Source organism: Ctenopharyngodon idella, chromosome 10, assembly GCF_019924925.1.
Source record: "Ctenopharyngodon idella isolate HZGC_01 chromosome 10, HZGC01, whole genome shotgun sequence".
Taxonomy (NCBI): Eukaryota; Metazoa; Chordata; class Actinopteri; order Cypriniformes; family Xenocyprididae; genus Ctenopharyngodon; species Ctenopharyngodon idella.
In genome coordinates this window covers 26596616-26668704 of record NC_067229.1, presented here as the reverse complement: position 1 = coordinate 26668704, position 72089 = coordinate 26596616, and positions in this window count along the sequence as shown.

The window sequence follows — 72089 nt, the reverse complement described above, 5'->3', positions numbered from 1 at the left end:
CCGACTTTTATTCTACATAAGGTGAAAGACCATAGACTTAAATTGTTACTTACCGATTCTACAATAGCAATTGTTGTCGTGCGCCATTTTCTTGTGTGTCATGTGTTTCTCTTTTCTAATGTAAGTCTGTGGAGAATGTGTGTTTGCATAGTGTAAAATGCAGGATTTATGTAAAATATTCAAAAATAGAGTAAAATGTTGTTGTATGGTCACCCAGGAAACCCAGAGAGTACTCAAATGGTATTTGTTTTTCCATATCTTTAAATGCATCTTAAGAACGTCATTCTACAGAATAAATGTTTTAGCCCACATTTCTAAATAAAAGTGACATTAATAAAAAATGTACATTTACTTCAAGATAAATTAGTGTTAATAACTTAATGTCATTTAATTTGTGTTTTATTTTAGGTCATTGTAGTGTTGAAAGTAACCAAAGAGTTCACAGCTACAAAGTGAACATGTTAGGAACAGTTCTGTTCACTTACACTAAACTTATTAGTTTAAATCACTTTTAAATAAAGATTGTCTCTTTACAACTGACTTTGAGAATTGTTTCCCCTAAGTTCTTATTTACGGTCTCAATTTTTATTTTTTATTTTTTTTGCACTTCATTATCAAAAAAAATAAATAAAAAAACAGATAAAAATGCTTTTCACGAAGAAGATGAATAATATAAAACAAACTTTATTAAAGGTGCAGTGTGTAAATTTTAGCCGCATCTAGTGGTGAGGTTGCGAACTGCAACTAACGGTGCACACCCCTCGCACCCCTCCCTTTCAGAGAAGCTACGGTGGCCGTTTGGTTGACATGTCGTCGTCTGAGAGAGTAGAGAGTAGCTTGTGTGAAGCAATGAGGTTTCTTCTTACTTCTAAAAAAGAACGGTCTCTGCTTTTAATAAACCAGACAACGACTACTACTAATTCGTGCGTATTCAACGTAGTGAAGATGCAAGCTGCCTCTAAAAACACGAACGATTTAGAAGAAGAACAACATAGTGACGAAACACGCTCTGTAGAGTGTTTGTCTGTTTAAAGCTGCTGTAGAATCATGCCAGCGCATAATGGCGACTTGGCATGGAGGGGGGACCTGCAATGTATGTGATAGAAATGGTTTATTCTAAGGTAATAATTTATAACAGTTCATTATGTAAGGTCTTTTTACACCACTGAAAACATAGTTATGTATATTATATTGCATTTCTGTCAAAAGATCTTCCGAAATTTTACACATTGCACCTTTAACAGAAAGATATCCACACCAAACTCAATGTAAGCTTTAAAGGGGTCATATCATGAAAACTTTTCCCATGTTTAAGTGCTATAATCGGGTCTCTGGTGCATCTACCAGCACAGAAAATGTGAAAAAGGACAACCCAGTAACTTTGTTTTGGTAAGCCTTTTTCTACAAGCATGTGAGAAATCAAGCCTTTCTGATTTCGCTCCCCCTGTGACGTAGGAAGGGGATCTTATTATAATATTACCACCCCTTGAATCATCAACCGCCATTGTTTTCGCACTTGACGACTAACACTGGTCCTGGAGTGCAGCAGCAGCTAGTAAAGGGAAAAACGAAGCTTTTCAAAGCTTCGAATCAATTGAACCAATTGCTTCGCAAAATGATTCACTGTTTCAAATCGTTTCGCTTTGAAATTCACTGTTTCAAAGCGATTCATTGTTTCAAAACTCATGCCAAACATGCATAAAAACAGCTTTTACAAATCCATTGCAAATGTTTTATTGAAAGTATAATCTATCAGAAGCAATTAACTAATCAACGAATACCAATTAATATTAAGTGTCTGGGTAATATGTATTCTTTTATCAGTTTTCAGGGCTTGCTTTGTTTATTCTGTGGATGGGTCAGTTAAACAGAGACTATTAATTACAATAATTCCATTATATTATACACATACCGCATTAAGACGTTTACTGTTTAAATGTGTAAAACTCATCAGAGATCAGGTATTAGACTCTTTTAGACACTTAATACTCAGGTAATAGACACTTGTTCAATGATTCGCCCCTAGGTGCGATCTCAGTGAATTCGCATGATTCACGGGTTCACAGAGATCGCCCCCAGCAGTGAACCTGTAATGAAGGGCTGACAGCGTGAGGATCCATTTGCAGTTTCTTTATTGTGACAACAAAGCACAAGGCAGACAAGGGCAAGACAGTAGCAGAAACAGGGACAGGCTTGGGTCGAGGCAGGCGGCAGACAAACGTAATCCAGGAAACAGGCAAGGGTCAAGGCAGGCGGCAGAGGTTCACAAATGATAAACAGTCCAATCGATAGCAAGGTAACAGTCCACCAGAAAACGCTCAGTAGTGATCACCGGGGCAAATCAAGACTTCGCAGTGTATGGATGCGTGTGTGCGTCTTAAATAGTGTGAGTGTGATGCAATGCAGGTGTGTGCAATCAGTCCCAGGAATGAGGGCCTATGGGTAACGTAGTCCACAAGGAAGTGACTCAGAATTCAGGTGATGGCTCCCTCCGGCGGCCGGGAGGAGGAGCCGCGGGAGCCGTATTCGTGACAGAGCCCCCCCCCTGCGAGCGGCTCCAGACGCGAGGGAGTGGGCGCCGAGGTCTACCACGTGGACGAGGGGCCGGTCTCTCCGGATGCGTCCGATGGAACTCTTCGAAAAGAGATGGGTCCAGAATATCATCCCTGTTGACCCAAGATCGCTCGTCCGGGCCGTACCCCTCCCAGTCCACCAGATATTGTAGCCTTCCACCCCGGCGCCTGGAATCGAGCAGTTCTCGAACCTTATAAGCCTCCTCGCCTTCGATGATCAGGGGTGGGGGGTTGCGGGTCTCAGCTCCCACTGGCTCCTCTCTCGGACCCCCGGAGGGTTTCAGCAAGGATACATGGAAGGTGGGAGAAATACGATAATTAGCAGGCAAGTCGAGTCGAAATGATACAGGAGTGATTTGTTTAAGAATTTGAAAAGGCCCTACAAACCTGGGACTGAGCTTGCGGCATGGAAGTCGGAGGCGAAGATCCCTGGTGGACAGCCAGACCCACTGTCCCACGTAGTAGTGAGGATTGGGACGTCGATGCCGGTTTGCCTGAGTTTCCTGCCGCCTTACAGCGCTGGAGATGGTGGTGAGCCAGATCCCAGGTTTCCTCGCTACGACGCATCCACTCTGTGACTGAGGGCAGGTCAGAGGGTTGCCCTGACCAGGGGAAGAGAGGTGGCTGGAAGCCCAACACGCATTGGAAGGGTGTGATTCCGGTGGCATTCCGTAAGGAATTTTGAGCATACTCCGCCCACATTAAATATCGGCTCCAGTCAGCCTGGTTCTGATGGCAGTAAGTGCGGAGGAATCGTGTCAGCTCCTGATTTAAGCGTTCAGTCTGGCCGTTGGATTCGGGGTGGTACCCAGAGGTGAGGCTGATATTAACGTTGAGCTGCTTGAAGAAGGCGGCCCAGACACGAGAGGTGAACTGAGGACCCCTGTCCGACACTATGTCCTCCGGCAGGCCGTAGAAGCGAAAGACCGAGTTACACAGGAGTTCAGCGGTCTCCAGAGCTGTGGGTAGTTTGGGTAGTGGTAGTAAGCGGCACGCTTTGGAGAAGCGATCAACAACCGTGAGAATTGTGGTGTGACCCTGGGATTCGGGGAGATCAGTGACAAAGTCGATCGCGATGTGGGACCAAGGACGTTGGGGAATGGGAAGAGGTTGAAGCAGGCTGGCAGGAACTTGGTGTGAGGTTTTGGTGGTTTGACAGGCGATGCAGTTGTTGGTGAATTTGGTGACATCCGCTAGCATGGACTCCCACCAGAACTGGTTTTGGAGAAGTTGCAATGTTGCTGTGATGCCTGGGTGGCCAGAACTCGGGAAATCATGGACTTGGTGGAGTAGTTTGTCCCTGAGCTGGATGGGGACGAAGGTGCGGTTTGGAGGGCACGCTACTGGAGGTGCGGTTTGCTCGTTGAGCTGTGAAATCTCCGTCATGACATCCCACTGTACCGGAGCGAGTAACAAGGTTTCAGGCAGAATGTTCTCAATACCCTCGCTGCGTCCTGTCTCCTCCGCTTGCCTTGATAGTGCGTCCGCCTTGACATTCTTGGAGCCGGGTCTGTAAGTAACCGTGAAGTGGAAGCGCGTGAAGAACATTGCCCATCTTGCCTGTCGTGGATTTAAGCGCTTGGCTGAGCGCAGGTACTCCAAGTTTTTGTGGTCAGTGAGAATAGTGAACGGGTGTCTTGCCCCCTCCAGCCAATGGCGCCACTCCTCCAGCGCCGCCTTCATGGCGAGTAATTCTCGGTTGCCCACATCGTAGTTACGTTCTGCCGCTGACAGTTTGCGAGAGTAGAAGGCACAGGGGAACATCTTGGCTGGATTACCTTGCTTTTGGGAAAGGATTGCACCAATGCCAGTACTGGAGGCGTCCACCTCCACGACGAAGGGAAGCTCGGGGTCTGGGTGACGTAGGATGGGTGCTGACGTGAAACGTCCCTTCAATTCCTGGAACGCACTTACTGCTTCAGGTGACCAGACGAGTCGAGAGGATTGGCGTTTCGTCATGGACGTTAGGGGAGCGGCAACCCCACTGAAGTTTCTGATGAACCGCCTGTAGAAATTGGCAAACCCCAGGAACCGCTGTAGCTCCTTCAGTGTGCGTGGTTGTGGCCATTCTAACACCGCCTTTACCTTGCTGTCGTCCATTGCCACTCCATCTCGACTGATGACGTAGCCCAAGAAGGCGGTTGAGGTGCGGTGGAATTCACACTTTTCAGCCTTGGCATAAAGTTTGTGTTGTATCAGACGTTGCAGCACAGCTCGAACGTGTTGAATGTGTTCGTCGTAGGAGTTGGAATAAATGAGAATATCGTCTATGTACACGATGACCCAGCGGTTGAGCATATCTCGGAAGACATCGTTGATGAAGGATTGAAAGACTGAAGGACTGTTGGACAGGCCGAAGGGCATGACAAGGGTCTCGTAGTGGCCAGTGGCAGTGGAGAAAGCGGTCTTCCATTCATCACCCTCCCTGATGCGAATCAAATTGTATGCGCAGCGTAGATCCAGCTTGGTGAAGTATTTGGCTTTACGTAGTTGTTCGAGGGCTGCAGGGACCAATGGTAGCGGATAGCGGAATTTTACAGTGATGTCATTCAGACCGCGATAGTCAATGCAGGGCCGTAGGCCACCGTCTTTCTTCTTAACAAAGAAGAACCCGGATGAAGCTGGTGATGTGGATGGCTGAATGAATCCTTTAGCCAGCTCCTCCTCGATGTACAATCTCATGGCTGCATCCTCGGGCTGTGACAAAGGGAATATCCTGCCCTTGTGCGGAGTGGTACCGGGTAATAGTTCGATTGCACAATCACTGGGACGATGAGGTGGTAGTTCCGTGGATTTGGACTTACTGAAAGCGATGGTCAGATCCGTGTATTCGGCTGGTATAGCAGGTTCGAGGTCGGTTGTGGTCTTGTCGACGGAGATGGTATGGAGGGGTAATGGCGTGACGGGACTCAGGCAGTGATGATGACAGGCGGGGTCCCACTGGACGATCTGACCCTCCTTCCAGGATATATGCGGATTGTGCGTTCGAAGCCAAGGTAATCCGAGGATGATAGGATTGTTAGGTGAATGGATGACGTAAAACTGAATTTGTTCAGCGCTGAGGTAATGTGCGCCACTCTTCCTCCTCCTATGGGTTTCCCATCTAGCGCCTCCACTGTTAACGAAGAGTTGCAGTTGGTTAGTTGTACGTTGTGTTGACGGATGAATGTGTCTGACATGAAATTGCCTGCTGCACGAGTCCAGAAGAGCATAGGTAGATATAGTTTGACTGTCACTGGTTAGTTGGATGGGGATCTTAAGGCAGTTGGGTAAATAGTCGGCATGCTGGGCTGAACTCACCGCTTTGGGATTAGAAGTATTGGGTCGAATAGGGCAGTTGAGCTTGATGTGACCTGCCTGGCCACAGTATAGGCATAAGTGCAGCTGGCGCCTTCTCTCTCGTTCTTCTGGAAGAAGGGGAGTATATCCAAGTTGCATGGGCTCAGGAACGGTGGAGACTGGCGTGAGGTGGCGAACGGGTCGTCGGCCTCGGAGGAGGTTGTCGATGTGAATGGCCAGCTCAATGAATGCGTTCAGCGATCTCCCCTCGTCGCGGCAAGCGAGCTCGGCCTGAAGCTCCAGAGACAGGCCCTTGCGAAACAGTAATTTCAGTGTATCCTCTACCCAGTTAGTTTGTGCGGCCAATGTGCGAAATTGCAATGCAAATTCGGCGGCGGTAGATTTACCTTGGTTTAGGGACAGCAGCTGATCGCCGACGCTCTTTCCGCCCTCAGGATGTTCGAACACCTCCTTGAAGCTTTGCAGGAAGGCCGTAAACGTGGGGAACACAGAGCTATCTTCTCTCCATACCGCTGTGGCCCAGTCAAGTGCTTTGCCCGTGAGTAGGGAGCATACAAACGATATCCGACTGGTATCGTTGGGATACAGCGAGGGCTGTTGGTTTATAAACAAGGAACATTGAAGGAGAAATGTTTTTCATTTGGCTGGACTGCCGTCGAATTTCTCGGGTTGAGCGAGGCGTGGATTCACAGCGGGTGGAGAAGTAAACGCTTGACTCACATTGATAGCAGGAGGCGGTGTGATAGCTTCAGGAGAGGGGAGCCGCAGGCTTTGCAGGGTTTTCACCAGCTCTTCGGTGAGTGACGTAAGACGAGTCAGCTGGTGCTGGTGCGCGGCAAGCTGAGAGGCCTGTGCTGAGAGTTCGGTGGAGATTTGCAGGAGAACTGCTGGATCGTTTGATGGCGAAGTCTTCTGTAATGAAGGGCTGACAGCGTGAGGATCCATTTGCAGTTTCTTTATTGTGACAACAAAGCACAAGGCAGACAAGGGCAAGACAGTAGCAGAAACAGGGACAGGCTTGGGTCGAGGCAGGCGGCAGACAAACAGAAACTTACAACAGGCAGAGTTCAGGGCAGGCAGCAGACAAACGTAATCCAGGAAACAGGCAAGGGTCAAGGCAGGCGGCAGAGGTTCACAAATGATAAACAGTCCAATCGATAGCAAGGTAACAGTCCACCAGAAAACGCTCAGTAGTGATCACCGGGGCAAATCAAGACTTCGCAGTGTATGGATGCGTGTGTGCGTCTTAAATAGTGTGAGTGTGAGTGTGATGCAATGCAGGTGTGTGCAATCAGTCCCAGGAATGAGGGCCTATGGGTAACGTAGTCCACAAGGAAGTGACTCAGAATTCAGGTGATGGCTCCCTCCGGCGGCCGGGAGGAGGAGCCGCGGGAGCCGTATTCGTGACAGAACCATTAAAATTTTGAAACATTTTGAAACAGTTATGACGTAACGAAGCCTCGTTTACTGAAATCACGTGACTTCGGCAGTTTGAAACATGCTCCGAAACAATGATTCGAAACAAAAGATTCGTAAAGGTTTCGAAGCTTCATGAAGCAGTGTTTCGAAAGCGCCCATCACTAGCAGCAGCAGCTGTTCTGCACAGTTTAGCTACAACCCTGATCAAACACACTTCAATGTCTTCAGGATTACTAAAGCTACGTGAAGGAAGGTGAGTCTGCAAAAACTCTGCAGGACAGCAGCACTCAAGAACGACCGTCCCTGAGCTCGTGATATTGATATGTTTCAGCTATGTGAACATCACTGATCTGTTAACGGCTATAATAGTAAACATATGAGTCTCCATAAACTCCTGGCATCTGAGCCACTAAGGACGCAGTGGTGCAATTTTATTTATGAAGAGAATGTGGCTAGATAAATTCATATAGAGAATGCGAACTGACGTCATGCTGCGTTGCATGCCGAGGCGGCACCGCCATTTTGATTTGCTATTACTTGCACTGAAATTAATATGGATACTTGCTTACCTTTTGTTTTGTTTCTGCCATTAAGTGGAACATTCACATTTTTAATGGTATCATTTGCAGGGAATATAAGCTATTTTATCGCATCCCATGATTTTTTTTTTTTTTTTTTTCACCAAGTTTTGTAGAATTTAATTTACAATGTTGATCTGTTTACTGTGTCGCACGCTGGACGCTCGCTGCTGCTTCAGCCATCATATGAATAGCCAAATAAATCTATGTGTTCAACACGCTGAGAGAAGTTGATTCATTTATTTGTTGGTAACATTTAAATGATGCTTAAACGAGCATATTGAGTAGGCCTACAACTGTTGTCATTGTAAATACTGCCCTTTTCCACGATCACAGAGGAGGAGATTTCAGAGATTATGGGTCAAATTCAGCAGACAGGCAGACACGAACACACTGTATTTTTATATTTATTTCAACAAATGACAACCAAAATCAAAACCCTAGGAGCTTGTGAAGAGTTTAGTAGTGGCTCCCTGCTAAGGGACATTTTAAAAAACGCTGGCTTAGTGTACTAAGACAGTGATATTAAAAGATGTGCAGATGTTCCCTTTATAAAACCGTTATGAAGAAAATGCTTAAAATGGCTTAGGCATTTTAAGTGATACTGAAAGTTTATATTTTGGCCTCATCTGTTTTTCTGCACATATGTGCTTTATTAGTAAACTATGTACAGAATTTGTCCCTGGTTTCACAGACAAGGCTTAAGCTAGTCCTAGACTAAAATTCATTTGAGCTGTTTTAACTGAAAGTAACTTGCACTGACATATCTTAGAATATGTCAGTGCCATTGTTCTGTCTCAAGATGCATACCAGTAATGTTTTTTCTAGTGTATGTTTAAAAAAGCTACTTAAATCCCCTAATTGAACTAAGGCCTAATCCTGGCTTAGTCTAAGCCCTGTCTGTGAAACCGGGCCTTGGTCTCTTTAATATCAGTCTAAGTGCATTAAGCGTTTTCTTTACATGAGAGGAAACCGCTTAACATGTAAACGTGTTGCGTTCATATATTTGGGCTCATATGCGTATCTCCACACAGTATGCTTTAATAGATATGTACAGAATTTTGTGTTTGTCTTTAAACCACATGAAGCGTTTTTCTTGTTAAGCATTTGAATGTCCCCGTTCAAGTTCTGCTAATTCACGAGCGGAGTGAGAGTCAGACTCGCAAAAGGTAATAATGTTAATTATTAAAACAAACAAAATCAAAACTTTCAAAAACACTTAGCAATGTGATTCTCTTATTGGGTGATAAGCAGTGGGTTTAATCAGTGCCATTACTAAAAGATTTGCCATCCGGCGTCTTCTCGTCATCTCCCCGACCTGCTTCCCTTGGTGTTTTTTTCACATAGAAAAGGCGAAAAAACGTTTTTCATTGTCCAGTTTTCTCTCAGAACGATGATCAGAGTTACTATCGCCATTATTGATGTAGCATTAATGACATACAATGGTGACATTTTTCACAATCATAACAGAAAACAACTTACTGCACTAAACTCAATAACGGAAAGGCTGTGCGATCCTGTCAGTATGGACAGTATGGATAAACAAAGTTACCCAGAACACAATGCGGCGTGACGTCCGATTCGCATTCTCTATACCAGTATGTGTAAGTCATTAACACTAGAATGCTTCACACAATCGTCAGTAAAACACAGGATTTGCACAGAAATTGATTCTCAAAGATGAATCGATACCAACTGATCCAATTTCATATAACGTTATATTTATTTCGCGATGTTTGCAAATTGTCTTCCTGAATGTGTTTAGTTAGCACGTTGCTAATGTACTGTTAAATGTGGCTAAAGTTACCATTGTTTCTTACTGTATTCACGGAGACCAGAGCCATGTCGTTATTTTCATTTTTAACTCAAAAACGCGTGTAGCCTGTATAATTCATAAACGAATCTTCATTCTTATTGAATCTCTCCAACAGTGTGCAGCTTTAGCCACGTTAGCCATGCATCACGCTATCAAAATCATTCAGAATCGAATTTTAGCAAACATCCACAAAATACATGTCATACCTATGTTATATGCTGCATCAATAACAGTTTGTAACGATCCATTTTGCGAGTTATATTTGCTGTGTGACCTACTGTATTACGTATGCCTTAGTGTATTGGAATGACGAGCGAGCTGGAGGGTGGGGAGCACGAGTTCCTTTGCATTTAAAGCAACCCACCCACAAAAACGGCTTGATTTTGTTCACACCCAAATCGGGGCAAATTTGACAAGCTATAATAAATAATCTGTGGGGTATTTTGAGCTGAAACTTCACAGACACATTCTGGGGACACCAGAGACTTATATTACGTCTTGTCAAAAGGGGCATAATAGGTCACCTTTAACAAGAACAGACAACAGAAGACTGAAACACAAGCAGATACTGGGAGAAAACAATGAGAACTAATAGGCAACAGCCGAAAAACAACCTACTAATCTGACTAATCAAATGGTAACCATAGCGACAAAAATTAACAAACTAACTCAGGCAGGGAGAAAATAGAGAACAAAGACAAAACAAAATCCAAACACAATGAAACTGTTACAGCCTACTGAAGAATATCCAATCAATTTGTATAACTTTATGGACATATTTTACTGAAAATTCTGTTCAAAGTTCATTCCAGTGGGATGAGATGTTCTGTAAACTTGTCTAATTAAGCAGCTGTAACCAAGAAGAGGAATTCAAGTGATGAAGGGTCAATTAATGATAGAATAATTTATGCAAATTTATCTTCATGTCATTCCATTTCAATTCAAATTAAAATAGCCAGTTCTGTTACATGGGAAATAAGGGTATCTATAAATGAACAATATTTCTATGACATTTATTAAACTTATTAGTTAATGATAATCTCAACATTTACAACTACATTTTTAATATAAAAAGTCGTATCTGTTAGCATTATTTAATGCATTCTGAACTAACATGAGCATATGAAATATTTTGCTCATTGTTAATGCATATAGTAAATGTAGTTAACTATAATGTTGACAAATAATGATTCCTTATTGTAAAGTGTAACCATTCTTTATTTAGAAGGCTTTTAAATGTATGAAATGGTGAAATGTGGCTCCATAGTGATTGGTCAAATTTATTAAATTAATGCTCAAATTTATTTTAAACCCATTTGAATCAGATTTTCTTGTGCATTTCTGGTCTAATTTCCTTTAGGTCTATTTTGTTTCCCCTGTAGTTCTGAATCAAGACTCATTTTCATCAAAAAGCATGCAGCATATCTGAAAGTGAGCAGTCAGCACAAAAAAAAAAAAAAAAAAAACTAATTATAGAAGGTTTGAGTCAATTTCATTATCCAGCCAATAAAACAGCTACAGTCAAGGGTGAAATACTAATTTTATCTTGACCTACAATTGTTTTTGGTACAGTCTCAGGTCTCCAAACGTATGTAGAATTTTAAAAGATACCTGCGTCAGCAGAGAGCAAAATAATTGTTTGAAAATAAATATGAAATCAACCTAAATTTTGCACATAGGCACTTAATTTGAATAAAGCTAATGAATATTGAGATGAACAATGGGATGTATGGAAGTAATATAGCTTTTGTAAGGTTTAATCAAAAGTGTATTTGTCATTCTTGAATGCAATTTATTTATTCAGTGATTGGTTTATTCATTCTTTGCTAGCTTTTGCTTTTTAGAGCATCATCATTTCACATTGATTTAAATTTTCCTGCCTAAACTCAAGAGTTATGTTGAGGTTGATAAGTTTAGAGTGTGTGTGTGTGTGTGTGTGTGTGTGTGTGTGTGTGTGTGTGTGTGTGTGTGTGTGTGTGTGTGAAAAAAAAATTACACACCATTTTTATCATACTGCTTCACAGAGTGATGAATGCTGCAGTTTAAGACCTATGCAAAAACCTGCTGTTACCTGCAGAAAGAGTCTGTATATCTGCAGTGTCAGTCACAATCTTCCCTTAGCAAGAATGATTCACTAGGATCAACACTGCGGTGTAAGAATACTCAATAGGCACAATAGGCAACCCCCGTCTTTTGACTGGTCACAAAAATCCCATAAAAAAGCGCTGACTTTAAGAGTGTGACAGAGCTGATCATCCTAAGTGCAGTTTTTATTGCATTCTTTCCTATTCATCTTCAGACTAGTCAAAGGAAAGTCTGTTCAGTATCTGGGCAGCACAGTGCTATTTTATCAAACAGATTTTAGGATTAACATTTACGGTTCTCATACTCAAATGAACTCAAAGTTAAATCTCACATAAAGCTGTAAGTGACAATAAGGAAATTCTTGATGTAAACATACAATACTAAACAGTGAAAGAGGGTTGGGCACAATGCATAATTTTAGATATTTAATGTTTTTAAATAAATATTTAAAACAGTTCTTTTAAATTTTAATAATATTTCATTAAATAAATGCAGCACTGGTGAGCATAAGAGAAAAAAAAAGAGAAAACAAAAACAAAAAGAAAAACTTGTGTATAGTAGAAGAGACTTCTTTCAACAACACAATCTTTCATTCCAAACTTTTAATTGGTAGTGTATATACATTTCTGACCAATATCTCTACTTTACATTTTATTATGAAAAATCATTATTGCAATGGTCACATAATATAGCCTCCAAACTGAATATGATTTTTATTTATTTATTTATTTATTTTTTAAATGACAAAATGTAAACACACTCTCTCTGACTCTGAGGCAGAATGCAAAATGTTATTATTAATTATTATTATTATTATTATTATTATCATCTGTCTGGCTTAGCTTGCACAGTGACTGCAATCTTTTAATTTTCCTATATTCATTTAAATAACTGCTTGTCTCTGTGTATTTAATGTTTCATTCCTCTCACTTTAACATCAGTTTAAGGTAATATTTCTATAAAAGGGTATAACAGTCACTCGGACATATGGTCTAGTTAAACCCAGGCGCTTCAACTTTTATTAAATATTTATTATAGCTTGATGTTCTCTTATTTATAATGAATGAACTAATACAATTTCCATGTTTACAAATTTTGAGATTAATATTTTATCATATAAAATGCATTGCATAGTAGAAATAACTCACTGTAATTTTTTTGTCAATACATGCAATTAATGTGAACAAGGAGGGAAAAAAACTTTCAGTTGTTATAGTTTCTGAATGTATTTTTAAAACAGAAAAGAGAAAATTAAGTTTGACATTTTTCAATGCACAGAAGCAAGAAACATCAAACACTCTAAATGCATGCTATTAGAAGTACATCATTGACAAAACATCATCCAGCATCATCCACTTCTTGTTCTGAGAGTCAATGTCAGATTCCAGTTATTTGCAAAGTGTAAACAACTTTATACAAAAAGACTGTGACATTCTGTATGTTTAATTAAAATAACTCCTTTGCAATTATAACATTAAGAAAACGTCTTTACATGAACACAACACAGCTTTTGAAAGCCACCCTTTAAATCTGCAGAAAGAAACAGGGAAGCTTTTATACAAACATGCATAACCAGCATAATTGGGCTTTAAGCAATTTGCAGCATTCAGAGTGATTAAAGGCACAAGCCAATTTGCTTTTAGAGCATATTGATCTCTTGAAACAAGATTAGTATCAAACCAAATGTCTCCTGGATTGTGATGAAAACTCCTTGCCAATTCTTTTTCCACAAGACAAGCAAAATCTGTATGATGATCATTTTACTGCCATTTATTGGCATCTGAATCTAAATGCTTTCAGCAGGATGTGCCTTCAGCACTGTCTATTGATTTCAAATGTAAATTACCCATTGAATATTTAAGGGATGCATGCAACTTTTCTTGTTGTAATCAAGCTTGCGTATAAATGTTGGTGTGTGTCAAAAAACAAACAAACAATTATGCTCTATATTCAGTAAAGGAAACCTGCATTGTAACGTCTGGCACTCTAATTAAATAATAATAATAATAATAATAATAATAATAATAATAAACTACTTTCAACTTTGATAATAATAATAAATATTTCTTGAGCAACAAATCAACATATTACAATGGTTTCTGAAGGATCTGCTGAAAATTCAGATTTGCCATCACAGGGAAAAATAAAATGTAAAATATAATGAATTAGAAAATATATTGCTTTGATGAACAAAATGTTAATAATAATAATAATAATAATAATAGTTAAAGCTACAAGCAGCATTTACGGGGCCAAGCACAAAGGCGGCACAACAAGCCAGCCAAAATGGCTGTGAGCATCAGACCAACTGCAACAGTGAGCAATTAAAGACCTATTAAGATCATTTTAGGCAAAAGAGCTGAAAAATCACAAATACAGTTAAAAAATAAAGATTTACTGGTTTATCACTTCCGACCAATAGGTGGCGCTTTGACAAATTAATGAGGTATGGTGAGAGTGAGGTGACAATGACAATCGCAAAGTTCGGTGTCAGTATGTCAAAGCATTGCAGATAATACAGCCTCAAGATTAATTTTGGCATCAAGCCTCAAATTCGTTGCTGTAGTATACGAAAAGGGTTTTGTCTATCAACACGAAATCCATAACTTTTTACCAGCATGGTCTGAATATGATACGATTTTGGTTAAAATTGGACCAACAGTCTAGGAGTAGTTTGAAAATGTTTTTAAAGAAAATCAAACTGGCGGACAGGAAGTTTGGCTGACTATGGCAAAATTGGCATCAATGTTCTTAGCATGACCCACGGAATCTATTAAGACCAGTCTCATTACAATAGGCCACATTTATATAAAGCTATTAGCACTTTTTACAAATGTTATTACAACGTTTGACCACAAGGTGATGCTGTCTCGAAACCATTTGAGAACCTTCAGAGCATTGTGCCGATGACACATACTGAGATTTGTAATGGTACACCAATGCATTCATTTAATATAGCATTTTATATTATAGCACTGTATTGTAATTAATGGCAATTTCATGTTTTGTTCAATTATAACGCCAACAAGATTTTTTTTTATGTGTCCTCAGAGTGAGCCCATACATGCGTGTGTCAAATTTGGTGAAAATATCTCAGTTTGTTTTGGAGTTATAAACATTTATATGTATGAGAACATAAAAAATGACAAATGGATGACTTTGTTTTGATTTTTTTGCCACTTCCTATCAAAATTTTGACATTTGAGTATTAGTGTTTAGTTAACCAGCTAACGTTCCGTGTTTCCTATGGTGGTTTCATCTTATCAGGCTCCTTCAGGGCATTGTGCTGATGACCCATACCGAGTTTCGCAAGGATACGCTAATGCGTTCATAAAATACAGCATTTTAGCACAAAATTTGAAACGACGCCCAAAATGGCTGATATGGGAAAATTGGATATCATTCAACTCAGCATGATGCCCCGAATCTGATGAGACCACTTTTATGATTTCTGGACAAACACTTCAGAAGTTATAAGCAAAATTATTGAATTCAGGTGTTCCAATCACCTCCATGGTCACAGGTGTATAAAATCAAGGCATGCAGACTGCTTCTACAAACATTTGTGAAACAATGGGTCGCTCTCAGGAGCTCAGTGAATTCAAGCGTGGTACTGTGATAGGTTGCCACCTGTGCAATAAGTCCATTCATAAAAAATTTCCTCACTACTAAATATTCCACGGTCAACTGTTAGTGGTATCATAAAGTGGAAGCAATTGGGAACAACAGCAACTCAGCCACGAAGTGGTAGGCCACATAAAATCACAGAGCGGGGTCAGCGCATGCTGAGGCGCACAGTGTGCAGAAGGTGCCAACTTTCTGCAGAGTCAATAGCTACAGACCTCCAAACTTTGTGTGGCCTTCAGATTAGCTCAAGAACAGTGTGTAGAGAGCTTCATGGAATGGGTTTCCATGGCCGAGCACCAAGTGCAATGCAAAGCGCCGGATCCAGTGGTGTAAAGCATGCTGCCACTGGACTCTAGAGCAGTGGAGACGTGTTCTCTGGAGTGACGAATCACGCTTCTCTGTCTGGCAATCCGATGGACGAGTTTGGGTTTGGCAGTTATCAGGAGAACGGTACTTGCCTGACTGCATTGTGCCAAATGTAAAGTTTGGTGGAGGGGGGATTATGGTGTGGGGTTGTTTTTCATGGGTTGGGCTTGGCCCCTTAGTTTCAGTGAAAGGAACTCTTAATGCTTCAGCATACCAAGACATTTTGGACAATTTCATGCTCCCAACTCCCAATTCCATGGCCCCTTCCTGTTCCAACATGACTGCGCACCAGTGCACAAAGCAAGGTCCGTAAAGACATGGATGAGCGAGTTTGGTGTGGAGGAATTTGACTGGCCTGCAAAGAGTCCTGACCTCAACCCCATAGAACACCTTTAGGATGAATTAGAGCGAAGACTGCGAGCCAGGCCTTCTCGCCAATATCACTGCCTGACCTCACAAATGTGCTTCTAGAAGAATTTCAAAAATTCCCATAAACACACTCCTAAACCTTGTGGAAAGCCTTCCCAGAAGAGTTGAGGCTGTTATAGCTGCAAAGGGTGGGCCAACTCCATATTAAACCCTACTGATTAAGAATGGGATGTCATTAAAGTTCATGTGCACGTAAAGGCAGGCGTCCCCAAAACTTTTGGCAATATAGTGTAGCTCAAATAGCGCAATCATTATAAAGGTGTTTAAACAGCAAAACACATCCACTTGCTCATATTTGACAATATCAGAATATCAGACATTTTATGTTATAGCTAACAAATTTGTGAATATTTTGAATAAAAAAAGGAAAAATTAAATAAAAGCAGATCATCAGTCATATAGCACTGCGTTGTGTGACGTGACAAGCAATGACGCATCACCACGGAAACAATAAAGTGATACGTTCTAAATAACGGTCGCCTTGAAAAATTCACGCTGGGGGCTCAGCCAGAATATTTTAAAGTTACATGTGAAAGGGTTAATAACTTTTTGCCAGTATGGTCTGAAGATGATCTGATTTTCATAAAAATCGCACAAAACATCTAGGATGAGTTTAATTATCATGACGCAAAATTAAGTCATAGGGTGCAAACGAATCGGCTTGAGCCAAGGAATCAGAGGAGAATTTTGTTTCTAACCCTTATGATTAAAAAGTTATTAGCATAAACATGAGTGAAACTTTGGACAGTTTGTTGCGCTAGAGGGATTGAGTTAGAGACTATTTTGCTATGGACACATTTCAGAATGCCCTCTATCAGTGTGCCAAATTTCACAACTTTGCTGCATATGGTTCTATGGGCTGCCATAGACTTCAATGGCAGAATAATAAATAAGAAGAAGAAGAAGAAGAAGAAGAAGAAGAAGACTAACGATTACAATAGGTGCCTACGCACATTCTGTGTTTGGCTCCTAATAATAATAATTATTATTTCGCCAGAGACACCCAAGGTCATCACAATTCCAATAAGAGCCACTGAAATGTTGCTGAATTGTAAATGTAATTTAAACTATGCTCAGGGCCGTAATGATTCCCATCTCAGATTCTCAACCCATGTATGCAGGGTGTCATGTCACAGGATCAGACAGGTGAGTATCACAAACACAGTCTTTATTTTAAAACAGAGGCACAGATCTGGACAGAGGAGATGACTGGTAAGTATATAATAGAGTTCACGTTGAAGTATGACTTAGCTGAAAGTAATATAATGTCTCTTTGCAGGATCAGTAAGAGGACTGAAGACAGACGGATGGCAGATGAATCAGGTAAGTAGCAAGTAAGTAGTCTTGAGGTTCATATGGACATATAGATGTAGTGATACACATCAATGAGACCAGACAAGGGAGTGCAGGAGAAGTGAGTCTTTATAGAGAGTGCAGGCAATGAAGTGCAGGTGTAGGGAATCCATGAAATGAGATGATGAGCTGACTGGGTGCAGGTGTGGATCAGGAGGGATGCTGGGAAATGTAGTGCAGGGAAGGTGCCTGAGCTGGTGACTGAGCTGGTGGCTGACACAGGGATACTGAATGTGTATCAGCTACAGTACATTTTTATGAGTGATTCATGTCCAAGAATCCTCTGGAGATATCTGTCCATGGGTTATGAGTTAAATGTAAAAACCAGTCAAGTAGCATGTGTACAGGAGAATTCAAAAACTGTGTATCAGCATAGCTGGCTCATGAGAATCTCTGAGGCTTGATTTATTTCCATAATAATATAGTTTGTATTCCTGCAATAGAGGCACTGGATTTCATTTACTAGACTAGCATAATAGAGGGACACACCTCACATACAGTAAGTTAAAGAAGTTAAATGTGATCTGTGCAATGTTTTATGTTAAGGTTTCAGTTCCCAGAGAAGTGTAAATGATGTGCAAAATATTTGTTTGTTTGGGTGTCCTGGTAACCCCAATACAGGAATAGTGGCTCAACCAAGGGTGTGAGTTTGTCCAACCATTGGTAGATTGGTGAAATTGTTCAGGAAACCTGAACAATTATTTTTCATTTGGTTTTGCCAGTGGTGCACAAATTACACACTTCACCTTTAAATAATTATTTGGAATGGATTTAAAGGAACACTCCACTTTTTTTTTTTTTTGAAAATAGGCTCATTTTCCAACTCCCCTAGAGTTAAACAGTTGAGTTTTACCTTTTTCAAATCCATTCAGCCGATCTCCGGGTCTGGCGGAACCACTTTTAGCATAGCTTAGCATAGTTCATTGAATCTGATTAGACCGTTAGCATCTCGCACAAAAATGACCAAAGAGTTTCGATATTTTTCCTATTTAAAACTTGACTCTTCTGTAGGTACATCGTGTACCAAGACCGACGAAAAATGAAAAGTTGCGATTTTCTAGGCCGATATGGCTAGGAACTATACTCTCATTCCGGCGTAATAATCAAGGAACTTTGCTGTCGTACGATGGGTGCAGCAGGTGCAATGATATTACGCAGCGTCTCTCACAAATGTCTCCATGGTTGCAAGGCAAGCTCCCTGTGCAAGCAGGGGGGTCACAGGTGCTGTGTAATATCATTGCGCCTGCTGCACCTGTGGTATGGCAGCAAAGTTCCTTGATTATTACGCTGGAAGAGAGTATAGTTCCTAGCCATATCAGCCTAGAAAATCGCAACTTTTCATTTTCCGTCGGTCTTGGTATACGATGCAACTACAGAAGAGTCAAGTATTAAATAGGAAAAATATCGAAACTCTTTGGTCATTTTTGAGCGAGATGCTAACGGTCTAATCAGGTTCAATGAACTTTGCTAAGCTATGCTAAAAGTGGTACCGCCAGACCCAGAGATCGGCTGAATGGATTCGAAAACGGTAAAACTCAACTGTTTAACGCTAGGGGAGTTGGAAAATGAGCCTATTTTCAAAAAAAAATGAAAAATTGTCTTGTTTTACCTTCATGACCAAACCTGACTTTCTGGCTTCATCTACATTAATCCAGATATATTTGAAACTGCATCTTTTTCTCTAAATTTTGGCCTTCTGTCTGCACTGAGGCAGTGTTTTTGTCTTGTGAAAATTTTTGAAGATGCTCTATCAAGCGGATAAATGTAAAAATGCTATTTTCGCCTTATAGTGTGGACTGTGAAAATGTAAGTATTCAAAAAATGATGATGCATGTTTAATAGGTTACAATATGCCTGACACGACTAATTTCCATAGTGTTGATAGAAATAAATGTTGCTTTGTACAATATTCATATTACACTCCTGCAAAGACAACAGAAAATTGCTTTCAGTTCTTGAAATTTGTTTTAGTTCTTGGTCCGACCTCGTTTATGAAAAGTCATTGTGTTTCTCCTGCTTGTTTTGTGCTATTTTGGATTAAAACCTATTTTGTATTATACTCCTGCATTGTGCGCTTTGTACACAGGGCGGATGTCGAGATTTTTCGAAGAATAACAACTGTGTGTGACAGTAGAGTGCAGCCTTTTTTCTTTCCTTTTTTACAGTAACAAACCAAACAAACAGGTGTCAGAATGATGGGTAATGCACAGTTTGACATCTGTCCATGCAAACAAACACTGCTGTACTTGTGCTATAAATATCCAGTTGTGCAGTGAATAGATTCTCGTCCTAGAGAAGTGACAAGTGACCTACATCAGGATACGGAAATGTGTGCCATTGTTAGAAAGCAAAAGAAAACATGTTTAAGGTTAAAGAGATGCTGCAGCCAAAGAGCAAATGAATGCATACGTGAATAAAGGAATAGCAGTGTCAGTCAGGATCTGGGTAATTTTTGTGGTATTTGACTTCACACTGTATCAGACAATGTTTTAGAGCTGACTCTGACAAGGCATTTCATCATTCTGAAATATAGTGTAAATCAAGCAAATTAGGTTTTCTTATAGACTCATCTCTTGGCAAAGATTCAATAAGATCCCAGAGGCATAACTCACAGTCTGCTGTCATTAGATTGTTGTCACATGCAGTTGACAGTTGACGACTGACTGCTATCCCTAAAGGTAATGCAGGATTTTAAATAGACTATTTTAAACGTATTTTATCAAGACGCTGATGCCTTATAGTTTAGGATTATGAAAACTTTTAATGTTACATATACTTTGTTTTGTTAAAGGGATAGTTGAAATTGAAAATTGTCATCATGCAGACATCATACATTTAATGCTATGCAGAGTTTATGTAGACAGATGGAGCAGCGGAAAAAATAGCAGCCACCTTTTACAGCTCCTACCGAATAAAAAACAACGAACTTATGCAGTTTGCAAAATTTATTTTTCTAACTCTTCCTAAACCACTTGACTGATTCACATGAAATTTGGCATATATTATCTATAGACACTTATAACAAAAAGTTATCAAAAGAATTTTAATTTAACAGCAAAACCTGGGTCGCTGTCGTGAAACACTTAATGTTTTCCCTTAGAGAACTGTTTAAGGAATTATAATCAAAGAATTGATATGCAGCACTCTTCAGTAATTCCCATAGGTAAAGGAAAATCAAGCCTTAAGTCTCATACTCAAGGGAATAACTTGAGGAGCTTTACACAACTGGGCACTGAAGAAGTTGCTTACAGTCTCGATAACAGGAAAATATTCCAATTGAGTAGAAAAATTGCTCCTCTTTATAACGTAAGGATCACGTCTAACATATGTTTTGATTTTCTGTTTATTCCTCTCTTGTAATAGTGTCAGTACATTAAGGACTTTACTCCATCTCATCCATTCTGCTTTTTTTCCTTCATCTCATCCATTCTGCATCCATTTTGCCCTCCATCTGAATTTTGCACGTCATCAGAATCACGTGACTGCAAACAAGCTAATGTTAAGTCACACGAAACACAAGAACCAAACTCAATTTTATTGAAAATTGGTTGTACTGATATTTAGAGTAATGCTGGGACTTGAGCCGCAAACATATTTAAACTTGGCGAACTTCCAGTCATTTCAATAGAAATACTCACTTTCAGGAATTTCGCATATGGCCTTGTTGCCTTGTTGACCAACAGAAAGTTGCTTGGTTTGGAAGTGACAACGTTGTGAGCCGTGCTTTATACATCATTACACAACTGACAATAGATCAGTATTTCCCAACCCTGTTCCTGAGGGCACACCAACAGTACACATTTTGGATGTCTCCCTTATCTGAAACTTTCATTTCAGGTTGTGGAGTCTCTGCTGATGAGTCGATTCAGGTGTTTGATTAAGGGGAACTGACATCATTCCGCCACTACAAATAAAATTGATACCAGTTACTAAATATTCATAATTTAGGTAGTTATGAGGTCTAGCATTATTTGCCTGCAGATGGAATGTTTTTTTGTTTTTGTTGTTTTCATGTACAATGCAGAAACAATGAGCAGCAATACTGAAATACTTTATTACTCAGCAGCATATAATGATTTCTTCAGAACCACAAATGGATTGTCTATAGCCATTATTAAATATTTAATTTGCTCTTCCTTGTTAAAACAATATAAAGTATTCATGGATGTTCATTAAATGTCCTCTAAGCAATCACACTCACTCCTGTTATATGAAAAACACAAGCTGTCTCTTTGCCAGACTGGATTAGAAAACAGCTTGGATCACCCTTTATGCCATGGACAGCATGACTAGGATGAGGCATGGGCAGGGCCTTGAGACCATGAAAATGAGCCCACTTTGTGTATGTCAGCATTATTTTGGGTCCCTTGACAATTATGCTCCAGCAACATGGACAGCAGCATGACATAGTCTCAAGGAGACACTGAACGCTCATTAGTGGTGAGCACAAAAGGAGCACTGACATCCTGTTTCGGAGATTAATGAACAAGAAAAAAACTCTAATGTAAATGCCTGTTTCTTTTAGAAATTAACTCGTTTGCAACCCTGAAAAGTGTCACCAACCCCATGCATAAAAACTCTATCTTGGTTGTATTTTTTCAGAGAATAACGACTTGGTCAATGTGATTTCCATTTACAAAACAGCTACTAACACCTTCCTCTTTACCTCTTTAAAACTGGGTTCCCCTCTGGGGTGATAAATAGTGCGTGGGATGCTGGCATAAAAACAGAGCCCCCTGTTGTGCCATAACAACTCAATGTGCCTAAATCAAGGAACTAGTTTTTCTCATTTGCTAAGACACACTAAATGAAACTGGGATCCACTTGATCTACATCATCACCTTCTTAGCACAGCAGATGTCTTCTCTTGCAAATGTCTTAACACTTTTTCATTTGTTTCACACATTTTTTACACCCTTTGAGAAAACAGCTACCACAGATCTCATTAGAAGACCTCAAACTCTATTGGATTAACTGTGTTGAACAAAAGGAAAACATCTATTCACAGCTGATAGAAAGTACATGAATTTTTAATGCACCTGTGTGAAACTCATTTGCACAACTTTTCAATCAGCAATCAGTCCTCATCCATCTATAAAAGATGCCACCTCTGTGTTACTATTTGCATGCATGGATCAGAGAGGCCACAGACATGGGCCTGAGGAAGAGGGGTTTGCATTTGTGGTGTAGGAGTTGCAGCAAGCGGATAAAATAGAGCTCAAGTTTCAAATGAAATTCGGACAAAAATTATTGACCATGTCATCAATCATGGCTTGTCCTTTAGAAAGGCTGGACAAAGAGTACTGTCCATTCTGAGTCAGAGCACTGTGGCATCTATTGTCAGGCTTTTTCGGAATTAGAACAGGTAAGTCATAATGTTACTGTACACCACTGTGTATTTTAGCTTTAATGTATTGCCCTGTTGGCAGAACAGTGTCTACAGTAATGCAGATGTTTTATCAATGCCATTTATGTGACTCTAATAATGTCAATTTTGACATGCTTTTTGCTTTTCTTTATATAATCCACACTACCACACACTGGTGGCAGAGGAAAGATCTTTAGTGTTGAACAGAAGGATGACATTGTTGGTATCCTTGTGGAAAACAATGCGATCATATTGCGTGAAATCCAAGCAGCAGTAATTGCAGATCAGGGAGCGTTTAAAAATATCAACAGTGTGAGTTTGGTAACTATTGATAGAGTCGTTAAACGAAACCATGTCCCTCCTGGAGGCAATGAATGCTGGTTACCTGGCAATAGGTGCAGAGGACTGTCAGGGATGGATACGCCATGCAATGAGGTATTTCCCTTTTAATGCAGTGATCCAAGATCCAATGCGATGTTGATGAAAACCTGTGGCATAATCGTCAGGAGCAAATGGACTAAATGTGACGTTCTGAGTATATTAACTCTTTATTTTGTTTTTTAGACATTTCACCCATAAGTTTCCTTTAGTTGCTTTAAAAAAGTATTCAGTATTCATCATTTCTGAATTTGAAAAGTATTATATTGATAGCTGTATTTTGTTGTCCATTGTGTAATGACTGATTGAACAAATCTACTTCCACAAGTCAAACACTTTTATATAAAATATTTGCTTGTGTTGCATGGTTTTAATGTTTTGAGTGTTAGAGCATTTTTCAAACAAAATTAGTCATTTTGGCCATTGAGCTTCAGTTTTAGCTTGTGTGTTAACTGTTTTGAAAATGTGATGTCAGAGTGGACAAATGTGTTCAAAGCAATTGAGAAAAACTAATGCAGGGGTGTCCAATCCTGCTGTCCTGCAAAGTTTAGCCAATTAAAAACACCTGAATCAACTAATCAAGGTCTTACTCCGCATACTAGAAACTTCCAGGCAGGTGTGTTGAGACAAGATGGAGCTAAACTCTGCAGGACAGTGGCGCTCCAGGATCAAGTTTGGACATCCCTGATCTAATGTAAAAGATCACCCAAACCATCCTCTAATAAAAAACAAAAAACAAAAAAACAAGCCTCTGAGCAGTTGTCAATCATCAAATGCACCAAAGGAATGTAGATACTTAAGTCAGAAACAGCAGTCTAAAAAACTTCCTAATCAGGGCTGTGTACAGATAATAATGCCAAGTTATCTTTGTGAGTTAGGACAAGCAGTAGCGGGCTTGCATATCAATGGCATTGCTTTCTGAGAAGGCACTGCTAGCCTATTACAATTTGTGTCCTCCTTCCTACCTTTAAATTAGAGATGTTGGCCCAATTGGGCTTTTCCTTGTTTCAGAAGTTTCAAAAATAGATATATGACTGGTGGAAACCAGTGCGGGTCCAAGTTTCATAGCTGGCTTGGATTGTGCAATGATGGCTCCTCTCTAGGCAGCCTACCAAGCATCCAAGTTGTGATTGACAAAGTTGCTTCCTGCTTTGCCAGGAAAACCTGCTGTCAGGCTGCGTTTCAGAACCGCACACTTCCCTACTATATAGTAGGCAAAAAGCAGTAGGCGAACGTATAGTATGTCCGAATCCTTAGTAGGCGAGAATTACCTGGGTGATGGTCTAATTCTTGTGAGTTTTGGATGCTTATAATATGCTTATTTACCTACCATATAGCAGGAGATAACAGTACGTTAAAGGAGTAGTATGTTTGAAACCTCAGTATTCATAAAAGAGCAAGAAGTTCCCGGATGGCCTACTGCTCCCACCCAGATTCTGAAGCACTCATCGTCGGATACTTTTTTTTTATCCCAGCTTTCCAAGGACAACTCTGAGGACAAAAGCGACGCAGGTGTTTTCAAATGTGAGTAAACACGGTTCCTTGTGTTAAAATCGCATTTGTTGAACTACTGTAGAGTAAACTGTTGAATTGTTGAAGGTGCAAAGACGCTAGACAGTATAGTATAGTTGTGATTTTGCTGTAAAAACACATTTTATTGTGTATAGCTAATAGGGGAGCTCTAGTAAGCACACATACATCTCCAAAGTGGATTTACATAAATTCTAAACCATATACATCTTAAAGATGCTTACTAAATGTTTATTTAACATCTGACAGGAAAAATTTCGGTAAGTATTGCAGATGGGCACATCACAACATGAAACAGACTGATCTGAATGATGTGTACTATTATTTAGAAATCATTGTTGACAACACTGTTTACATTACATGAATGTAAGTAATGTAAATGAATAAATATACAAGTCAAAAAAATCTACAGTAACTAAACATACTGTAAGTTATCTATTTTATTTGTATCTTAGTACTGTTGATAAATTTAGGAACATTTGTGTTAGATAAAAAAGTGAGTTAAAACATCAGCAACTCAACATTTAAATGTAGTGTTGAGCACATAAATCACAGAGGTAACTTGAGTCTTGTCTGGATGTTACAGGCACAGATGAGCATGTGTGTTTATCCGGTGGAGAGAGGCTGATGAAGGAATGCTGCCATCAAAGACTTTGATTGAGTAGACTACAGAAATGAATACAAAGTCTATTTAAATCTTAAGTTGTAGTTTATTTTAATTATTGTAATTTCAAACAGAGTTATTACAGCACTTTTCTGATTCTTGATTTCTGTGCATTTGCTGCAGAGCTTTTGTGGTGGAGCAGGGCCTGCAAGGCAAGGTGACAGTGGCATTTGTGGAAAAAAAAGAAAAGGGAAAACCTGAAACAAAAATATAAAGTAAGATCATTTTGTTACTTCTAATACAGAAAACCAATGACATTGTGCTGTTTCAAGAGTTCACACTTGCATATAATTAGATAGAGTAAAGGTTATGCGTATTTGGCGTGCTGTCTGGGGGGAGGGCTCCGAGCTCAGAAATTTGGCCCGAACCCAGAGGGTATTGCTGTGGTTCTTCATCTTCAGTGAGCCTAGAGCCAGTGAGAGCATCTAGAAAAAGACCTAAAAAACATTGAGAATGTGATTTTGGTCATGTTTGTTCTGCTGGTTTCTGTTCATACAAAGGAGCCCGACTTTCAGAAGCTTCAAAAGCATCATCAAATAATGTCATGAAGCTTCTGGAAGTCAGTCTCCATTGATTTTGTATGAACAGAAATCACGTTTTGTGTTCATTGGACCTGATGAACTCGCTAGTGGTGGCAGTGGTTTATCGTCCACCAAAAACAAATAAAAACTTCATTACTGAGTTCTCTGAATTTTTAGGGGGAAGCACTCATGTCTGTTGTGAATCCACAGCATTAGCGAAAGAGTTTCTTAGTCTCATTGATGCTTGTGATTTCTGTCAGTGGGTGAAAGAACCTACAAATGCACATGGTCATATTCTAGACTTGGTGCTAAAACATGGCCTTTCTATTTCGGATGTTCATATTGGTGGTTTAAGTTTTTCAGATCATAAGCCTATTATGTTTACTGTTGATATCTCTTGTCATACTACTGAAATTATTAGACCTGCAAAATGGTCACGTGTTGGCCTGTTTGGTCCAACATCTGTGGATAATTTTTCAGTAGCATTCAATGAGGCTTGTCATTTGCTTTCTCTGGATTATCTTGCTGATGTGTTAAATGTGGATGAGCTTCTTAACATGTTTAATTCTTTATGCACCAGTGTTTTAGATATTGTTGCCCCTATGAAACTAAAAAACCATAAAAGCAAAGTTGAACCATGGCTAAACAGCAATACTCGTAGTTTAAGACAAGCCTGCAGAAGAGCAGAACGCAAGTAGAAAAAGGATAAACTACAAATATCCTATGAAATCCTACGGGAGTCTTTAATTACATATCAAAAAGCTGTGAAAGTTGCCAAATCTGACTATTTTTCTGAGTTAATTTCTAAAAGCACTAACAGCTCCAGGACTCTATTTAATATATTGAATTCTGTTTTTAATCCAACAAGCAATATTTATTTAGTGGAGTCCTCAATTTTGTGTGAAGACTTTTTAAGATTTTTTGTGGATAAAATAGATGTAATTAGACAGTCCATTATTCCTTCTACTGATGACCCTGTAGATTTTTTTGAGTCCCACTAGTTTTTTAAATTCATTTGAGCCGATTACTATGTTGGGTTTAATGGATTCAGTTGTTAAGCTGAAGCCTACTACTTCTGCTCTTGATATTGTTCCTACCCAATTTTTAAAATTGGTATTTGATAGTGTTGGGGACTGGATTTTAGAAATTATAAATAAAAGCCTTCTTTCTGGATCTGTTCCAGTTTTTTGTAAACACGCTATGGTGAAACCTCTGTTGAAAAAGCCAAATCCGGACACAACTGTTTTATCGCACTTTAGGCCAATTTCAAATTTACCTTCTGTTGCAAAGATCTTAGAGAGAACTGTATTTATGCAGTTACAGAGTTTTTTGGCAAAAAATAGTATTTTTGAAAAATTCCAGTCTGGATTTATGAAAAATCACAGTACTGAGTCTGCACTTCTAAGAGTATTAAATGACATTTTATTATTCGTTGACTCTGGGAACTCAGTAATTTTAGTACACTTAGATTTGAGTGCAGCTTTTGATACAGTTGATCATGATATTCTTTTATCACGCCTTGAAAAGTGTGTGGGCATCCAAGGAACTACCCTTAGCTGGTTCAGATCTTATCTTAGTAACAGAACCTTTTCAGTAGGTATTAGTCGTGCTGTTTCATCTGTAGCACCCCTAACTTGTGGTGTTCCCCAAGGATCTATTCTGGCTCTCATTTTGTTTTCACTCTACATGCTTCCACTAGGTTAAATTTTTAGGAAGCATGGAGTGTCTTTTCATTTGTATGCAGATGACACCCAAATGTATTTACCTTTAAAACATAATGACAAGCAAGGCCTAGAAACCTTGCTTGCATGCTTAGCCAATGTACGATCTTGGATGTCTCTGAATTTTTTGCATTTAAATGAGGGTAAGACTGAAGTGATTGTCTTTGGGCCCTCAGTGGGAAAAGGAAAACCAAATATTAATTGTGGTCATTTAAATTCCTATATCAAACCAACCGTGAAAAATTTGGGAGTTCTTTTTGATTCTTCCCTAAAGTTTGACCAACATATAAATTCAGTAGTTAAGTCATGTTTTTTTTTTTTCATCTTAAACTTCTGTCAAAAGTTAAAACTTTTCTGTCTTCTAAGGATCTTGAAAGAGTCACACATGTGTTTGTTTTATCTCGATTGGATTATTGAAACTCATTGTATGGTGGATTACCCCAATCCTCCATGTCACGACTACAGATGGTCCAAAATGCAGCAGCCAGGTTTTTAACTGTTCCCTTTCAGTCGGTCACGTTCGACGTACGTCAGTAGTGACCGACGAATTGGGATATCGCTAGAGAGCCCTATCAGCTTCGAGTGAACTACAACAGGCCAATGAAGTTGGCGTGCGATATTTGCATAATGCGCACCGCCCCCGCCAGGTGGTATAAATAGGGGAGCAGATGCAATCGCACTCTGTCTTTCGCTTCGGAGCCAACCTGTGTGTTCCTGCTGTTAGTCTGAGAGTGACTTCGCAAGCCTTTGAAGAGCTTTTGTTCTACAGTGCTGGCTTTATGGCACCTTACAGCGAGGCCGCGAGCTTTCCCAGAGTGAGCTTCTCGAGCTGTTATACAGCTCTCAACCGCTGTTTTCACAGCATTATTTGCCCCGTTGGTTTGCGATTTGGGCCGGTTCCTCTGTGTGTGTGACTCAGGGAGTGAAAAGTGTACCTGCAGTCACATCGCGGCTGTTCCCTGTGTGCTTCGGCACAGAGAACAAGAGCTTCTAAAAGAGCTTCACAGACAGACACTGCGTCTTTTTCAAGACGTCATTCTGTCTGTGCGTTTCTGGAGGCGGTCGTTTCCTATCCTCACTGACGGCCACAATCACTTTCTCTCATGTCTGCTTAGCGTGCTGAGACTGTGTTTGTGGGTGGTTCATATTCTCTTGTAAAAAAAGAGAGCATGCCCACGTCGGCGCGTTGTTCGTCTTGCCTTTCTCGTAAGGGCTTGAGCGCTCAGCGCGCCGTGTGCCGTCGAGCTGCCGGCTGACAGCGCGCGTTGCCATGGCAACCCAGCGCGTTGTTCGGCGCTCTAGATGCGTGGTCGAGACTCGAGTGCCTCAAACGAGGTGGAGTCCCCTCACCTATTCCCCGATCTAGTTTCTCTTTCTGAATCCGAAAAGTACTACTTTTGGTGAATAAGCCAGGGTGACCAGAGGATCACAGTGGGGCATTACCTGCCGAGCCAATCTCCGTGGGCCCCCCACTCCTCTAGCGCATCGCAAACATGCTGTGACTGTGTTCGTGGGTGGTTTATGTTTGGTAAAAACATGGCCACGTCGGCGCTCAGCGCCGTGTGTCGTTCAGTTAGACGACCACGTTCACTCTCTCACATGGCTGGTAGCTTCTGGGTGGATTGCTGGTCCTTCTCATGGGGGACCTAGCATCTTAGTCAGGGCTCCAGCAGAGGATCAGATGTCGACTGCTACATTGGAGAGAGGGTTGTTGGGCTCTGGACATGAAGATGAGGCTGAGCGTCCCACGGTTGTGATGTGCTCATGCTGAATCAGATTCAGAGTTAACGACCATGCTTTCCAGGGCCCCTGGGGGCGTGGTGTGACGCGTACTCGCCTTGCCCCGCCCCCTGTCTTAGCCCGGACGTGCATGAAAAACTTGGCAGTTTGGAAGCCTTTTTTGGTGCCAAATATGGAACACCAAAAGGGTCATATCTGCATTAAAAGTTTTTTCTCTCTCACTACCCTCTGTGGTGGGGTGGCAGTGCTACGGGCACACCACCTCTGCCCTGCATGGGTCTTGGCCCCCGGCAAGTCTGTGGAAGGCCAAAGCACTCATTGCATATGGGTAGTTCTGAGTCGGGGTTGAGCTACGCATGATGCAAGTCATAACGCAGGCCCCTGGCCAGACAATGTCTACCATGGTGGTCCGGAAACACCCCTGGCTAGCCTTGCAGAGGTGTGTCATCGTCTAAGTACGCTTTCTCGATGCTCTCATCTCACAAGCTGGCCTAAAATCCAGCCCGCTCAGCCCGCAGCCAAGCCACTTGGCTAGCGAGAAGCGGTCCTGGAGAAACTGGTGACCTGGAGCTGAGGTAAACAGTTCTTCGGGAGACGATGCCCGCATCGCTCCCTCCCCGGAGGAGGGCCGGGTGGAGAATTTTGGTTTGTTCCGCCGCTGGCTCTCCGGAGACCAGCGGTGCCCACGGAGTAGAACTGTTTTCTGACCCTCCAGGTCCCAAGAGGGCGCGGCTGGCAGTGCGCGAGGCCCCACCTCGCCACTCTCAGCCCCCTCTCACTTCGCCAGCAGGTCCCAGTGTGTTGGTTGAGGCCGCCTCCCATGTGCCGTCTCCCATTCACACTGCCACCTTGCAGAGTCTGACCACACTACGGGCCGCTATGCCGTCCGAGTCGGGTCCAGCACTCTACCTCGCTGCCCCACGCCCGGTACGTCTGTGGTCCATTTGGTCCCGCTGGTTCGGTGTCTGGAAGCCTGGCTAGCGCTTTCCAGCCCGTCCCGCTGGCTCATTTGTACCATCAGACTCGGCTATGCGATTCAGTTTGCCCGGCGTCCCCCGGTGTTCAGGGGTGTCCATTACACTCGTGTGTCCCTGGACAATGCACCTGTTCTCTGGGCGGAGATTGCTGTCCTCCTGGCGAAGGATGCAGTCGAGCCGGTCCCTCCAGCCGATTTGAAGTCCGGGTTCTCCAGCCCCTACTTCATTGTACCCAAGAAGGGCGGTGGGCTACGGCCAATCCTGGATCTGCGTGTCCTGAATCGGTCCCTTCTCAGGCTGCCGTTCAAGATGCTTATGCAGAAGTGCATTTTCAAATGCATCCGTCCCCAGGATTGGTTTGCAGCGATCGACCTGAAGGACGCGTACTTTCATGTCTCGATTCTGCCTCGTCACAGACTCCTACGGTTTGCGTTCGAGGGTCGGGCATATCAGTACAAAGTCCTACCCTTCGGGCTGGCCCTGTCGCCCCGCGTCTTTACGAAGGTTGCGGAGGCGGCCATTGTTCCGCTCAAGGAACAGGGCGTTCGCATCTCAACTACCTCGACGACTGGCCAGCTCGTGGGAGCAGTTGTGCGAACACAGGGACATGGTGTTAGCTCACCTCAGTCGGTTGGGTCTTCGGGTCAACTGGGACAAGAGCAAACTCTCCCCCGGGCAGAGGATCTCTTATCTCAGTAGGGAACTGGATTCGGTCGCCTGGACCGCGCGCTTAGTGGGTATATCGGAACAGCAGTAGACTCTCTCGGCGTAAGCTCGCCCCCTTCCCCGTCCCACTGGTGCGCCGGGTGGCTAGAGCTTGCGCTGGGCACTGGAAGGGGTTCATACTGTGGCGCTTTATTTGGGATCCCAATTCGTCGGTCACTACTGACGTACGTCGAACGTGACCGACTGAAAGGGAACGTCTCGGTTACGTATGTAACCCTCGTTCCCTGAAGGAGGGAACGGAGACGTACGTCCCGTCGCCACAGTTGCTGTACCCTCACTGTAGTGCAGACTAGGTTGTCTCCTCAGCGAAAGATAGAGTGCGATTGCATCTGCTCCCCTATTTATACCACCTGGCGGGGGCGGTGCGCATTATGCAAATATCGCACGCCAACTTCATTGGCCTGTTGTAGTTCACTCGAAGCTGATAGGGCTCTCTAGCGATATCCCAATTCGTCGGTCACTACTGACGTACGTCTCCGTTCCCTCCTTCAGGGAACGAGGGTTACATACGTAACCGAGACGTTTTCGTAAACGAGAACACATTACTCCAATTTTAGTGTCTCTTAATTGGTTGCCAGTGCGTTATAGAGTTGATTTTAAGATTTTGCTGTTTGTTTTTAAGTCTTTAAATGGTCTGGCACCTTTCTACTTGTCAGACCTTTTAAACGTGAACACGTCAGTTAGATGCTTGCGATCCTCAGACAGTATTACTCTGTCTTATCCAAGATCAAGATTGAAGTTGAGAGGTGACCGTGCATTTGCAGTGGCCAGTCTGAAGTTATGGAACAGTCTTCCTTTATCTGTAAGATCTACTTCATCCTTATATGATTTTAAATCAAAGTTACAGTCTCATCTTCTTAGTCTTGCATTTTATTCATTCTAACTCTTGTTTTTTTTTTTTTTTTTTTTTTTTTTTTTTTTTTTTTTTAAATCAAATGGTCTTTTTACTACTACTGTCTTTTATTTTATTCTTTTCTCTGTACAGCACAGTGGTCAACTTTTGTTGTGTTTATTTGTGCTTTATAAATAAATGAAATGAAATGAAAGGTGACATGCAAAATGTGCATTGCTGGGGAGGTTCCAGGAATGTGTTTGTGTGCTAAGATGATTAAACTGATAAAATCCAGTATGGCAACAATTTACACATACTTCAATTATGAAAATTATTCTCATCCACTCAATCAATATCTGTAGCAAGGAGTACCAGATGAAGTTGTGTATTTTCTTAAGCTTGGAAAGCTACCTTTTAGTGTTGTTTCTGCTGCAGTCATGATTTGCATATCTCTTGGAACCAGGCCAGTCCCACCCAGCAGAAATGGTAGCAGGAGCAGTCAAATAACCCCAATGTTTACTTGTCATTCTCTGGATGGCAGATGTTCAATGAGACTGTAGAAAACTGTCTGCCCTCACGATGTACACATGGTGCCAAGGGAGCAGGTGAGGTTAATGCTGGGGTGGGCTAGGATGATTAAACTGATAAAATCCAGTATGGCAACCATTTACACATACTTCACAGACACATGGTTACCCGAAGGGTACAAGCATGTACAAGCAATTGGGATTATATGTGCCGGCATGAAATTGCTGAACAATAACCAGACACAAAAAAGGAATGTACAGTATCTTTCAGATGCAAGGCAGAAAAGCACAATTTCCAGATTAAGTATTCACAGTCATGGCAGAGTCCATTGGATGGCCATTGTAAGATGTACTGTATGACTTGGGGAAGCTCAAAAACATCTTTTATGACTTTGTAGATTTTAAGAGAATGGAGAGAAGCTACTATGCTAATGAGATTTAAGCATACTGATATTGAATACAATATTGTAATACTGTTTATGGCTACTTCCACACGCAGCCAGAGCTTACCCTATCCGATCATTTTTTTTTTCCTAGTCTCAAGAAATATCTGCGTACACATGAAACAACTCAAAACGATGTAGTATACATGCCAGATCAGTATGTGGCGCTGTAATTCTGCAATAGAGATACACTAAAAACAAAGAATAAGACTTGGAGCATGCGCATAAACCTTGCGCGCTGTATACAAACTTTAGTAAAGCTTCGAAATAAAGCTTTATTTTAATAAAGCTTTAGACTCGGTAGCTTCTGCAGCATGAACACAAGCATGTAGTATGCTATTATTATTGTTGTTGCTGTTTTGTGCTGTTAGCGGTGACTGACTAGGGTCGACACGTGGGGTGATGACATCATCGTTTCACAAAATATATGGATTGGCTGTACACACGAAAACACAAAGGGCATAGTTTTCAGATTTATCTACTCTGGGACCCGGTTTCAATAATAGGGGTTTCACCTTCTGAAAACGGCGGATCCGTCTGGATGAAACGCCTATATGATACAAAATTTTTGCGTATACAGCTAAACTCGTCTCCGTGTGGACGGGGCCTATATGTCTAGTTATGTTTTTTTTTTTTTTTTTTACAATGTCATTCATTACATGGGCAACTGAGTCATCATGGAAGTGGTCAATGTTGAAAGGGTCATTATACAGGAACTAACATTGGGTACTTTTTTCTATATGTAAGAGAGAAAATAAAGGCTTATTTTTTTTTGACTCACCAAACCAGGACACGTATACAGCTTTTGACACTTTTATGAGCTATGTTGTCTGCATTATTGCTATTATCTTATTCATTAATCTAATTTTATATGAAATTATGTATTAAAGGCAGAAGATGTCTAAAATACTTAAACTAAGCTTATCTTAAAACTTTAAAACTTAATGTTTTTTTTTTTTTTTTCTATCTTTACACTTCTACTAAAATCAAATCAAAACTATAAAAGAACATAATTTCAAGTTAATTATTAGCTAGCAATGTTGCGGGTTCACTGTAACTTGCAAAGAAACTATCATTACTCTGGTGTGCACACAGTAATTACTTTTGAAATAAAGCAACACGCAACTTATATCCATCTTTTTCCTCTTTGAATGAATTATAGGAGTAACTTCCATTAAACTGTACACAATTAGCGAAAGGTTCACTCTATGAATGCAATAAACATTTTCAAAAACTGAATGAGATGACATTATTCTACTCACTCTTCAACTATCAAACATTAAAAGGACATTTAAAAGCATTGACAAATTAATACCACAGACCATGAAAAACCCCCAATTAGTTTCTCAACAATATTATGGACACCTTAATATCACTGTAGTAATATATGTATCATGGGGCATTTGTAGGGGCAAACAGACGAAGACGAGAAGAAGATTCCAAACAACAATAGTTTTAATAATAATATTCACAAAGGCAGACAGACAGGTAGCAAACACAGATAATGCCAAGTTTACACTACAGGATTTTAAGCCCGATTTAAGCTCGATTTGCAAGTTAACGAGCTCGCCAACGGGTCGGGCTGTGATCGGCGCTCGCCAATCTTTATGTGTGAACTACTCAACGACGCATCAAAAAGGCTCGCTGACACATCGCCAACACCTCGCTGACGCCAGACAAATATCTAGCATGCTAAATATCTGGAGCTGTCGGCCGACTTGATATCCTGTGGTGTCACGTGTCGCGACGCAACAGCCAATGAAATATACACTGATGTCTATGGAAGCAGCAATAACAATCCATTCAAATATAATTTGTCGACGTTTATTCATATCAGATACACATTGTGTAAGTAATGATAAAGCTCACTAACTCTATTGTTCTCCCAGTTCACCGGCCACATGTATTTCGAGACAAATGGATGAATTCACATATATATTAAGATCAAGGTCATTATATAGGTTTTTAAATGACAAAACACTCACTTGCACATATTTGAGAATCGGAATATCAGATAGTTGATGACATGGTGAGAAAAGCAACACATCTGTCATACAGTGTGGCCGGCTGGCCGCGGTGTGTCACGCGACAAGCATGATGCGTCGTCATGGAAACAATAAAGGGAAACGTACTAAAATAACAGTCGCCCTAACTCTGGGAGGTCAGCCTGAATGTTTTAAACTTATGTGTGAAAGGGTTTTTTTTTTTTTTTTTTTTCATTTTAATTAAACTGAATTAAAAATTTAATCTAATTTCCTCCCAACATCCATTTTCAAATAAAGTCGTTGGGTGACAGTTGTCGTCAGCTCGTGTAGCGTGTAACCTCCTGTTGTGGATCATTTATGTAGTGTCACGTAGTGTGAACACCACAATGACTTCAAGACTCCACAGCAAGTCATGTAGTCTGAACAGCACAGCGATCTGCCGACGTTTAAAGTCCTGTAGTGTAAACTTGGCTTAACATAACTGTGACTGAACAGAGAATGAAAGACAAGGTACAACTTAAGTAGCAAACACAAATGAGATGATTAATCAAACACAGCTGAACCAAATGTAAACAAATGAGAAGCGGGAAAACTGAACAAAGGAAACAGGAAACAAATAAAAACATACTAAAATTCCAAAAGACACAAACAAACTGAACATAAAGGTGACAATATGTCTGTCTTATGTAATATGTTGCCTTAATCAAAAATGTTAATTAACTGGAACGTTTTAGGGATAATTCAAAGTGATTTCCATCATTGTGACAGACAATAAATATTATATTTACCTGCTTTAGAAAAAGTTCAATAAACACTGCTAATAGGGCTAAGAAGTTAAAAAGGGTAACAATTACATTTTAAAGCATCCATGTGAAAACAAACCTGGAAAGAAATGATTTGGGGAGAAAAACAAGAGATTTTTTATGCATTCCAGTGAATTATTCATGGGATATATCGTAAGTTAAATCGGGAGAGCAGAGCACAAATGCACAGCATATGTTGTCCCTTTTCATACTGTTACAGTGGAATACAAAGGAAAAAATAAATCCTAAATAATAAATAATTAGGAACAAAAGAATGCAGTGACTGAAAAGAGCTCTTGCCATACCACACCATGTTATTCTCTCAAAGTCTGAACATGAAGGAAATTTTTACAGCTCATTCAGTCAAACTACCAGATAAGAATTATTGGTAGTGCAAACTTATGATTATATTTGATTTGTTTCAGTCTTTTTGAGTGGAACTTCCACAAACTGGAAGTGCCACTCATAATGGTGGCATATCCTCAATTTCCATCATTAGGAAGCGTGCCGTTAGTTTTCACTGTTACGCTGATGATACTCAGCTCTATATTTCTTTGCACCCAGACAAAACTTTCCAATTCACAAAATGGAATGGAATGCACAGCTGATATAACAAATTGGATGAATGGTCATTTCCTACTACTTAATTCTGAGAGAAAAAATAAATAAATAAAAAAATAAAAAACAATTTCTAGCATCTGTTAAACGATCTAAACCACCTTAATGCCTGTCCCTGAATTCCAGTGTAATTTTGTAGTCGATCTACGAGTATTTTATGATCAATAGTGTTTAACACAGCACTGAGATCAAGTAAAACTAGTATTGAGATACAGCCTTGGTCAGAAGCTAGAAGTAAGTCATTTGCAATTTTAACAAGTGCAGTTTCTGTGCTATGATGAGGCCTGAATCCTGACTGAAATTTCATAGATTTATTTATTTATTTATTTTTTTTGCAAGAAGGAGCACAACTGAGCACAACTTTTTCTAGTATTTTAGACATAAATGGAAGATTTGAAATGGGTCTGTAATTTGCTAATACATTTGGATCTACAGGTGCTGGTCATATAATTAGAATATCATCAAAAAGTTCATTTTTTTAATATAAATTATTTTTAAAAATGAAACTTTCATATATTCTAGATTCCCTACATGTAAAGTAAAACATTTCAAAAGTTTTTTTTTAAATTTTGATGATTAGAGCGTACAGCTCATGAAAGTCCAAAATCCAGTATTTCAAAATATTAGAATATTTCCTAAAATCAATCAAAAAATGGATTTGCAAAACAGAAAAGTTAAAGTTCTTTAAAGTATGTTCTTTTGTGCACTCAATACTTGATCGGCAGGACATATTACAGCAAATGACTTGCTCCTAGCACAAATTACTGCATCAGTGAAGTGTGGCATGGAAGTGATCAGCCTGTGGCACTGCTGAGGCACTATTGAGCCTTCAGATCATCTGTATATTGTTGGATCGACTGTTTCTCATCTTTCTCTTGAAAATATCCCATAGATTCAGGTCAGGCATATTGGCTGGCCAATAAAGCACAGTAATATCATGGTCAGCAAACCACTTGGAAGTGGTTTTTGCACTGTGGGCAGGTGCTAAAGTCCTGCTGGAAAAGGAAATCAGCATCTCCATAAAGCTTGTCAGCAGATGGAAGCATAAAGTGCTTCAAAATCTCCTGGAAGATGCCTGCATTGACTTTGCACTTGATAAAACACAATAGACCAACACCAGCAGACGTCACGCCCCCCCCAAATCATTATTGACTTCAGAAACTTCACACTAGACTTCAAGCAGCTTGGATTCTGTGCCTCTCCAGTCTTCCTTCAGACTCTGGGACCATGATTTCAACATGAAATGCAAAATTTATTTTTATCTGAAAAGAGGACTTTCGACCACTGTTCACTGTCCAGTTCTTTTTCTCCTTAGCCCAGGTAAGATGCTTCTGACATTGTCTCTGGTTCAGAAGTGGCTTGGTAGTCCTTTTCCTGAAGATGTCTGAGTGTGGTGACTCTTGATGTGCTGACTCCGGCTTCATTCTACTCATTGTGAAGCTCTCCCAAGTGTTTGAATCGGCTTTACTTGACAGTATTGTCAAGCTTGCGGTCATCCCTGTTGCTTGTGCACCTTTGCCTACCCAATTTCTTCCTTCCAGTCAACTTTGCATTTAATATGCTTTGATATTTCACTCTGTAAACAGCCACCCCATTCAGTAATGACCTTCTGTGACTTACTCTCTTTGTGGAGGGTGTCAATGATTGTCTCCTGGACCATTGCCAAGTCAGCAGTCTTCCCCATTAGTGTGGTTTCAAAAAACAAAAGATACCCGGATTTTATACTGTAGGGATGGTCATTTAATGAAACTCAAATGTAAATATTCTAATATTTTGAGATACTGGATTTTGGACTTTCATTAGCTGTACGCTCTAATCAACAAATTTACAAAAAAAAACTTTTGAAATGTTTTACTTTACATGTAGGGAATCTAGAATATATGAAAGTTTCATTTTTTAAAATAATTTACAATAAAAAAATGAACTTTTTCACGATATTCTAATTATATGACCAGCACCTGTAATTGTGGTTTCTTAATGAGAGGCTTGATAACTGCCAGCTTGAACGGTCTTGGGACATGACCTAGAGATAAAGACGAGTTAATAATTTTGAGAATAGGCTCTTCTGTAACAGGTAACAACTCTTTCAGTAGTTTAGTGGGTACTGGATCTAATAAACATGTTGGTTTAGATGCAATGATAAGTTTATTTAGCTCTTCCTGTCCAATAGTTTTAAAGCACTGCAACTGTTTTTGAGGGGCGATAATTGAGGCTGAATCATAAAACTCTGTCAGAGGTTGTACATTTACAATTGTATTTCTTATGCTTTCAATTTTCTCAGTGAAGAAATTCATAAAATCATTACTACTAAACTGTAATGGAATATTTTGTTCTGGTGATGTCTGTTTATTTGTTAATCTAGCCACTGTACTAAACAAGAACCTTGGATTGTTTCGGTTATTTTCTATGAGTTTGCGGAGATGCTCGGCCCTGGCTGCTTTTAGAGTCTTTTTATAACACTTTATCAATATCTATAATTCAAATTAGTTAATTGATTGTTAGGCTGCATAACCTAGTTTAGCCGGAACCAGGAACACTTTCTATAACACCTGATGTACTTGGTTAAAATAAGGTTAAAATAAAACAAAAAAAATCAGTTGCCATAAAAAAAAAAAAAAAAAACTACTATTTCGGTCAAAAATAATTTCAGTCCTTCTTGTGTTCTCTGGTATACTTTCCTGAAGATCAAATCTTTCACAACGGTCCTTGATTACCAATCAAGTAGGCATGAAAGTCTTTGCAAGACATGCATTTAAAGTTGTACTGTGTACACAGAAGCCCCTGCTATGTTTCCATCCACCTATTCTATACGCATTTTGGGATATCACATAAAAAAAAAAAAAAAACACACTTTGCAATGGGATGGCATAACTGGAACAACCAGCTGACCAATCTCATTGCACAGCATCTGAAATGCTGTTTTGGTCATTCTGTAATGCCTGAGCAAAGTCTGTCGTTAAAGTGTCTCAGTATAATTACATCCCAGAAGCGCCTCACATGATTGCGTTCACAAACACCAGGCATCTGAATGCAAGATAACATGACAGCGTTTATTGTGTTTCATCTGCGAGCTCTGATGCGCAAATAATTTATTATATGTTTGCTTGTGAGAAAGAATAGAGACTGTAGAAAGCAAAAGCCGAATCCCGAACATTTTGTGCGAATTAGAAATCCCGGCCGGACGCTTTTTTTTTTTTTTTTTTTAGGTCCAAAAAGAGGACATGTCTGGGAAAAAAAAGGACATATGGTCACACTATTGTTACATCATAAGAAGAATGGCATCCACACTAATATTAGTCTCTCTGTTTTTCCCAAGGTTACTACAGTCAGCCGGATCTGGGCCATATCCAGATCAGACAGAGGACCTGCACCAAGGCACGACCACATCACAGCCCTGAAGTGTCAGCAAAGATCAACTAGACAACTAGACAATCCCTGCGAATGCCTCATTGACACAACAGCCAGTGGCACAGATCCTCAGCAAAACCCATCTCCATGGGCATGATGAATCTGATATTCAACCAGATGGAACTGGATTAAATATTTTGAATGCTCCGAGATTGGCTCCGATCCTAATCTGACTTCTGATGCCACCGGATTCGTAATCATACAGTTTGTCTGTTGGCCAGAGGAGAACTGGCCCCACGACTGAGCCTGGTTTCTCCCAAGGTTTTTTTCTCCATTCTGTCACCTCATGGAGTTTGGGTTCCTTGCCACTGTCGTCTCTGGCTTGCTAGTTGGGGACACCTACTATTAAACAATATTATTGATCTGACTGCAATGACACTATTGTATGAGAACTAAACTGAGCTGAACGATGACATTACCATTTTCTCCAGAGCTGCTGTATAGATACATCAACTAAATAACTTATTTTTACAATGTAACTGAATCAACAATGAAATTACTTAAGCTGGACACCATTTTCTTCTAGAGCTGCTGTACAGCTGAAACAAACTTTGTTGCATAATTTTCCTGTTATCAATGAAAGCACCAGCGCAAGTTCTACCAGGAAGACTTAATGTCACGTCATCCTTCGTAATAAGTCTGGCCAATCACTGCTTGACACTTGGTATAAATGAGCACTGAATTCTCTGTTTCACGTTCGCAGTTGATGACGCTGACGTTCCTCTCACGATGCATGTACAGGCATATTATTGTGATTATCTAAATAATCACACAGAAAATGTTAGCGGTAGCTCGATGTACTACAATGTGAAAGTGTTAATTTTAGACGGGACATGTTAAATGCTACAGCGTCATATAAGTTCATGTCAGCTTATCATTTTGAATGTTCATTGAGCTGTCGCGGTAATGAGAGAGATCGTAATTCCCGTTTCAATTTTCAGAAGCATGCAGGTCCACTCTTCACGGATTTCTATTTTCGAATTTCGTTTTAGCAATATTATCAAAGGGCCTATCATCAAAGCAATCGTCATCACTACAACAGCCATTTAATCTCAGTGATAAGTATTTTCATCGTTTTATGCACTTTGATGTCGATTGGGTGTAGAATCGTACTCTTTTGCTCTTTCACATACATTAGCAGAGCTGTACAGTGCAGTCGCACGCTTTTGTTTGAGACGGAACGCACGTCGTACTCGTTCGTATTGTTACATATAGCACGTCGTTAATGATCCACATGACACAGGTTACCGTTTGTTTTAGAAAAGCACAAAACAAAGAATGGCGTACCATATATGGCTCGTTGCAAAGCTTGCGGGAACCCCGTTTAAACTTTAAAGCAACATACACACAGATCATACATCATAATCAGAGGCCACACGATTAACAGCTTAAGCTGGAATAGCGAATTAGCTCAGTGATTTTACTATGTTCTACTTAATATGCTGTAACGTATATCTTAGCGGGTCTGCGTAGAATAGCACTAACATCAGTGCATCGATCTGTTCCTATTAATTGCTGCTCGATTTATCTTTGCAAGCACTGCGAGTTTATATCGTACTAATGAAGTAACACGACCTTAACATCCTTTAAAGCTTTGAGTGTATGGACCCGTTGTCTAGCAGCAGAAAGATATAACGACACGCTTTGTAACTTATGGTGCATCTAGTGTCGAAGTGACTTCCTTTTGTGGTAACATTACTTGGCTTCGTATCCTTACAGGCAGAAATATATTAAATGTATGATCTGTGTGGTGATAAAGGCTATCGTTTGCATACTGCTTTATAAACATGTTTTACTCTCGTTAAAATACCTGTACAAGTTCACATTTCTTCAGTTAATGTCTCTGTCCTATGCTACAGCGTTGTGCACGTACACCAGATTTTCTAAGCGCGTGCAGGAAAGGGACAGTCGATTTGTACAGCTCATTCCCAACAAGACATTGCGTTATCTTTTTCTGCAACTATATATTGCGATATGACAAATTCAACAGATTACTTGAATAACCCTATTTGGAAAGTAATAATTCTAGAATGATTGGGTGATTTAAATGAAATAAATGGTGTTTTGCATTTTTCAGGTAAGTATTCAGGTCCAGGAAATAAATATTTAAAATGTCAAATAACACTGCATAGTCTTCACAGTATAAAATTAATTTAATTTACCTGTGCTAAAGGATTACGGGGCTCCTCATCTGCAAAACCCATAGTAAATGAGGATCCACTCAACAGAAGGGCGTGGTCGAGGTATTGCTCCAAGGACCAGTGAATTTTCCCCCCAGGCAACATAAAACGAATCGGCCTATTTAGCCCCATCCTAAAAACATCCTTTAGTACCACATCGCTAAAATCAACAAGATGACACAGTCCACAAAAATCCTTCACATACTCAATGGGGCAATTGCCCTGACAGAGATCCAAGAAGCAAAATGCTGGGTTCGTTGTTGTAGGTCATGTATTCTGTAACGTTCCAGTCCCAACTGAAGGCAAGATGATGAACCCAAGTGCAGTTTATTGTATCAAAGTGAACAAACAAACAAAGCAACCAGTTGACATGAACATGAGCAGACTTTAACTTGAACAGACTTGACAATAACACTCACCAACAGCAGGGTTACATTAACAACACACAACAAAATAACATAGGCAGGACAATGGCTTTAAATACAAGAGCTAAGTGAACACATGACTAAGACAACCAATGAGCAAGTGACACAAGGGAACCAATGACAGAACAGAACTGAAAACCACATGACCATAAACAACCAATCAGAACATGACACATAGACTAAGGGAGAACATGAGGAGCAAGGGAAGCATGGCATAAGCAACATGAATAAAACTACAAAATAAAAGACAAGAACCATGACACAAGAAACATGAACATTAAACAAAACAATATATTACAGTATCATACTAAACTGCATTTGAGCATTAAAAAGTTGTAGAATGCTATTCTTTGTATTAGTCTGGTGACTGTAAGCTAGATCAACATTAGAATATCATACCGATGATATTCTAACATTCCATCATGTTGAGCTACATAACATTAATTCATCTTGTGTACTTTTTCTCACCTGTCTATTAATGTGCTAGAGCGAAGTTGTCAAGTCGAAGTTCGTCGCAAAGCTGTCGCATTTCGTAAACGCCACGCTGATGTTGATCCTCGCTCCAATTCTCCTTTTATTCCAAAGTTTGCTTGCCATGTCCCATAATATTTGAATGAAACAACAACGTGCCACTAGACATCACACAGCTGTCAATATCTGTTTCCATGGTTACTATGCAGTACAAGAAGAATCCAGGGATAATGCAGAATTGCAGATAATACGTTATTGACAGGCGACAAAGGACGGGCATTATTTTAAATTTGTGAATTTCTCTGAATTTACAAATTTTGGTAACATTTAGGATAATGTAAGTATGCAATTTACACAAAGTGTACAACGAAAAATATAACACGGAGCAAGTGGTTTTGTATATTTTAATCTTACATATTGTCTCTAAAGCTGTAACGTGATTTCCTTGTTGTATTTTGTTATTCGTTAACATTCATGACACAGGAAGCAGCAAGCATGCTGTAACTTTAAGATCGAATGCGCGGATCCCCTATAATGATACACATCAGTTTTCTTTTTCGTATTACCTAAGCCATATGCATTGTGTGTACAAGGACATTTTGACATAAATCTGCATGTATGTGTCCATCCAAGCAGAAATAGATGCGAAAGTGAATGCAATTCGTTGTTCACGTGTGCGTGCGCATTGTGTGCGCGCGCAGAAAATAGCGTGCACAACTGACAGGACCTAAACACGTGCAACTTTGGTTTAAACTCTGCAATTCTTGTGCTGTGACTATTGTGGATGTGCACATCGCAATAAAAATTCTAAAGTGATACATTGTGCTGCCTACTGCACATCGATCATCAGAGGTACTCTGTGCTCAGCATGCTACTCTGCACGGCCTGGTCACAAGCATTTCGCTTGTGCTTATCATGCCCCCATCTCCTGTGCAGGGCACTTCCGAGTAAGTCTTATCTCTTCACTGAGGTATTGAACAACGATGCTCGTGGTGTTATCCTTTTGCAAAGGTTTGCTAGCTTTTGCAGGGCTTAGCCAGCTAAGGTTAGCTAGTAGAGCGTTATCAAGTAAAGCGCTTCCCTTCTGCAAGGGCATTGTACGACGAGGTTTCTCAATCTTTATTTGCGTCATGCATTTCGAGTATTCTTGTACTTATATCATGCTGATCTGGTTCATTTCTTTTGGGGGTTCTCTCGGCAGGTTCTGACGGTTAGACGAAGTTCTGTCTGCTTAGTTCTATCTAGCCATGAGCGGGAGTCACGCCCAAGCATATTGAATGAGTCTTTCCTTTAGAAACTATATATACCTTTCATTATTTACCTAAAATAACTATAAGTATAGTAATAATCAAGGCATGATTACAAACCCGATTACCAAAAAGTTGGGACACTGTACAAATTGTGAATAAAAAAGGAATACAATGATGTGGAAGTTTCAAATTTCAATATTTTATTCAGGGAAAAATAAGTTGATTTTAAATTTCATGGCATCAACACATCTCAAAAAAGTTGGGACAAGGCCATGTTTACCACTGTGTGGCATCCCCTCTTCTTTTTATTACAGTCTGCAAACGTCTGGGGACTGAGGAGACAAGTTGCTCAAGTTTAGGAATAGGAATGTTGTCCCATTCTTGTCTAATACAGGCTTCTAGTTGTTCAACTGTCTTAGGTCTTCTTTGTCGCATCTTCCTCTTTATGATGCGCCAAATGTTTTCTATGGGTGAAAGAACTGGACTGCAGGCTGGCAATTTCAGTACCCGGATCCTTCTTCTACGCAGCCATGATGTTGTAATTGATGCAGTATGTGGTCTGGCATTGTCATGTTGGAAAATGCAAGGTCTTCCTGAAAGAGATGATGTCTGGATGGGAGCATATGTTATTCTAGAACTTGGATATACCTTTCAGCATTGATGGTGCCTTTCCAGATGTGTAAGCTGCCCATGCCACACGCACTCATGCAACCCCATACCATCAGAGATGCAGGCTTCTGAACTGAGCGCTGATAACAGCTTGGGTTGTCCTTGTCCTCTTTAGTCCGGATGACATGGCGTCCCAGTTTTCCAAAAAGAACTTCAAATTTTGATTCGTCTGACCACAGAACAGTTTTCCACTTTGCCACAGTCCATTTTAAATGAGCCTTGGCCCAGAGAAAACGCCTGCGATTCTGGATCATGTTTAGATATGGCTTCTTTTTTGACCTATAGAGATTTAGCCGGCAACGGCGAATGGCACGGTGGATTGTGTTCACCGACAATGTTTTCTGGAAGTATTCCTGAGCCCATGTTGTTATTTCCATTACAGTAGCATTCCTGTCTGTGATGCAGTGCCGTCTAAGGGCCCGAAGATCACGGGCATCCGGTATGGTTTTCCGGCCTTGACCCTTATGCACAGAGATTGTTCCAGATTCTCTGAATCTTTGGATGATATTATGCACAGTAGATGATGATAACTTCAAACTCTTTGCAAGTTTTCTCTGAGAAACTCCTTTCTGATATTGCTCCACTATTTTTCGCCGCAGCATTGGGGGAATTGGTGATCCTCTGCCCATCTTGACTTCTGAGAGACACTGCCACTCTGAGAGGCTCTTTTTATACCCAATCATGTTGCCAATTGACCTAATAAGTTGCAAATTGGTCCTCCAGCTGTTCCTTATATGTACATTTAACTTTTCCGGCCTCTTATTGCTACCTGTCCCAACTTTTTTGGAATGTGTAGCTCTCATGAAATCCAAAATGTGCCAATATTTGGCATGACATTTCAAAATGTCTCACTTTCAACATTTGATATGTTATCTATATTCTATTGTGAATTAAATGTAAGTTTATGAGATTTGTAAATTATTGCATTCCTTTTTTATTCACAGTTTGTACAGTGTCCCAACTTTTTTGGAATCGGGTTTGTATTACTCGCTAGCTACTGGTGGTGGTGTCATCGTTTTCTTCTTTATCTTCAGCTTCGGTCTTCACAAATACGTCCCTTTACATCATTTGCTTATCGTGACCTTTCATTGTTATTCATAATGGGCCTTTTGTGGCATTCAGATATAACAGCCTAATCGTGGCTTTCGCCTAACATGGCATATCATTGTCTTTGCTTTAAATGGCCCTCATGACTTTTTGCATTACATGGAATATAGTTGCCATCGGGCGTATAGTTGCTATCACATTAAATGGTCTATCGCTGCCTTTGCTTTAGATAGCTTATCATGACTTTTAGCATTATATGGCATATCGTTGTCATCGGGCATACTGTCACCATAACATTAAATGGTCTATAGTCGCCATCACATTAAATAGCCTTTCATGACTCTTACTACATAGCATATCGTTGCCATCGGGCATACCTTTGCCATCTCATCAAATCGCCTGTCATTGCCTTCGCATTAAATGACCTCTCGTTGCAATCACATTAAATGGCCTATCATAACTTTTAGCTTTACATGGCATATCGTTGCCATTACATCAAATGGCCTATCATTACCTTTACATTAAATGGCCTTTCATAGCTCTTCGCATTAAATGGCATATCGTGGTTCTACACATAACAGCTTGGCTCTTCATACAACTAAGCCTGTCATGGCCACCAGGTAAGTCTGTTATCCGTAACTCTGCCTATCGTGGGTCTTCACAAATTGGCCTATATTGACTTTTCAAGGTACATGACCTTTGTGGTCTTTCCGTGTTAATCAACTTAATGCGGCCTCTCACACCATATCTTTATCAGTCAATGCTTATTAATATTTATGTATACCTTCATTTGTCATAATTTAATACTAACCTTTTGGTCGTTCCATTCCAGGTAATACAATTATGAAAACCTCAGTGTATTCCAGGCTTTAAATATGAGATGTACAATGTATACAAAATTAGGCTTTTTTTATTTTACTCAAAGGTTTAGAGTTTGTTATGACACTCGTTTAGATAATAAATGCTGAAGAGTGCTTAGAAATTCCAGTTCCCTTTCAAGGGAACTCGTGCTGCATCATATGAAGACAATTTGGGGAACGCCTTAGATATGCAAGCGTCTGAAGCACGTGTGCAACTAGTCCAATCTTGATTGGTGTTACGTCAGCCCATGATGTGTGACGGAGTACAAGGAAGCTATAAAGGGAAGCCAGCAACACAGTAAAGGTAGCTTTCTGTCTTCAGCTATTTGGTGTTGTTTGTCCTATAAGAACTTTAAATATTAGTATAAGCACAGCTGAAAGCATGTGTTCCCTTTCAAGGGAACTCACGCTGCGACAATTGATGCTGTGGGAACTCTCTGTGTGATTTGTAACGGTCACTTAGAGCATTTACAGTAATTCGAGGTAGAATGAGGACTGCACATGTGCATAGTGTGTGCGTCTGTAAAAGAATGTAAAAGGTGAGCAGGAGAACAGATAACCGCTCTACTGACCTTGTACACTTTTCCTTTTATTTTCCTTTTTCTATTTGTGACCTAAGTTGAAAGTTTATTTGTATCCTTTCTCTTACTCAATCCCCATGTATGCGGACGAGTGTGACGATGTTTAATTCATTTTATTAAACCCGAGGGAAATACGCCAGCTGTCGCCTCATGTGCATAATTTCCTTTAGCTCCACACATTTGTTTTTCTCTCTGGGCAACAACATTTCAACTCTGCGTTACAGATTGCATCGTGAAACACGTGAAATCAGTCCAGTGATGTGACGAGACGTCAGAGGCGGGTGACATCACGACCAGGAAACTATAAAGCATGCCCAAACAGTGCAGCACTAGCTTCTATGTCTTCAGTAAGCGCTTTATGTGAAATTGTGTGTCTTATTTGGTGTTGTCTGTCTCAGTACAAGCACATTATGGCAAATAAGCAGCATTTCAGACTGTGTGTTCCTCCCTGTCCACGCTACATCACAGGTGGAGATGCAGATGATTTGTGTGTTGTGTGTTTGGGAGTGGAGTACGCACTCTTTGAGGAGAGCGCCCAGGCTCATGTTCCTCATGGTTTGGGTCCTGCTGCTGCCGAGGCACAGTGGTGATCTAGGTTATGGGGATCGCAAATGGATCTAACAGAGGGGTTTGAGACAGGCCCAGCCTTATCTCTGCCCTCACCTGGTAGATCCAATGCCTTTTCTCAGGGCTCGGAAGCACGCTCTTTGGTTTCTTTCACCCCGAGTGAGGCACTGGTGCTACAATTATCTAGCTCTGACTAGGTGGATATTGTAAGCATCGATGCTGGAGATGTTGAGGATTCACCACCTCACTCTCCAGCATACAAAGAGCTGGTGGAGGTTGTGACTCGCACTGTTGCCAGATGTTGCCCAATTAAATATGACTGGCTATGACTATAAAAATGACTGGCCAGCTGAGAAGCAGGACAATCGTCCTAAAAGCAAGCTAGACGAATGCTTCCTGCCCTCGTGGTCATAACCTTCTAGACAGGGTTTGCCATTTTTTCCCAAACTCTACACTGAGGTGTCAAGATCGTAGAGAAAACCAGTCTCTTATCGAGTGTATAGTGCACCAACATCCCACTATTCATCGGTATTAGGCTATAAACAGCACGGTTATGGGACAATGTCTAAGGTGGAAGAGATGCTAGCTAGTTATCTCCCCTCAGTCTACATTGTCCCTAAAAGCGGCATTCCAAAAACTCCTCCCCCGCCGCTCTCAGGTCTCAGGTTCTGCTGAGCGTGAGCAGCCCCAAACTTCTAAAGCCGGCTCCTTACACTGTGCCACCCAAAAGCAGAGCGTCGCTACCCGTGCTCCCCCACAGAAAGAATGAGGTCCGGGGAGGCACTCTCCGCCACAGCCTTCAAGGGGTAAGACGGATCTGAGGACTATCATTATCACCAAGAAAATTGTGGGAAAGAGGTCCTGACAACCCTGCCACCTTGTGTGCTTCAGGGCACAGCAGTCTCCGGCAAGTTCTTATCTCAGCATCCGCCCAGGAACATAGTGGTGCTGGGATACTCGCCCCCTCCGAGGAGGGTCCCAGAACGACCAGTTTGGCTGTTCCCTGCCGGTTCACTGCTTCTGGGCACCAAAGTGGTTGTTCGAAAAACACCAGAGGCTAGTCTCGAGAGACAGGTTCCCTTAGAAGATTATCTGACAGTGTGGAATCTACTGCCAAATATATCTCGTTGGGTCCTGCGCACAGTCGAAAAGGGTTATGCTATTCAGTTCGGGTCTCACCCACCCAGATTTGTGGGGGTCCTGCCCACAGGCTCTGGTCATGGAACAAGGGGTAACAACTTTGTTGGAGAAGGGAGCCATTAAGCATGTACTTCCTCAGAGACAGGGCACCCTATGGCACCCATGTCCAGACCTCTGGAAACTCCATGTCTGGTCCCTGGACGGGACACGGAGGTTCAAGGTGACCTACCGCAGGAGGTAGCGGACACCATCACTTTGGTGCGAGCACCATCTATGAGACATGCTTATGCTTTGAAGTGGAACCTGTTCGGTGAGTGGTGTTCTTCCTGCAGCATTGGTTGGAGCGAAGGCTGTCTCCCTCCCCCCTCAAAGTATATGCTGCCGCAATATCTGCGTATCACGAGCCCACAGGAGGCAATCGGTAGAGAAGGTTCCTTAGGGGGGTCAGAAGGTTGAATCCTCCTCTGCTTCCCTTCATACCCTCTTGGGACTTGGCTCTGGTGCTTAGAGCGCTTCAGAGAGTCCCATTTGAGCCTTTGCAGTCAGTAGATCTAAAGATTCTGTCTATGAAGACTTTGTTGCTGGTTGCATTGGCCTCCATCAAGAGGGTAGGGGACCTACAGTCATTTTCAGTCAACGAATTGTGCCTAAAGTTTGGGCCGGCTGACTCTAGTGTAACCCTGAGGCCCTGGCCCAGCTACGTGGCCAAGGTTCCTACCACTCCCTTCAGGGACCAGGTGGTGAACCTGCAAGTGCTGCCCCTGGAAAAGGCAGAGCCAGCTTACCAAGCACAAGTTGCTGTACCACTGCTGGGGCATCGAGTCACCGGCTCGGCTCCTCAACGAAAACCTTATATGTGTTGCACCTGCTGTCTATTTATACCCTTGTAGCAAGCCGTGGCAGTCAGATGCAAATATCGCATGCCAATGTGCATTCGCTCAATTAGTTTACACTCAAAGTAGATTGGTCTCTTTGAGTTTCCCCAATTCTTTGGTCACCGACGTGAATTCTCCATTCCCTCCTTCAGGGAACGAGGGTTACATATGTAACCGAGACGTTACATGCGTAACCTGAGATGTTTATCATTCAAGGCTACTTACAGTATCTTAACAGATACATACGCATTTAGGGCAATCATAATCATGAATCAAATAATCACTCTGGTTCTCTGGTTGCTTTCTTCTGATGCCACCCACTAAGTTGGCATCAAGTTTATGATGCCAACTTAGTGGGCAACTGTGTGGTATGAGATCTTTGTACTGCTTTTTTAGGCTCTTTTTTATTAATAACCACCTGCAGAACAAAAATCTTTAAAGACTAAAAGGCTGTGCATCAAAATGCCACAATCTTGCATATCAATGCATTTTTCTAAATGCACCCCCCCCCCCCCCCCCCCCCCCCCCCCCTCCCCCCTCCCCTTATATGCTATTGAAATATAATAACTAATTAGCTTTATAAGAATGTTTTGTAGTGAGAACTTTCATATGGCACTGCCATTAATTGTGGGAAAAGTGGATGAAAGAGAGTGAAAGCAATTAGCTTAAAAGCCTTTGGGCTCAGAATGTTTTCTTGGATTTGGAATTGCTCATTGTCATGACCTCGAAGTAATCACCGATATTTGCAATAGTTGTGATGTGTCAGGAGAGACATATCAAAGATTTACGATGGCATATAAATGCATGGTAGTAAGCATAACTCTTCATCTACTTTTTAACTACAGCAGCAGTCTAAATGTGTGAAACTCCAAAGCAATAGCTTTTACGAAAAGAGCCAATTAACTTATGACAAGACATTTTGTTTGACATTTCAACATGTAATCTGACACAGCTTTTGAAGTGCACATTCTAACAACCTCCAGTTTCACCTAGAGGCTATGTGCTAAAAAAAACCCTCAATTTTCTCAAAAACAAACATTTTTCTTTTTAGCAGAGAAAAGTCACTTCAGTGCAAATGGATCAGCTGCTGTTGGGCTAGATGAGTACTGCTAGCACAAAAAAAATTGAATACATTTTTTCAGCTTTCTGCCTTGTGCATGTTTGCACTCTTCCTCTAGTACAGGCTGATATGTGCCAAAGGGCAATCTCTTTATTCTGCTACTTTGCTGATTGCTCGTGCACTTCTTTAGAACCACTATTCTCCACGGCCCATTTATCAAGCCCACTCCAGTGTGGCTTCACTGCAGGGCAGCCTAAAGGCCCACTTTCCAGGATGTTTCACACTGATGAGCCACAAAAGCACCTGTCTGTTTGCATGCATGGTTTTTCAAATTCAGTATGATTTAATTTAATGCGTGAATGGGCCGATATGTGTTCTAAATAAAAAGAATGTCTTAACAGAGGGTGACTTCAAAGCTGACTTGGAGAGATGAAGGATATGACAGTTATTGATTTCTATGGTCCTCTTTAGACAAGGGTGGGCAAAATGATGAGTCAGACATTCATATATTGAGAAACTTTCTCTTCCATTAAAAATTGATCACTATTTCTTTCAAATATTTATCTTCTTCTGAGCTCAGTCTCGTGATATTATAAGGTGACTTAAAGGACTCATTCTTAAATAATTTATCTTATAAATAATTTATATATACTTATATATAAATGATTTACCAATACAACAAAAAATGAATCAAAGAAAATGTGTGGAATACTGATAGTTTAACGGGTATGTCCCAGAAACCGCATGTTTTTTTCATGTGCCATGTAATTTCATGTAGTTTCACAACCAACCATCCATCTATCCAAACAATCGTCTATCCATTTTCCAAAACACTTGTCTTATGTAAAACAAGGATGGCCAGTCCATCACAAGTAATGCAACCATTTTTAAGGAATTTAAATCCAAAATTTTAAGTGTTTTCATTTGTAAACATGTCTCACAATTTTACATGCCTTTAGTTGGGCACGTTTACACTTTAAGATGACATTCCAGGGACCAGTTTATGGCAGGGTCCCTCTCTAAGGCCTCGTTTACACTGCAGGTCTTGATGCCTAATTCTGATTTGTTGCCTATAACCGTTTTTTTTTTTTTTTTTTGACCGCCCGTTTACATGTTCTTTCAGTTGTGACCCATATCCGATTCATGTGTTTACACTTGCCATACTATCTGAAATATCGCCAGTGGCGTAACTTTGTTTTAAAAAGTAGGGTGGGACAGGAATGTGTGTGGTGGGGTGGTGTATTGTAATTGTATTATCACAATAATAAATGCACAAAATTTATTGACATAGACCTCATGTTTAATACGATAGTTTCATCCTTACATCTAATATAATACAATATATTGTTAGTCTCGAGAGTATTTGCATTAGTCAGTAAATAGTCAGATTGTCCTGATGGACTAGTGGTAGATTTTTTGTTTAGCGTGCCAGAGTGTATAATGTATTTTATTTTTTTTCTTATTAAAACCAAAAATGTTCATCAGTGATTGTATATCAAGAGCGGGGACACGTTTATTTGTATTTTCTTTTGTGATTTCACCAGAACGAATGTAGAGGGTCTCTGCAACAGCGTTAAGTGATAGATTGAAGGTTGACTCTAACCACCAAACTCATTCCTAAGGTTTATGCTTAAACTGCCATAAAAATTCATTCAGGACCTCCCGGATACAGCAGCAGTGGCTGAAACAAAGATAATCTAAATCCATTCAAACCTATGTTTGGAGACCTTAAATTGATATAAACTGCAACACATCCACATCATCTTCATGCAAAGTATATGTTTATATAAGTGGTTATTGACTGTTAATACAACAGTTCATGAGACAGACCTATTAGCAAATAAACAAATGCATGGATGATGATTTAATAATTTGAAAGAGGTTTGGTAAAGGAAAAATGCATAGGCAATACATTAAATAAGTTCCACACTAGGGTGGGCAACGCCATGGCTATTTCTGACACCAGTGGCCAATCACACTCCAGGATCAAAAAAAGGCGCCAGACTTCGATCTCTTCCTAATCATAAAGGGAAGACACACTGTGTTTCTAACTCGACAAGGGAAGGAGACCTTAACAGACACACCACGTCCTGAGTTTCTGACCTGAAGAGAAAAGATACTACAAGATAGTTAAGGTTAAGCTTTTTGCAAACAAAATCTTTTATATTGCTTCCGGCTGCACTAAGGGCCCGAAGGACTTCATCTGACCCTTATGGCTCCTCCAGCAGGGCAGCCCAGTCCACAAAGGACTTCTGCGTCAGCAGACATTGCCTGTCCCACACGGCTCATCAGTGACGCAGCCCACCAACAAAGAAACCTGTGAAGATGCATCTGACCCAGCTGTCTAGTCCATCCTTTACTGACCCTCTTGGCATAACTGAAGTTCATCATCCTCTGGCCCAGCGTGGCAATGACTAATGGATCGCAACCCTGCACCCTTCCCACTGGATGTTACCTGTTATCATACATCTCTGCCGCCGGACTGATCACCCAACTGTGTGGAATGTAAATATAAACTTACCAAACCTCTTTCTAGAGACCTTGGCATTAGTTTATACCTGCAGCATGTTTTTCAGTTACACTTTATATTAGGGTCCAATTCTCACTATTAACTATGACTTTTGCCTCAATAAACTTCTAACTACTGCTTATATTAATAGTTAGTAAGTATGTTGTTGTGTTGAGGTATTGAGTAGGATTAAAGGATGTAGAATATGGTCATGCAGAGTATAAACATCTTTTTTTTTTTTTTTTTTTTTTTTTTTACTTCAGAGGTCAGAGGTCTTGCTGAGATATTGCACCAATGTGGCAGCAGTTTAGATGTCAATTATAAGAGGTGGGACTCTGAGGAAGACAGGATCATTATTCAGACGTAGTTCATTAATTTTATGGCGACCCGAGCGAATGTGTGACTCACCCTCAATCTATCTGATTTCATCACTCACCAGATATCACACAACAATCCGTGGGGATTCCCAGCATGCAATGCAAACAGGCGAATAAAATTTAAGGTAATGGAAGTCTTTGGGGAAATAACCTCAGAAACAGCAGAGGTAAGGAGAGGGGGCGGAATTAATGGGCTGGGGGATTGTCATAAAGACCACTGCCAAAGAAGGTCGATATGATGAAGTTAGTCTGTCATCAAAACACAATTCAAATGCAAATACTGCCTGTCTGAAAAAAGTTTGTAGGGTAAAATTCAGAAACATAGGTTTACTGTTTTCTCTAGGTTTACAACAAAATGGGGCCGTTCACACAGAACACATCTGTCCATTCAACTGCTCTACTGTTCCATTGTTTTTCAAATGTAAACACACTAGACGGATGTCTTTAACCATTGCAATCACGTCTCACTTTTTTTTTTGCAGCATTTTAAAAACGCACCACTCAAGTTAAAGGAAATTCGATTTAAAAAAAAATTGTATTCCACTGACCTGTTCCATCTCGTATTTTAAAATGCATTCTACATAAACTGGCCCTAACAGTACTTTTCTGGAATGATTATAGAAATATTAATGGTGTGGTCACACTTGTAGTTTGGTTTCCACAGTGGAAAATGAAACCGTAACTGTACCAGCTCACCCAAATCTGCAGGGAATGGGAAACACCCATGTCTTTAACAGTAGAGGATGAAGTAACAGTACATCCTTCTGAATGCAAATTGTCATCTAAGAGATTCTGTGTACAGGTTTTTGCTCTAATGGGAAACACCCAGGTCTTTAACAGTAGAGGATGAAGTAACAGTACATCCTTCTGAATGCAAATTGTCATCTAAGAGATTCTGTGTACAGGTTTTTGCTCTAATGGGAAACACCCAGGTCTTTAACAGTAGAGGATGTAGTAACAGTACATCCTTCTGAATGCAAATTGTCATCTAAGAGATTCTGTGTACAGGTTTTTGCTCTAATAGGTAATACTTCAGTCTTATCTGAATTTAATAGAAGAAAATTACCGGTCATCCAATATTTTATATCTTTAACACACTCTGTAAACTTGGATATTTTACAGACTTCATCTGGTCATGATGAAATACATAACTGAGTGTCATTAGCATGGCAGTGGAAACTAATTCCATGTTTTCTTGTAATATTATGGCAAGTGGCAGCATATATATTGAAAATAGCAGAGGGCCTAACACAGATCCTTGCGGCACTCCATAATGTACTGACGTTTTCTTAGATTTTTTCCTGTTAAATAGACAAAATGCTAATGGTCTGATAGGTACGGTCTAAATCACCTCAGTGTCTGTCCCTGAATACCAGTCTAATTTTGTAGTCGGTCTAAGAGTTTTTTTATGATCTATAGCAGGCATGGCCAACTACACTTTTATGATCTATAGCAGGCATGGCCAAACTCAGTCCTGGAGGGTCACTGTCCCTGCAGAGTTTAGCTCCAACCCTAATCAAACACACCTGAACACACTAATCAAGGTAATCAGGATTACACACAGGTGAGTTTTATCAGGGATGCAGTTAAACTCTGCAGGACCGAGTTTGCCCATCCCTGATCTATAGTGTCGAACGCAGTACTGAGATCAAGTAAAACTAGTATTGAGATACAGCCTGGTCAGAAGCTAAATGTAAGTCATTTGTAATTTTAACGAGCACAGCTTCAGTGCCATGATGAGGCCTGAATCCTACTGAAATTTTTGGTAACACTTTAGATTACAGCCCGGAAAGTACTGCGTAATTACAACGTTATTACAGCGTAACTTCTGGTAATTATAGTGTACCTATTAAGTAAGTATGTGCAATTAAAGGGGAACAATATGTAAAGTCTGGGGAATAAAGAGGTAACAACCAGGAAAATAACAAATTAATTATACTGTAAGTATTTTAGAACTAAGGGGTACTCATACTAGGGGAAATATACTCTTGTTCCATAGTTACAGGGTAAGTATGACATCTGCGGGCTGTAAATTAAAGTGGTGCTTGTTACCCTCATTTCATGTAGTTACAGGGTAAGTATGACTTTGCGGGCTGTAAATTAAAGTGGTGCTTTTTACCCTCTTGTTTCATGTAGTTGCTGGGTAAGTATGACATCTGCGGGCTGTAAATTAAAGTGGTGCTGGTTACCCTCTTGTTTCATGTAGTTACAGGGTAAGTACAATAAAAACACACACAATCTGATATTACTGACGCTGAAACCTTTATTTAAAAAACAACTTAATTCAAAACTTCTTATTCATTTATTATTATTTTTTTAAATCAACTTTTCATTTCAAATTATAAAGTCTTTTGCTTGCCTTGAAATAACTCAATCAGTGCACTTTTGCAATAAAACAAAATACTGTGTAAATGCACTGATATGTAGCCTACCCTGTAAGTTTTAAAAAAGCCTTTATATATTTGTACACTATTATTACAAAAAGGTGTGCAGTGCATGTTCTCGCTAAATTGCTCCCAAACGTAAGATTGTTGTCTATAATAATAGTATAAGTACCCCTTAGTAAAATACTTACAGTATAAATAACTTGTTATTTTCCTGGTTGTTACCCCTTTATTCCACAGACTTTACATATTGTTCCCCTATACTTACACATACTTTCTTTATAGGTACACTATCTGAAGCGCAATCTAAAGCGTTACCAAATTTTTCATAGATATCTTGCCAGCTTGAACGGTCTTGGGACATGACCTATATAAAGACGAGTTAATAATATTGAGAAAATGCTCTTCTGCAACGGGTAAAAACTCCTTCAGTAGTTTAGTGGGTATTGGATCTAATAAACATGTTGTTGGTTTAGATGCAATGACAAGTTTATTTAGCTCTTCCTGTCCTATAGTTGTAAAGCACTGCAATTGTTCTTGAGGGGTGATAATTGAGGCTGAATCATACAACCATGTCAAAGGTTGTACATTTACAATTGTATTTCTGATGCTTGCGATTTTCTCAGTGAAGAAATTCATAAAGTCATTACTACTAAGCTGTAATGGAATACTTTGTTCTGGTGATATCTGTTTATTTGTTAATCTAGCCACAGTACTAAACAAGAACATTGGATTGTTTTGGTTATTTTCTACGAGTTGCGGAGATGCTCGGCCCTAGCTGCTTTTAGAACCTTTTTATAACGGGAAGTGCTGTCTTTCCACGGAATTCTAAAGAAGTCTAAATTAGTCTGTCTCCATTTTTGCTCTAGATTACGAGTTTCTATCTTGATAGCGTGGGTAATACTGTTGTACCATGGTGCAGTACTTTTCTCTCTAACCTTTTTTAATCTGATGGGTGCAACAGTTTTTAATGTACTAGATAAAATGGTGCCCAAAACGCTAGTCATTTCATCAAGTTCATTTGTGTGTTTGGGTACCCTGGGCAGCTAAGACAGATCAGGTAGGTTATTTGTGAATCTATCTGTAGTTGTTGTGAGAATTGTTCTACCTAGTTGATAACGCGGCACAATATAGCAAATTTTGGCAGTACGCAGTATGCATGTTACAACGTAATGTTCAGTGACATCACTTTGTGGTAGACTGTCTATGTCAGTAGGACTGGATCCATGCAATATAATTAAATCTAGTGTATGATTAAAACGGTGAGTGGGTCTAGTGACGTTTTGCTTGACCCCAAAGGAGTTTAGTAAATCTGTAAACGCAGCCCTTAATGCATCATTTGTATTGTCTACATTAATGTTAAAATCTCCAACATCAGCACTTTATCAACGTTGGGTTGGGTATATATATTATATTCTTTTGCCAACGCACAAGTGGACAGTGCTAAATTCAGTATATCTGTCTGGAACATTTTGTGATCTAATCACTCAGTCTTCATTGAGAGGTAATTAGAAACTGATGTGTCCTGGTGTATTCACATTTCTGGCTTTGGCAGACTGACATTGCATTCACGATGCTACGTTTTATCATTTGTATTCCCTGGGAATTGAACCCATGACCTTGCGTTGCTAGCGCCATGCTCTACTGTTTGAGCTACAGAATTTATCTTTAGTGGTGATCAAAAGTGCTTGACGGAGATGCATTTGAGCTGCATGTAAGGTGTAACACAAAAACTGAACTTGTTTCTTGGTTGAGAATACACCAAGTAAGATTGTGCTTGTGAATTTGCTGACATTTAATTGTGCAGAGAAACACTCCAGCTAAAGATATTACCCACACTCCATTTTCTGTCAGGGTCAAATATGTGCAAGGCTGATCACTCGCTTTAACAAGATTCTACTTGACAGATGTGACAACAAACATCTTAAATGGATTCTAACTCAAAGATTAAATTGTATAAAGCTGTGTGAAGAGAGCTTTCTCAGTCCTATCAATGCTAATGCCTAAACCAGATAATTATTATTAAGCTTGATCCTCAAGCTGGTTAAGGGAAAAAAAATAAAAAAATAAATAATAAAAAAATAAATAAATCCACAGACATTTGATACAGGGTATCTATCTGTCACAAGCTGAAAGATAAAAATGTCAAGGCTGTTCCAAACCTGATAAGGCTGTCTTTTTTTTTTTTTTTTCCCTCTGTCTTAATTTTATGGAAAGCTGTATACCTGCCTCCGAGCTCTTTCGTGCTGCAGTTTCAAAGATTCAGTGACCTTATTTTCACTTTGATGGAGTCAGTCAAAATAAATCATATGCATTTGTTTATGTGAGAGGTAGATGCAATGTTTTGGAGAGGGCACTTTATGCCGTAATATATCAGCTAATTCTGTTTGTACTAAGTGCTGCCATTTGAAAGCTTTCAGTTTAGGCTTTGTTGTTACTACAGTTAATATTTCTCAGTGCAGGTTTATTTTCATACCTTAAAGACCTGGCAGCAAAAAACATTTCCGAATTAACCCTTAAACGCATACCTCTGGTCTTTATCGATCTGGGACATCATTCATTATCCCAACCCAACCCCTCCCCACACCCTCATTCATTTTTTGAAGTTCAAGAAATAAAAAGATAAACATCTAAATTATATAGGGTCTCTAGCGGCCCACTGTACGTAATAGTGTAAGTATATATGAAGAGTTCATTTGCAAAGACCGATAAATGCCAAGTTTAAGAATAACTGACTGCTGTGCGTTATTCTCCACATATAGCACATTCTGAACCCTAAATCCATTTTGTCACAAAAGCAGTATTGTCCACTCAAGGCATCGTGAGTGCACATTTTACAGCAGAATCAGCGCGCAGTATTCAGGTCATGTGACAAGGCTGCTAGACACTTTGAAAAGACGCGCTAGCTGAGGGGAGTTTCGTCAAAGCTGACTAAAAGTGATCAAGGATTTATAATTTCGACTGCAACTACTTGTACTTTAATTTAATTTAATTTAAAAAATGTTATTTCACATTCTGCCCAGTATTTTCCTACAAACAATGTTCTTATTAAAGGCTATGAAAACAACATAGTGAATGTAACCATGTAGTCTATGCTATATTTTTTTGCAAAAAAAGGGGGTCAAATCACATTAGGCCTACATTCTAACACTGTCACACTACAATCTAAAAACAAAATGTTTTTTAAAGCAGAAGTTAAATTCACTAAACTAAAAATGAAAATAAGTAAAAACAAAAGCACAGACTAATTATTAGGCTATTTTGATTACCCTACAATAGTTACTGCTATCATAAAAATACACTTAGTTGTAGGTTTGAAATTCTACATATGGCACATTTATGTTCGACAACAAAAAAAAATATTCAAACAAATATTTTTAGAAAAATGTACTCCACAGAAGGTGACTTGACGCTGATTGGACTATATATTCAGAGGCAGAACAAAAAGTCTAGAGCAGTGACAGCTAGTGTAACACTGTGGTTGAATGTGATTGAAAAAATCAGTCCCTTTCTCACTTTGGTGGTGCATCGCCCTATCGCCTTAATAAAGAAACCGCCCCTAGCCCATCTGTTAGTGTTTGAGTGGTGCGTGTATTTGCACGTGTGTTTGAGTGTTTTAAATGCAATTAAAAAGCAATTACTTGGTTTTGTTTAACTCTGAAACATGAAATGTGGAGTTATCTGCTTTTGGCAAAAAAAGACTGTTGGAGACTCTCAGGCTCAATGAGGCTCTCAGGCTTGTGTGACACGTGCAGAAAACAGCCAATCACACAGAATATGGAGAGCGTCTGCTTGATTCACTTCTCGCGAGAGAGCCGCGCAATTCACTTCTCTTTTGAGGATTAAGAGATTGTTATGAAAAATATCATGAAATTAAATGCATTTACAAAGCAGGAATAAACACTACGGCTGCAGTGAAAGTTTGAGAAGGCAGCTGAAAGAAAATATCTGCCTATATAAATACATGTGAATCAAACAAATAGGCCTTATAATTTATACAGTTTCACAAAGATCTTTAAAAGAAAACATGTACGCTTAACCTGTTTTAAAGCTTTAGATATGCATGTATTATATTTAATATTGTCTATAATATAATTATATGAATATATTATATGAATTAATAAAAAAAAAACATGATTTATGAGAATTATCTGTTTTTGTAAATTAACTCTTCATATATTTACTGTAGAGCAAGTTCTGCACGCAATCAAATATTAGTGTCACTGTTTTATTTTATTATTTTGCAATTGTTATTAAAATATCAGGAGAGTTTTATATACTATTGTGTTAGTTAGGGATCCATCCATGTTAGATATTATACAATAGCCTATAATATATAATAATAGCATTTTGTTGACTTATGTTGATTTAAATTGCTTCTATTGTTCCTTTTTGAGGGAACTTGTGCAGCGTCGTCTTGACAACACTTTGGGGAACATGCAAGCATCTGAAGCACATGTGAAACTAGACCAATCCTGATAATCCTGAGTGGTGCTGCGTCATGATGTACTCAGTGACTTGGCATGTGGCGGCGTACACAGAAGCTATAAAGAGATGCTGGCTCACAATAGCGTCAGCTTCTGCTCTACAGCAAGTGCTATGTGTGAAACTTTTTGTCTTGTTTGTCACTCAGTATCACACACATACATATATATATATATATATATATATATATATATATATATATATTAGGGATGTACTGTAACAATATCAAAATCTCACTATACGATAATATCTTGATATAAAGTCCACGATACAATATTTATTGCAACATTTAAAAAAAAAAAAAAAAAAAAAAGACTTTGTCAGTTTGAAACGTAAACTTCCAACGTAGTGTTTTCAGTTTTCATAATAAGGAAAAAGTATTAAACAACCAATAAAAAATAGTAGGTAGGGAAAAAATGCACAATACTCTATTCCTTTTTGTGTATAATAAATATTTTTAAAATGAGTTTTACAGACTTCTAATCTCAACAAATTCACTAACACTTTACAATAAGGTTCATACATTATACATTAACTACATTAACTAATAATGAACTGCATTTCTACAGCATTCATTAATCTTTAATGTTAATTTCAACATTTACTAATACATCATTAAAATCAAGAGCTGTATTTGTTAACATTATTTAATGCACTGTAAAAGAACATGAACAAAATGAACAGCTGTATTTTTATTAACTAACATTAACAAAGATTAACAAATACAGTAGCAAATGTATTGCTCATGGTTAGTTCATGTTAGTTAATACATTAATGTTAAATGAACCTTATTGTAAAGTGTTACCACAAATTCAACACAAATTGGATTCATAAAGATGTCACTTGTTTCTGAAAAAATGATTCAGTGATACAGTTTTAAAACAGTAATTTGTTTGGCGTAACAATGTAATCTATATATTAGTTAGCCTATTTGAAGCATTTTCAAAAGGTGATTTATTCTGTTTTGATCGGTTACGTAGACAACAGTGTTTATCTGAATAATAAACCTTTGTATACTTCTGTGATATCTGGAATATTTGTAGAAAGAATGATACTGTGTGTTTGAAAAGATTGTTTGTGAAGCTGTTTATATCTAAACATGACAACTGCTCTCTAGATCAACGGCAGATTTATCTTTGGATTAATCGTGCAGCTTTGTGCTCCTCTCTCTGCATTGATATCTGACCTATGAGTAGCCCGAGGGCTTTCACAATTTATTCAGATTTTAATGACTTAAATTAATTTAACATTTTTGGGGAGCACATGGGCTTATGTTCAATGAAATGAAATGAAAAAAAAAAAAAAAAAAAAAAATCAGTGTATTAAAAAAAATAATCAATTTATTCTAGTAAGCCAGTTTAATCTCTTTTCAGTTCATTCACATAATTTAATTTTTTTAAAACAATTTATTAATTTCATTACTTAATTGGCACATCATGTAATTAGTCTCATTATTTTTGTTAACTGATAGCCTTAATTTAAACATATCTCATCAGAATTCCTTTTTCTTTTCCATCTTTTTTTTTCTTTCTTTTTCTTTTTTTTTTTTTTCTTGCAGTTCCACTGATTTTAGAATATCAGCCTAAGTGTGTCCAAATGCTAGATATAAATGAGAAAAAAAAAAAAAAAGTGCTGTAACATTGCAGTCGATCTCTCAGTCAGGAACAATTCACATCTCACACTGTGACTGCCAGGATGTTTATCACAACGCCGCACAACTCCGACCTCTGTCCTTCAAAGAAGCCCTCTACTGCCATGCACTTTGTGTCAGTTACTGACTGCTATCTCTGTTTCAATACCCCTGGGGACGGGCTTATATTGGCAGCTGTCCCATAGGTCTGCCTAGTAGAATGACATCCAACGTCTCTTTAATCAGAGCTGCTTACAAGTACCTCAACACACGCGTGGCTCTCACACATGGGCTCTGTTCCGAAACCTTACTAATCTGTCCTGCTGTCAGCTGCTGACTTCTATGGCAATATCTGAATTGGAATAGAACCTCATGAGTGACTGATTTAGAACTCTCCACATCAGGGTTTTGAGATAATTAAAATTTAATTGAGACTGTCTTTTAAATTCTAACCCAGTTCCTGATTTGAACAGAATTTGAATTTAGGGAAGCAAGACATTTTGTATTTAGATTTAAGGATGCTGAATTTTCAGCATAATTTTTCAAGTTGTACAATATTTTTACAATATTTAAAAATGTCTCAGGTTAGGTATGTAACCTGATTCCCTGAGAAAGGAACGAGACACTGCGTCATGGCATTGATGCTATGGGAACACCTTCCATGGAGCCAGCGTCTGAAACGCATGTGCAAATACTCCAGTTCTATCTCTTTTCTGGTTCTTTCTTTCGACCCTTACGGAAAGGACCACACTGGAATATATGAAATGACACCAAACAGACATGAAATACAGCTCATCCGGTCACATAACATTCTCCTCAACAGCTTACATGCGACAGTTCAACAAACAATAAATCAGTTTTTCCATAATTAAGAGCTCAGTTTGGAGGTCTGTAACTATTGACTCTGCAGAAAGTTGGTGACTTCTGCGCACTGTGCACCTCAGCATACGCTGACCTCACTCTGTGGCCTACCACTTTGTGGCTGAGTTGCTGTTGTTCCCAATTGCTTCCACTTTATGATACCACTAACAGTTGACCGTGGAATATTTAGTAGTGAGGAAATTTCATGAATGGACTTATTGCACAGGTGGCAACTTATCACGGTACCACACTTGACTTCACTGAGCTCCCGAGAGCGACCCATTCTTTCACAAATGTTTGTAGAAGCAGTCTGCATGCCTAGGTGCTCGATTTTATACACCTGTGGCCATGGAAGTGATTGGAACACCTGAATTCAATGACTTGGAGGGGTGTCCCAATACTTTTGGCAATATAGAGTGTATGTATATATATATATATATATATATATATATATATATATAAAACACATATTATATATATATATATATATATATATATGCGTCAGATGACGACACTTTGGGGGATGCCTCCAGCATGACAGTGTCTGAAGCACGTGTGAAACTAGTCCAATCCTGATTGGTGTTGCGCCATGACGTAACGTGACGCTGTATGCGGAAGCTTCAAAGGGACCCCGGCACACAACAGGGTTAGCTTCTGATAGGTCGAAGCAAGATGTTCTCAGGTACTCAGGAGGTGTGGCAAAGGGACGCAGTATCTTGGTCCCCTCTCAGGGAACAATGGTTACATTTATAAAATGAGACGTTACCTTTTGAGGGAACTCACACTGTGTCAAATGATGACACTTTGGGGAACAAAATACACTGTGCTACACTGAGTAGTGCCTGTCCTGAGGTGCATTTCCCAAAAGTAGCTTAACAGACTAACATCGCAAGTTCCGTTGTTACTAACATAGTTCAACAATTTGGTGTTTCCCAAAACCATAGTTCAAACAAACATTAGCAAACTGCATTGCAAACTTGTGTGGTTGGAACGACAGCTCTCGAGCTGTGGTTAGAAGCACAGTTTCTTGTTTTTATGACAAGTGTACTTAATAAATCGTTATCTTGAGAAAAATAAGCAAGCTGACCTTAAGTACAATGTATATCTTTTATTTCAAATATACACAAATGTCATTTATATATTTTAGTTTGTCAAGACATTTTAAACACCATTTTTGAAGAGTGTGCATGGTCGTATGTGCTCTAGTACAGTGGTTCTCAAACCCGTCCTGGAGTACCACCAGCCCTGCACATTTGTATGTCTCCCTACATCTGACACACCCATTTCAGTTCTCGCAGTCTCTACTAATGAGCTCATGAGTTGAATCAGGTGTGATAGATGCAAAATGACATACAAAATGCACAGGGCTGGTGGTGCTCCAGGACAGGTTCGAGAACCACTGCTCTAGTACAAAAGAATGAGCCAATAATTGAATCTGGAAATACAGCAAAATAACTGAGAAAAATGAGAATTGCCATGTCTGTAAGATGCCATGTCTGTAATTTATAGCAAAAAAAAAAAAAAAAAATCTAGCATTAATTTGGTTTGTGACAGTACTGTTTCAGGAAACAGTAGTGACCAGCTAGTTGATTTGTTCAATGAGGCTTCGTACTATGGTAGTGAAGCAGCGAGTGACATCGTTATACAGGAAATGCACCCCTGGTGTGTAGCTTGTCCAAGCACAACTTAGGGCGAAAGAACTTGAGAACCCGGCGTGGCAGGAAGATCCAAGCTATAAAATCTAATAAATGTGTGTGGGGAGGCCCAGCCAGCAGCATCACAGACCTCCAGGGAGACCCCTGATAACAGGGTCATAAACAATGCCATTCCTCCAGTTAAATGAGCCCTTACCAGCAGAGGCAAAGGCAGACTATGGCCTCGTAAGCCATAGAAATTGCCTCAACAATCAATTTTCTAATTGTTTGCTTTGAGGCGGGGGAACCCTTCTTAAGTGACCCAAAGCACAGTAATAGCTGGTCCGCCTTCCTCCATTGAGAGGACCTTCGCACATAGGCTTCTAGAGCCCAAACAGGGCATAGTAAATGTAACTTCTCCTGGTCTGCCGACAGATGAGGTGGAGGATGAAAGGCCTGCAGAACGTGCCACATTAGTTGGCACCTTGGGCACGTAGCCCAGCCTAGGGTGGAGAATGGCTTTTGACCCTCCCCAGAGCAAACATGAGACAGGAGGGAGAAACAGAATAAGTCTGCAGGTCCCCAACTCTCTTAAGGGACGTAATAGCTCGCAGGAAAGCCATTTTAAAAGTGAGGAACTTTTATGACACCTTGTCAGTAGGTTCAAAGGGTGCCAGGGATAACCCTTCCAGAACCACAGCCAGGACCCAACCCAGAACCCTGGCTTGGAAGACAGGGCTCATCCTCCGAGCACCACAAAGGTGCGTGGAAGGTAGCTATGGCTTGGATGATGTGGATGGGGAAAGACAGGCAGAGAAACAGTCTTGGAGGTATTCCAGCATTGAATCTAATGGGCAATTAACTGGGTCCAGCTGGCGTTCTCTGCACCATAAAGTGAACACATTCCACTTTAAGGCCATGGCCTCAATTGGGTATGGCAGGGTATGGCGGCTGCCATACCTTGGCTGCTTGGTCAAGTCAATGCAAAGTAATACTGTATATTTTTATTGCAGGAAAGTGCCTCAGGGTTAGAAGCACAGACATCATCTCCAGGCAATTTATGTACCGAGAGATGATGCCCTTTTTGTCACAGTACGTGACTAATAACTAAGAGCATGATGAAGGAGATTCTCAAAATAGTCCTTTATTGAAGATTCTACCATGGAAACACACAGGAGATCACTTAAAGAAACAGAATAGCACACTAGAACACTAACGAGACAGGACAATGAACTGAACAAAACAGGGAGTACTTATACCAGGACTAAACGAGGGAACTAACAAGTTAATTAACAAGGGCCAGGTGAATGAGATGATACAGAGATACATGGGAAAACTGGGTCAACTGATGATGAGCAAACAGAAGGTAAACGCAATGAAAACAAAGACAAAACAGTGCAAAACCCGGCACTTTCCACCAACTTATGGTAAAGCAGCCCTCAATGACCACTCCCCATGCGGCGGGGAGTTAACCTCTTAAAAGCTGACTGATTATTTGCCTCCTGAAACCTCTTGATGACAGAGTTTATGACGTCACCAAAAAAGCCAGAAGGCGAAAGCAGGGCATCAAGGCTGCTTTATATGCCTTGCTCATCAACGCAGATGCTTTGGTGGGCAGCGAAGGGGCTTTTTTTCATGGTTTTTTTATTAATTATAAACATAAATAAGAGTGTAAACAGTGACAAAAAGCATATATAAATACATTGTGTTCCAACATTAATAAAACAAAATATATAACACACAAAAAAAAAAAACACGTCTTGAACAAGCAAACCACAGTCACAATATAATGTCAGTTGATCAGGCTTTTTGTGACATTTGTAATACAACCATCAGAAAGACCATTACTCCATACCCGCCAGGCCCGACTGTCCTAATGACTAAGTGAGAAATTACTCTCATTAATATACTGAAAGAGTGGACTCCACAACTTCCAAAACTTATTTGAACATTTCTTGAGGAAAAATCGTATATTTTCTAACTTAATAAAATAAAAAATAAAAACATGATAGCCAATGAGTATCATAAATCATATGGGAATTTTGGACTTCCAATTCATCAGTCTCCTAGCCAGCAGAGTGACAAAGGCAATTGCATCTTGTTTAAGAGCTGACAAGGATGGTAATGAGGGGCAAACTCCGAACAAAGCAGTTAGAGCATTCGGTTCAGTTCTTTCCCTACAAAAGGATTTAAGGGCTGATGCAACTTTAGGTGAGAGATAAGATGCCAATGTCTCTTCAACCTGCACCATCATCCCGTAGCCATTCTCTTTCGAGCCCACAATGGATGCATAATTGCGAAGAGTGGGGCTCAACAGACAGGAAGAGAATGCCTTTTCCACAATTTCAACACCGCAGTGTGAAGAACGGGAAAGAAAGGCAGACCCTGACGCGGAGGCTGTGCTCTAGACTGCAGGAAGTGCTCAGCTTTTTCTCTGTGATTCGTTGCTTGAACTGCTTGAACACACTGCTTGAACTGCCTTTCTCTTGCCATGCTTCTGTACACTTTTATACACTTTATACACTTTTCTTTTTTAGGACAGACAACACCAAATAAGACAAGATCACACACAGAACACTTGCCGAAGAGCAGAACACTGTTGTGTGTCTACGTTCATTTGTAGCTTCCGCATACGCTGTCACATGTTATGTCATGACACAACACCAATCATCACTGGAATAGTTTCACATGTGCTTCAGATGCTTTCACGCTGGAGGCGTTCCCCAAAGTGTCGTCAGTTGACACAGTGTGAGTTCTATTGAAAGGGAAATAATGGTCTAATGCAAACATACAGGTGATGGTCATATAATTAGAATATCATCAAAAAGTTGATTTATTTCACTAATTCCATTCAGAAGGTGAAACTTGTATATTATATTCATTCATTACACACAGACTGATATTTTTCAAATGTTTATTTCTTTTAATTTTGATGATTATAACTGACAACTAAGGAAAATCCCAAATTCAGTATCTCAGAAAATTAGAATATTACTTAAGACCAATACAAAGAAAGGATTTTTAGAAATCTTGGCCAACTGAAAAGTATGAACATGAAAAGTATGAGCATGTACAGCACTCAATACTTAGTTGGGGCTCCTTTTGCCTGAATTACTGCAGCAATGCGGCGTGGCATGGAGTTGATCAGTCTGTGGCACTGCTTAGGTGTTACAAGAGCCCAGGTTGCTCTGATAGTGGCCTTCAGCTCTTCTGCATTGCTGGGTCTGGCATATCGCATCTTCCTCTTCACAATACCCCATAGATTTTCTATGGGGTTAAGGTCAGGTGAGTTTGCTGGCCAATTAAGAACAGGGATACCATGGTCCTTAAACCAGGTACTGGTAGCTTTGGCACTGTGTGCAGGTGCCAAGTCCTGTTGGAAAATGAAATCTGCATCTCCATAAAGTTGGTCAGCAGCAGGAAGCATGAAGTGCTCTAAAACTTCCTGGTATACGGCTGCGTTGACCTTGGACCTCAGAAAACACAGTGGACCAACACCAGCAGATGACATGGCACCCCAAACCATCACTGACTGTGAAAATTTTACACTGGATCTCAAGCAACATGGATTGTGTGCCTCTCCTCTCTTCCTCCAGACTCTGGGACCCTGATTTCCAAAGGAAATGCAAAATTTACTTTCATCAGAGAACACAACTTTGGACCACTCAGCAGCAGTCCAGTCCTTTTTGTTTTTAGCCCAGGCGAGACGCTTCTGACACTGTCTGTTGTTCAAGAGTGGCTTGACACAAGGAATGCGACAGCTGAAACTCATGTCTTGCATACGTATGTGCATAGTGGTTCTTGAAGCACTGACTCCAGCTGCAGTCCACTCTTTGTGAATCTCCCCCACATTTTTGAATGGGATTTGTTTCACAATCCTCTCCAGGGTGCGGTTATCCCTATTGCTTGTACACTATTTTCTACCACATCTTTTCCTTCCCTTCGCCTCGCTATTAATGTGCTTGGACACAGAGCTCTGTGAACAGCCAGCCTCTTTTGCAATGAACTTTTGTGTCTTGCCCTCCTTGTGCAAGGTGTCAGTGGTCGTCTTTTGGACAACTGTCAAGTCAGCAGTCTTCCCCATGATTGTGTAGCCTACAGAACTAGACTGAGAGACCATTTAAAGGCCTTTGCAGGTGTTTTGAGTTAATTAGCTGATTAGAGTGTGGCACCAGGTGTCTTCAATATTGAACCTTTTCACAATATTCAAATTTTCTGAGATACTGAATTTGGGATTTTCCTTAGTTGTCAGTTATAATCATCAAAATTAAAAGAAATAAACATTTGAAATATATCAGTCTGTGTGTAATGAATGAATATAATATACAAGTTTCACTTTTTGAATGGAATTAGTGAAATAAATCAACTTTTTGATGATATTCTAATTATATGACCAGCACCTGTATAAACAATAAGGACCTTGCCACGATTCTGCATTGAGAATATAGGAAACTCCAGCATGTGTCATGCCTAATGACAAACTTTAACCAGGACTCATAGTTTATGGCTTAATTGTATCATGGTGATTTAATCAGTCTGAATTTAGCATATTGAATTCTTATCTGTCTCTCATAGGGACCATTGATGACACACTTAAAACACATCAGGTTAACAATAAGTGGAGTTTTAGATAGGCATCAGCTGGACCTGGATTATTTCCAGTACATCATAAACTAGGAAGTTTTTATTTTGGCATCTTCCTCCACTAATTTTTTGAGGTGCCAAATGACATGTCAGAGACCCTTCTGACTTTACGAAGAAAAGTTCATGCAGGAACAGACTGGGAGATATTTGACAGAATAACAGAAGAAGGTAGAAGAGTTTGAGTCACTGAATTCCACTGCCCACAGATTCCTGCTATGGTGGAAATTGTGAAAATCAACAATTAATCCACTTGCACCACTTGACTGTTATAAAAGAGATATTTAGAGTTCAGTATATTGAAAGCCTGTTGAAAACACAAATACAGAGTCATTTAACAGACTAAATTAATTAAACATTAAAATTATTGAATACATCATGGAATGTTGCATTAAATATACAAATAAAAGTACAATGAAATGCAAGCATAAACTAAGACTTGAAATACATTATTATTATTTTTTTTTCATATAACATGACAAAGGATGTGAAATACCACCTGAAATGCACCTTAAAATGAAAAGCCTCATGAAATATGAAATTAAATCTTGAAATAAAATGACACAGACAATATAAAACAAATCAACAAATCATGAAATACAAATCATGAAATAATTGAATACATAATGAAATGTTGAAATCAATAAATATTAAAGCCTAATGAAAAGTGAGTACAAATAAATAAATTGAGTGTGAAATTGTGAAAGAGTGGCCTGTCCCTGTTGGTTTGCGCAACACACACACATACACACCATCTTACCTCGTTCCTCCGTTCCCTGCTGAGGTGATGTGGGTACACATGCACGCCATTAGAAAGCTGGTTTTCACACATGCAAACATATCCACTCCATTTCCATCCCAGAGAGTAATGCACGCTGCTCATAAAATCTGTCAGGTTATGCATGTAACCATGGTACCCTGAGAAGGGAACGAGATGCTACGTCAGAGTCTTCGACGTTGTGGGAATGCCTCTGCGTGATTGCGTTGTGAAGCACATGTAAAATCAGTCCAATGGTGTGACGGAACGTCATAGGCGGGTAACGTCATCGACCAAGAAACTATAAAGCATACCCAGACCAAAAAGTGTTAGCTTCTAAAAGGCTGATCACAGGCATGCAGGAAGTATGGCAACTCGACGCAGCATCTCGTTCCCTTCTCAGGGAACCATGGTTACATGCATAACCTGAGACGTTCCCTACTGTCAGTACTGACAAGTGCCTGTCTGTGTGAAACCATTTATGCTGTCATGAATTTAGCCTCTGTGGCTCCCTCCGATCACCACCAGAGGGCTCCCTCACCTGAGACTTCATTTCCCATAACCCCGTACCTGGTCCTGATAACCCACACACCTGATTCCTATCTCCTGGACTATAAAACACATACTCACACTCTCACGTGTTTGAAGACTTCGCCAGACCACGATCCAGCGGCCATCTATCGTCTGTCCACTGAGGTAGCTTGTGTAGATGGTGAAGAGGAGCTGGTGAAGATGCTACAAAGCATGTGGCTCTCCACCGTTGACGTAAGTCCGCCATTAGTCACTCCATCTGCTACCGCGGCATCTATAACGCACACCACTACTAATCCTCGTCTAGCATTCCCTGAAAAATATAATGGCTCACCAGCTAAATTTAAGGGGTTCCTGCTGCAATGTGCATTGTTTGTTTCACAACAACCCGCTCTATACACCACTGACGCATCGCATCGCATTTGTGTGCTCATTGTTACCGGGTAAGGCTTTGGAATGGGCCCCTGCGGTGTGGAGTGACGGCCGTCCAACTTTCACGACATTCAACAAGTTTCTACAACAATTTTGTGAGATTTTCAAACACTCAGAAGGGGGGAAAAAGGCTGGTGAATTACTGCTGGCTCTTCGCCAAGGCAAACAAACAGCAGCTGAGTATGCACTCATGGTTTGCATACTGGCGGCTCAAACAACATGGGTGGATGATACATTGAAATTACTGTTTCATAAGGGGTTAAACATGAAACTTCAGTCGGAACTTGCCTGTCGTGACGAGGGAAAGACACTGAGTCATTTCATTGATCTGGCTATTCACATTGACAACTTAATTTGCTCACTGCGTCCTCAGAGAAATACTACGTCACTCACTTTTGCCACCTCAACAACCCCAGATAGTGAACCCATGCAAATCGGCTACACTCAACTGTCTTCAGAAGAACGACATGTTCAGCAAAGACTGTGCCTCTATTGTGGTCAACCCGGACATCTGAAAGCATCATGTCCCACTCGACCAGCATCCAGAAACGCCACTGCGGTGAGTTCTCCATCTCATCCTTCTCCTAATACTGAGATTTCAGTCAACCTCACTTTTAACAGTAGTTCAGTAAACGCCACAGCTCCAGAACACTCAAGAACCTCAGTCATATCTCATCACAAACTTACCACCCGAATATCACAATCTCTCTGAGGCCTTCAGTAAGTCCAAGGCGGCCCAATTACCACCTCATCGCTCAAGTGACTGTGCCATCGAACTTCTCCCAGGCACTGCACCCCCCAAGGGCCAAATCTTTCCACTTTCTCAACCTGAATCAGAAGCCATGAAAAACTACATCAATGAAGAAATTTCTAAGGGGTTCATCCGACCATCCACTTCTCCAGCATCTGCAGGGTTCTTCTTCGTTAAAAAGAAAG